The 71317-nt window shown below is 50.8% G+C and overlaps 2 protein-coding genes across 2 annotated transcripts; both read left to right on the top strand.

The window, feature by feature from the left end:
* Positions 1 to 32410: 32410 nt before the first annotated feature.
* Positions 32411 to 34126, top strand: LOC118473525 (pre-mRNA-splicing factor 18-like). The gene is made up of 3 exons (XM_035963267.1): positions 32411 to 32500; positions 32914 to 33534; positions 33716 to 34126. Exons 1-3 carry the CDS (start codon positions 32411 to 32413, stop codon positions 34124 to 34126), a joined length of 1122 nt encoding a protein of 373 aa, XP_035819160.1.
* A 4990-nt stretch (positions 34127 to 39116) lies between these two features.
* On the top strand, positions 39117 to 40582 carry LOC118473598 (pre-mRNA-splicing factor 18-like). Its single transcript, XM_035963506.1, has 2 exons — positions 39117 to 39917; positions 40099 to 40582. Exons 1-2 carry the CDS (start codon positions 39186 to 39188, stop codon positions 40507 to 40509), a joined length of 1143 nt encoding a protein of 380 aa, XP_035819399.1. The 5' UTR covers positions 39117 to 39185; the 3' UTR covers positions 40510 to 40582.
* Positions 40583 to 71317: the final 30735 nt, after the last annotated feature.

The raw sequence follows: 71317 nt of genomic DNA, 5'->3' as shown, positions 1-71317 counted from the left end.
ACACCACCATCGTTGTCCCTGCTTGACAGATCGACTGATAGTGGATGTGACCAGATCGTCCAAATCTCCTCTTGGATCGTCTGACCCTAACGATATCAATACATTTCTCCCCCTATATATCAAAGCCTCAACACACCATGCGATCAGTCGAACATCGTTTTCTATCGAGCATTGCAAGAAGGCCAGCATAATAATGCTCGGCCAAATGAGCCCCACATCCCAAGGGCCACTGCCATAGGACAATGTGGAAAAATTAGGGAAGAAATGGCCGAACTGTTCGGAGAAAGGATCAGAGTAAGTGTGGTCAGATTGTGGCAATCATACAAAAGACATATGATCATCGGTTTGACACTATCCCATACCCGCAGGGGACTAGGATACCAGAGTTTTCCAAATTCTCTAGTGAACGGACACATATGCCAGTTCCTAGCACAACTAGGCGAATTGGCCGGTAGGGAAGCCTTTCATGTTTGTTTATTTTCTTTATCCCTTACTAGTACTGCTTTTGCATGATACACGACTCTACCTCCTAATTCCAACAGTTCATGGAATGATTTAGAGAATAAGTTCCACGAGCATTTCTTTTTTGGGGAGTATGAATTGGAATTAGTTGATTTATCTTAAATCCGACAGGGAGGTGGTGAAGCGATTAATGATTATATTTGAGATTCCTAGACACTAGAAACCGATGCTTCCAAATTTATGTCGTAGACAAATAGATAGCAGGGCTGGCTTTTAATGGGTTGTGGTCTTACATCATATGACCTGACTTACATGCACATGCAATCATGCGTACACGACACCAAAGTTTCGTCGTACGTGTGCGTATGTGGGAGACAGATATCCCCCGGGCCCACTAGAAGGCGAAAGATCCTTGCGCGGGGCCTCGGGCCAGTTTCCCCGCTTGGCCATCTCATCGTGGGCCGGGCGAAAACTATTAGCGGAATGGGCCGGTCCAAAAAGGCGATGGACTCGAGCCCAGATAGTATGTCGAATGTCGGGGTGGATCAGGGATGAGTCGGCGAGATTTTCGGGAGATTGGTTAAGTTGGTTCGCTATTAGTTAGGAGATATGTGATCATCATGTACGTATGGAGTGCCCCACGGTCGTGTATATAAGGCCCAGGGGAACCCCACCATTTTCATCTATCTCATTGGTCTTTCTCCATTCAGGAGACGCCACTTGTAACAAACCACATACAGATCCACCCCAGGAAGTAGGGTATTACGCATCTCAAAGCGGTCCGAACCTGCAGAAAATCACTCTCTCCCTCTCTCGTGCTCCAAGAACGAACCATTGAGCTACAATCAACAACACCGTACTACCCAAAAGCACCGCAAGAGTATCCCTGGGTGTGCGGTCGGACACTAAACACCGACAGCGTACGTGTGAGGGATCAATTCGCTGCCTCAGTGCCTCCACACTAGATATACATATTGATGTAACCCCTGCTGCATCATCAGATCGATATGTGCTGCATCAATATGCTTCGAGCACCATATGAATTCGCGAAGTTTTTTTACTTTCGCAAAGTTTTTTTGGTATGCTGCAACGTCCTGACGTGCCCAATATCATCATTGTATGTACGACGAGCTAGCAGTAGGTGCGAGCAACAGGCTGCAGCCAAGTCGACAGCTATCTCGCCGAACGGCGGCAGCGGCCTCGATGTCGTAGATAATGGCCAGATAACGAGCAGCGCGGCGGCAGTGGCGCTGACGGCGCTATCTCTGGCCACGCCACCCCTGCCGCTGCATCACGAGCAATGTTTTAAATAGCTGGCTATAGGGACAGATATATCCGGATATATCGGCTGGAGAAGGTTGGGAATAAGTTCATCATTGTTTAGCGCTAATATCTGCTATTAGCCCGCTGAAATAGCTAAATTACACTTGATTTAGCTCGCTAAAATTCCTGGGCCACAGCAAGTCGCGTGTAGGCCCACTGAATAAAATTTGAGGTCCAAAAACAACCCCAACGTCAACCCTAGACCAAATCAGTGCCGACTAATAAAGTACGACACCTCTCCTATTCTATTCTCGTGACGGCAAACAAATATCGAGTGCGTCGTTCTTTGTTCAGCCACCGGACAACTGCACGAGCACCAGCTGACTGACCTTCCCAGGCCGCCGCTTGCGTGGGCGCCAGGCTTTGCGTAGGCGGGACTCCATCTTTTTTGCAATTTAGCTCTTTTTGGGTTTTATTTTCACAAATACACCCTTTCCAGTTTCATTTTAAAAAATGGACCTCTAACTCGGCGTCATCACAATTAGCGCCGAGCTAGAACGAGTTGTCGCCACTTAAATTGGCGTTGCGTGTTGCTGACGTGGCGGTAGGTCCACGCCGAGGGGTCGACGCCAAAGATCTTGGCGCCGACCCCTCATATACGTTTGGCGCCGACCCCTCATATACCGGGTACCCATCTTTTCCTCTCCCTCCATTTCATTCACCGCTGTCGCCTGCCCCAGCCTCTCCCGCACGCCGCACGTCGCCCACGCGCCACCCGCCAGCGCCTCCCACCTGCCTGCCCCCGGCGCACCGCCCGTCCACTGGCCGCACGCCGCCACCCGTTGGTGCATCCTCGCACGCCGCCACCTGCCCACGCCCACCCACCGCTGCCCCCGTTCGACGCCCGCAGCCGCCGCTCGCCACCTGGTCCCTGTCCGGCCACACTCTCCACTGCCCGGTAACCCGCTCTCCATGTACTTATTGATTTGTAGTTATTATTGGTAAATCGTTAATAGTGGGTAAATCGTTAGTAGTTTGTTATTATTGGTAAATTGTTACTCCACCGCGTGGTGGTAGTTTGTAGTTAGGTATTAGTTAGTTATTATCTTGTATTAGTTTATAATTATTTATTAGGTACTAGGTAGTTTATAGTTAGGTATTAGTTAGTGTCGGCGTTCCGAGACCGGGGGGTCCCTGAGCCGACGAGTGAATGTCGCCGCGTGCCCCAGCCCAGATGGGTCGAGCGCGAGGGCGAGCGCGAAGGGGGGAGAGCGAGGCGGCCGAAGACCGGCGTGAGAGAGGTAGGAATCCCGCGGCCTTCGTGTTCGTCCCGCGCCCAGGTCGGGTGCGCTTGCAGTAGGGGGTTATAAGCGTCCACGCGGGAGAGGGAGCGAGCGGCTTCAAGCGAGCACCTGTCTCGTCCTCGTCCCCGCGCAGCCAACCCTCTCTAAGAGGGCCCTGGTCCTTCCTTTTATAGGCGTAAGGAGAGGATCCAGGTGTACAATGGGGGGTGTAGCAGAGTGCTACGTGTCTAGCGGGGGAGAGCTAGCGCCCTAAGTACATGCCGTTGTGGCAGCCGGAGAGATTTGGCGCCCAGCTGGTGTGATGTCGTGGCCGTCGGAGGAGCGATGGAGCCTGGCGGAGGGACAGCTGTCGGAGCGGTTGAGTCCTTGCTGACGTCCTCTTGCTTCCGTAAGGGGACTGAGAGCTGCCGTCGTCACAGAGTATGCGGGGCGCCATCATTGTCTATCTGGCGGAGCGAGCCAGATGGGACGCCGGTCTTGTTCCCTGCGGCCCGAGTCAGCTCGGGGTAGGGTGATGATGGCACCTCCTGTTGACGTGGCTGGTCTGCGCCCTAGGTTGGGCGACGTGGAAGCTCCTCCGAAGCCGAGGTCGAGTCTGTCTTCCGTGGCCGAGATCGAGTCCGAGCCCCTGGGTCGGGCGAGGCGGAGGCCGCCGGCTGAGGCCAGGGCGGAGTCCGAGCCCTGGGGTCGGGCGGAGCGGAGTTCGCCGTCTTCCGGGACTTAGCCCGAGTCCGAGCCCTGGGTCGGGCGGAGCGGAGTTCGCCGTCTTCCGGGACTTAGCCCGAGTCCGAGCCCTGGGTCGGGCGGAGCGGAGTTCGTCGTCTTCCGGGACTTAGCCCGAGTCCGAGCCCTGGGTCGGGCGGAGCAGAGTTCGCCGTCTTCCGGGACATAGCCCGAGTCCGAGCCCTGGGTCGGGCGGAGCGGAGTTTCCTATGGTGCCTTCGACCGGCCTGACTGCCCGTCAGTCTCACTCTGTCAAGCGGCACCGCAGTCGGAGTGGCGCAGGCGGCGCTGTCCTTCTGTCAGGCCGGTCAGTGGAGCGGCGAAGTGACAGCGGTCACTTCGGCTCTGCCAGCTGGGGGGCGCGCGTCAGGATAAAGGTGTCAGGCCACCTTTGCATTAAATGCTCCTGCGATTTGGTCGGTCGGTGCGGCGATTTGGTCAGGGTTGCTTCTTGGCGAAGACAGGGCCTCGGGCGAGCCGGAAATATGTTCGCCGCTGGAGGGGGGCCTCGGGCGAGACGGAAATCCTCCGGGGTCGGCTGCCCTTGTCCGAGGCTAGGCTCGGGCGAGGCGTGATCGAATCCCTCGAATGGACTGATCCCTGACTTAATCGCGCCCATCAGGCCTTTGCAGCTTTGTGCTGATGGGGGTTACCAGCTGAGAATTAGGAGCCTTGAGGGTACCCCTAATTATGGTCCCCGACAGTAGCCCCCGAGCCTCGAAGGGAGTGTTAGCACTCGCTTGGAGGCTTTCGTCGCACTTTTTTGCAAGGGGACCAGCCTTTCTCGGTTGCGTTTTGTTCCGGTGGGTGCGCGCGAGCGCACCCGCCGGGTGTAGCCCCCGAGGCCTCGGAGGAGTGGTTTCACTCCTTCGAGGTCTTAATGCCTCGCGCAATGCTTCGGCTGGTCTGGTCGTTCCCTCATGCGAGCTGGTCGTAGCCCGGGTGTACGGTCGGGTCCCAAGTTCTCGGGTTGGTATGTTGACGCTGTCAATGGTTCGGCCGGAGCCGGGTTTGCGAGAGCAGCCCCCAAGCCTCTGCACAGGGCGAGAGGGCGATCAGGGACAGACTCGGCTTTTTTACATACGCCCCTGCGTCGCCTTTCCGCAAGGAGGAGGGGGGAAAGCGCCATGTTGCCCTCGATGGGCGCCGAACATGGTGTCTCCGGTGAGCTGCAAGCGGGTAATCCGAGTGGACGTCCGTGCCCCGTTCGTTAGGGGTCGGCTAGGGGCCCAGAGGCACGCCCAAAAGTACCTGCGGGTGATCTGCCGGACCCGGTCCCCTGGCGACGGGGTCCGAGGGCTCGATGCCTCCCTCCGATGGGATTCCGTTACAAGATCGTTCCCGCTGGTCTCGGAAATGTCCTAGGGTACCTCGGGAGCGCAGCCCGAGCCTTGGTTATGTATCGAACGTACCCATGGTCATCCCTCGCTCTGTGTCTGAGGCGGCTGTGAACCCTTCGGGGGCCAGCCTTCGAACCCCTGATCAGTAGTGGGCGCGGAGCCCGAGTAGCCTGAGGCGGTCGTGGAACCCTTCCGAGGGGCCGGCCTTCGAACCTCTGACCAGTAGTGGGTGTAGGGCCCACGCGATCTGAGGCGGCTGTTGAACCCTTCCAGGGGGCCAGCCTTCGAACCTCTGATCAGTAGGGGGGGCTCGGAGCCTGGTTCCTTCACGGGGAAGGATCCTTTTTGGGGTATCCCCCTTTCCCGGTCCCTGTTGCAAGAGAGAGAAAGAGGAAAAAAGGAAAAGGATACGAAATCGAACGACGCGGCGTACCTTTTTTGACGCGGTCATTATGGCGAAGGCGAAGCGTCGCCCGCTTCTCCTGCTAGAGGCGCCGCCTGTCCCGCCGCGGAGTTAATGCGACGGGGCGAGTGGTTGGCGGGGCGGCCGTTGCGCGTGCGCGAGCCGTTCGAGGAACAGAGCGCGGGCGCGTTGTCTTCACACCGTGAGAGAGGGTTCTCCTGCTGCCCCCGGATGGGACGTGAGCTCGGCTGACGACGGGGCCGCTGCTCCTGCCCGCCTGCCACCGCCATTACTGCCGGCCCATTTTTGGCTGCATTGACCGTCGCGCCAGGCTGGCGCTGCTGGGTCGCGCGCTGGGTCGCCTCGAGTCGCGGTATTGGTTCCACAGTCGAGGAGGCGCGGTAGTGGCGCAAGTGGCGGTGCAGTTGCATGCACGAAGCAGTCGGCGCGCCGGTTGCATGACGCGTGGGCCTGGGCCCCCATGCCGGGCGTGTTGGGAGTCAGAGAAATGCGCCCACTTGGCGCGGTTGCATGCCGCCTGCATGGCTGCCCGCCCTTTCGCCCGCTGGTCTGGGCAAAAGTGGAGGGTCGCTTGTAGCCACTGGGCGGTTGTGCGCACCGCGCATGGCAGTTTGGCTTCTTCTGATCTGAGCCGGTTTGCATGACGTGTGGGACCCAGCCCCCGCGCCGCAGGGGAGGACCTTGGAGTGTGTTGGAGAAGACTCAGCCCGCGACGGTTGGGGGCGCAAGTAGGGAGAGTCACCTTTAAAAGGAGGGTGACCCCTTTGGAAGGCGACCATGTCTTCGTGCTCCCTTATGCATCGTGTCTTTCCACCTTCCAAGCCCCCGGATGGGGGATACCCGCCGTCTTTCCGCCTCATCGTTGGAGGAACGCAACTCCGTGGGAGTTGGTACCTTTCAGCCATCGTTCGGCTTCAAGGATTTTCATCAGCCAGCCCGGCTGTACCCCCCGCCGGCGGTCACCCAAGACGGTGACCACCAGCCCCTGGGTGGGGAGAAGCAAGCCGGGCTGCGATCTTGGTCCCACCCTCAGCTTCAAGGATGTTCATCATCCTCGCTGGGGTGGAGGCCGGGCTGAGCCGGAGCTCTACCTCCCGCACGGGTTCGTGGGTCACCGTCTCCTGCGGCGTTCGAGGGAGAGGGCGCTCACTAGCCCTGCAGGCGGGTCGGACTTTGACAACGCGGGGCTAGTCGACGGCGGGCGTCGCCAGCCTCAGCGTGTCGAGCTCGTCGGCTTGGCACCCGGTGCCCCCTCCTGCCGGAAGGCGGCTGCCGCGCCGTGTGCACGGGAGGACCGCCCAAGATATCGCGCGCTGCTAGGGCGGCGTTCGTGTTCTGGGGCGGTCCTGCCTTTGCACCGGTATGGCGCCTCCACGCGGAGGTCGATGCCCCACTCGTCCGGGAGGATCTGAGTGGGGATCTGCTGGAGGGCTGACGGCCCCTGTCGTTGGTGCCGAGGTGGAGGCGGCTCGAGAAGTCCCCGTTGCCGACGGGATCACCGCCACCATCCGCGCTTCGGGCCTCCGGCTCTTTGTACTTGTCCTCGCCCCTCGAGCGTCGGCGTGGGCGAGGGCAAGATTGCAGCAGCACCCGCCCTGAGGCCTACGCTGCTGCAGTTCGGCCACCCGGAGCGGGGGTCATTGTTGTTGCTGTCAGAGCGGGCGGCGGCGAGCCGCCCGTCAGTCTTCTGTTGCTCCGCAGGCCCCCCCATCGAGTGGGGTTGTTCGTACCTGCGGAGGTGGAACCGGAGTTCCGTTTGTAATGGCACTTTGAATGCCAGTGTGTTTGTTCATTGTGGCTGTCGAGGCCTGAACATGTATGTAATTTTGGCACGGAGCCGTGTTTTTTCCTCATTTTCGAGCACTAAGACTCGCCTCTTGGTTGTCTGAACCGCTTCACCAAGCATGAGTCGCCCCGTGTAAAGGTGACAAGTGAGGTATCCGTATCCCGGAGGCGTAGGAGTCCCTCGGCTCAGTCGGCCTTGTTGTGCGAGGCTTCTCTAGCTTAGTTAAAGGAACCCCTCGGCCGCTCTCCGATGAGCCGAGGCCAAGGGTAGCGGTGTCAACATGAACAGAGGCAGAGTTGGCTCAAAAAGAAAACCTGGTTGGCCGGAGCCTAGCCGGGTCGTCCATTAGCGGGACCGACGCCGGAGTTGACCAGCCGAGGCCTCGGGTCGGGCTGACGTCCTTGGAGGACGGCTGGCCGAGGCCCCGGGGTGACCGGCCGAGCCGCCTGCTCGGGCCGGATTCTCGGAGAAGACCCTGGTAGCGATTGCCCGGGCGTGGCGATGACGTCGTCCTTCAGAGTGGAGATCCTCGGACCGCGTCGCCGTCCGAGGCTAGGTCGGACCTCGCCGAAGGTGTCGTCGATGCCAAGGGTGCTGCTGCTCCCTTCCAGCGTCAAGACCCGAGCCTTCAGGATCAGATTGTCTTGTAGCGTGTGTTTCCTGCGGCCACCGAGGCCAAAACACACCCTCGCTGTGTTGTAAAGTTGCGTCTCTTTTCCTTTTGTTTCGAGTATCTGGACTTTTTTGTCGGTAACAGAGATGTTTGTGCGAGCGAGAGTTGCTTCTCGCGAAAGGTGATGAGTGAGGTATCCGTATCCCGGAGGCGTAGGAGTCCCTCGGCTCGGTCGGCCTTGCCGCTTACGCGCACTCTTACCAGTCCATGGGGCTCTATCACCGACGCAGTCGAGAAGGCTCGAAGGGTCGCTTCGGCAGAAGAGCTTTCGAACGTGAAGACTTGTTCGGTCCGCGGAATCACTTATCCGAACGTGAGTTACTTATCGCAGAAGGTGATGAGTGAGGTATCCGTATCCTGGAGGCGTAGGAGTCCCTCGGCTCAGTCAGCCTTGGCTGCTTACGTGTACTCCATCATTTTTAGGATCCACTTTCGAAGTAGTCAAAAAGCACGAAAGACATTCTGGCAGAAAAGATCTTTTTTCGAGGAAAATTTCGACGCAGAGGGGGTTCCCCCCCTTTTAGCCCCCGAGGGAGGGTCGGGCTTTGCCGAGGCGAGGCCGACCCTTCCTTGATGACTAAACTTTGCATGGGTGCGAGGTATATGATCAACTTGAAAACATCTTAAGGGTAGAAGCGACGTAGCTGTTGGATGTTCCAAGCGTTGCCGTAGACCTCGCCTTGACTGTTGGCCAGCTTGTACGTTCCGGGCTTCAGAACTTTGGCGATGACGAACGGCCCCTCCCAGGGGGGCGTGAGCTTGTGCCGCCCTCGGGCGTCTTGTCGCAGCCGAAGCACTAGGTCGCCCACCTGGAGGTCTCGGGACCGGACCCCTCGGGCGTGGTAGCGTCGCGGGGACTGCTGGTACCGCGCCGAGTGTAGTAAGGCCTTGTCCCGAGCCTCCTCCAGCTGGTCCAGCGAGTCTTCTCGGCTAGCTTGGTTGCTTTGGTCGGTGTAGGCCCTCGTCCTCGGGGAACCGTATTCTAAGTCTGTGGGCAAGATGGCTTCGGCCCCATAGACTAGAAAGAACGGCGTGAAGCCCGTGGCTCGGCTCGGCGTTGTCCTCAGACTCCAGACCACCGAGGGGAGTTCCTTCATCCACCGCTTGCCGAACTTGTTGAGGTCGTTGTAGATCCGAGGCTTGAGCCCTTGTAGAATCATGTCGTTGGCACGCTCTACCTGCCCATTCGTCATGGGATGAGCCACGGTGGCCTAGTCCACCCGGATGTGGTGATCCTCGCAGAAGTCCAGGAACTTTCTGCCGGTGAACTGGGTGCCGTTGTCGATGATGATGGAGTTCGCGACCCCGAAGCGATGGATGATGTTGGTGAAGAACGCCACCGCCTGCTCGGACCTGATGCTATTCAGGGGTCGGACCTCGATCCACTTGGAGAATTTGTCGATGGCGACCAGCAGGTGCGTGTAGCCCCCGGGTGCCTTCTGCAAGGGGCCGACGAGATCCAGACCCCACACAGCAAAAGGCCAGGTGATGGGTATTGTCTGCAGAGCTTGAGCGGGCAGGTGGGTCTGCCTCGCGTAGAATTGACACCCTTCGCAGGTGCGGACAATTCTGGTAGCGCTGGCCACCGCCGTAGGCCAGTAGAAGCCTTGTCGGAAAGCATTCCTGACAAGGGCTCGGGGCGCTGCGTGATGGCCGCAAGCCCCCGAGTGTATCTCTCGCAGGAGTTCCTGACCTTTGGCGATGGAGATGCATCGCTGGAGGATGCCAGAGGGGATGCGGTGGTAGAGCTCCTTCTCATCACCCAGCAAGACGAACGAATTGGCGCGCCGCGCCACCCGCCGAGCCTCGGCTCGGTCGAGGGGTAGCTCTCCTCGGTGGAGATATTGCAGGTACGGGGTCTGCCAGTTTTGATCAGGCGTGACCCCGCTCTGCTCCCCCTCGACGTGCAGCGTCTCGCCCTCGGGCGCCGAGGGTACCTCGGGCTGAACCGAGGGCGCCTCGGGCCGAGCCGAGGGTGCCTCGGGCTGTGCCGAGGGTGCCTCAGGCTCGGGCGTGTCGTCGATCTTGACGGAGGGTTGATGCAGATCTCGGGAGAAGACGTCCGGGGGAACCGTTGTTCGCCCCGAGGCTATTTTAGCCAGCTCGTCCGCAGTCTCATTGTAGCGCCGAGCGATGTGGTTGAGCTCGAGCCCGTAGAACTTGTCTTCCAGGCGCCGAACCTCATCGCAGTAGGCCTCCATCTTCGGGTCGCGGCAGTGGGAGTTCTTCATGACTTGGTCGATGACGAGCTGCGAGTCACCGCGAGCGTCGAGGTGTCGGACCCCTAGCTCGATGGCGATCCGCAATCCGTTGACCAGAGCTTCGTACTCAGCCACATTGTTGGATGCCGGGAAATGGAGGCGCAGCACGTAGCGTATGTGCTTCCCGAGGGGCGAGATGAAGAGTAGGCCTGCGCCGGCTCCCGTCTTCATCAATGACCCGTCGAAAAACATGGTCCAGAGCTCCGGTTGGATCGGAGCCGTCGGTAGCTGGGTGTCGACCCATTCGGCCACGAAGTCCGCCAAGACCTGGGACTTGATGGCCTTCCGAGGGGCGAACGAGATTGTCTCGCCCATGATTTCCACCGCCCACTTTGCAATCCTACCCGAGGCCTCTCGGCACTGGATGATCTCCCCCAGGGGGAAGGATGACACCACAGTTACCGGATGAGACTTGAAGTAGTGTCGCAACTTCCGCCGTGTCAGGATCACCGCATACAACAGCTTCTGAACTTGTGGGTAGCGGATCTTGGTTTCGGACAATACCTCGCTGAGGAAGTAAACTGGCCTCTGAACGGGCAATGCATGCCCCTCTTCTTGCCTCTCGACCACAATCGGCGACATTCCTCGGTATGCCGGGCATGTCCGAGGGACTCCACGCGAAGACGTCGGCGTTCGCGCGGAGAAAGTCGACGAGCACTGCTTCCTATTTGGGATCGAGCCCAGAGCCGATCCAGATCTGCTTGGAGGCGTCGCCGCTGGGGTCGAGGGGGACGGACTTAACCGTCTCCGCTGGCTCAAAGTTGCCGGCATGACGCTTCACGTCTGGCACCTCCTTCGAGAGGCTCTCCAGGTCGGCGATGAGGGCCTCGGACTCGGCGAGGGCCTCGACGTACTCCACGCACTCCACGTCGCATTCGAACGCGTGTTTGTACGTGGGGCCGACGGTGATGACCCCGTTGGGGCCCGGCATCTTGAGCTTCAGGTAGGTGTAGTTGGGGACGGCCATGAACTTCGCGTAGCATGGTCTTCCCAGTACCGCGTGGTAGGTTCCTCGGAACCCGACCACCTCAAACGTCAGGGTCTCCCTTCGGAAGTTGGAGGGTGTTCCGAAGCAGACGGGAAGGTCGAGTTGTCCGAGGGGCTGGACGCGCTTCCCGGGAACGATCCCATGGAAGGGCACAGCGCCTGCTCGGACAGAGGACAGATCGACACGCAGGAGCCCAAGGGTCTCGGCGTAGATGATGTTGAGGCTGCTGCCTCTGTCCATGAGGACCTTGGTGAGCCTGACGTCGCCGATGACGGGGTCGACGACGAGCGGGTATTTCCCCGGGCTCGGCACATGGTCGGGGTGATCGGCTCGGTCGAAGGTGATGGGCTTGTCGGACCAGTCTAGATAGACTGGCGCCGCCACCCTCACCGAGCAGACCTCCCAGCGCTCTTGCTTGCGGTGCCGAGCCGGGGCATTCGCCGCCTGCCCACCGTAGATCATGAAGCAGTCGCGGACCTCGGGGAACTCTCCTGCTTGGTGATCTTCCTTCTTATTGTCGTCGCGGGCCCTGCCACCCTCCGCGGGTGGCTCGGCCCTGTGGAAGTGGCGCCGAAGCATGACGCACTCCTCAAGGGTGTGCTTGACGGGCCCCTGGTGATAGGGGCACGGCTCCTTGAGCATCTTGTCAAAGAGGTTGGCACCTCCGGGGGGTTTCCGAGGGTTCTTGTACTCGGCGGCGGCGACAAGGTCCACGTCGGCGGCGTCGCGTTTTGCTTGCGACTTCTTCTTGCCCTTCTTCTTGGCGCCGCGCTGAGTTGACGCCTCGGGAGCATCTTCCGATGGGCGGCCCTGGGGCTGCTTGTCCTTTCGGAAGATAGCCTCGACCGCCTCCTGGCCGGAGGCGAACTTGGTGGCGATGTCCATCAGCTCGCTCGCCCTGGTGGGGGTTTTGCGACCCAGCTTGCTCACCAGGTCGCGGCAGGTGGTGCCGGCGAGGAACGTGCCGATGACATCCGAGTCGGTGATGTTGGGCAGCTCGGTGCGCTGCTTCGAGAATCGTCGGATGTAGTCCCGGAGAGACTCTCCCGGCTGCTGCCGGCAGCTTCGGAGGTCCCAGGAATTCCCGGGGCGCACGTACGTGCCCTGGAAATTGCCGGCGAAAGCTTGGACTAGGTCGTCCCAGTTGGAGATCTGCCCCGGAGGCAGGTGCTCCAACCAGGCGCGAGCGGTGTCGGAGAGGAACAGGGGGAGGTTGCGGATGATGAGGTTGTCATCGTCCGTTCCACCCAGTTGACAGGCCAGACGGTAGTCCGCGAGCCACAGTTCCGGTCTCGTCTCCCCCGAGTACTTTGTGATAGTAGTCGGGGGTCGGAACCGGGTCGGGAACGGCGCCCGTCGGATGGCCCGGCTGAAGGCCTGCGGACCGGGTGGTTCGGGTGAGGGACTCCTATCCTCCCCGCTGTCGTAGCGTCCCCCACGCCTGGGGTGGTAGCCTCGACGCACCCTCTCGTTGAGGTGGGCCCGACGGTCGCGGTGATGGTGCTCGTTGCCGAGGCGACCCGGGGCCGCAGGCGCGGTGTTGCGCGTGCGCCTGGTGTAGACCGAGGCTTCCCGCATGAATCGGGAAGTCGTGGCATGAGGTTCCGAGGGGTACCCCTGCCTTCGGGAGGCAGAGCTCTCGGCCCGTCGGACCGCGACGCCTTCTAGGAGATTCTTGAGCTCTCCCTGGATTCGCCGCCCCTCGGTGGTCGATGGCTCCGGCATCGCGCGGAGGAGCATTGCTGCTGCAGCCAGGTTCTGGCCGACCCCACTAGATGCGGGTGGTGGCCTGACCCTGACGTCGTCGGCGACACGGTGCTGGAAGCCCTGGGACAGATGAAGTATTTCTCCGGCCGGGGGTTGGCCCGCCCATGCCTGCCCGACGTCCCAGCGGATCGGCTCAAGCGCTCCTGCTCCCTCGTCGAGCCTGGCCTACACCCCGTGGATTTGCTCGAGCTATGGGTCATGGCCCCCCGCCTGAACGGGGACCACAGCTAGCTCCCATGGGATGTCAACGCGAGGCACCAGCCTAGGGAGATCACCGTCCTCCGGCATGCCGAGATGGTTGCCTTCGGAGGGACCCCCTAGATCGACGTGGAAACATTCGCGGCTTGGGCCGCAGTCCTCGTCGCCGAGGCTGCGGCTACCGTCGGAACAGTCGGAAAGGCAATAGTCGCATGCGGTCATGAAGTCCCGCATGGCACTGGGGTTGCCAAGTCCAGAGAAATCCCAACAGATGCTGGGCTCGTCGTCTTCCTCGGACCCAGAGGGCCCGTAGGTCGAGACGTCCGTCAGCCGGTCCCAAGGTGACCGCATACGAAACCCCAGAGGGTTTGGACTTGCCTCTACGAGAGCGCCCGCCAAAGCGAAGTCGCTAGGCGGGTTGAGGCTGAATCCAAATGACATGGGATGGGAATCGGTCGGTACCTCTTGGTCGACGGGCGGCGATAAAGTCATGTCGGGGACTGACTGCGCCGTCGTCTCAGGTACGAGGGTGACGTCCAGCAAGCTTTTCGCGAGCGTGCTGGCGTCGTCCGCTTGCTCGAGATTGGCGTGTCGCGGGGAGACGGCGCTCGTCTTCGTCTCAAGCGCGAAGTCGATACCCGGTGCGCCCCCCGTTGGGGTGCCGGCGCTGTCGACTCGCTCGACAGCCGACGACGCGCTGCCTCCTGCTTGGCCTTGGTTGCCCTGCCTTCCCCTCCGTCGGCGGGGAAGAGGGCGAAGGTTGTTCTTCCACCACGCGGGGAAGACGTCGTCGATTCCGCCGCCGGCGGGCGGGCTGTCGGCCGCCATTGTCGTTGTCACGCGGCGGTGGAAGGAGTATCATGTCGTAGCTGCCGTCGAGGGACATGAACTCAAGACTCCCGAAACGGAGCATCGTCCCGGGTTGGAGAGGTTGCTGGAGACTGCCCATCTAGAGCTTGACGGGAAGCTGTTCGTCAACACGCAGCAGGCCCCTACCTGGCGCGCCAACTGTCGGCGTTTCGAGACCGGGGGGTCCCTGAGCCGACGAGTGAATGTCGCCGCGTGCCCCAGCCCAGATGGGTCGAGCGCGAGGGCGAGCGCGAAGGGGGGAGAGCGAGGCGGCCGGAGACCGGCGTGAGAGAGGTAGGAATCCCGCGGCCTTCGTGTTCGTCCCGCGCCCAGGTCGGGTGCGCTTGCAGTAGGGGGTTACAAGCGTCCACGCGGGAGAGGGAGCGAGCGGCTTCAAGCGAGCGCCTGTCTCGTCCTCATCCCCGCGCGGCCAACCCTCTCTAAGAGGGCCCTGGTCCTTCCTTTTATAGGCGTAAGGAGAGGATCTAGGTGTACAATGGGGGGTGTAGCAGAGTGCTACGTGTCTGGCGGGGGAGAGCTAGCGCCCTAAGTACATGCCGTTGTGGCAGCCGGAGAGATTTGGCGCCCAGCTGGTGTGATGTCATGGCCGTCGGAGGAGCGATGGAGCCTGGCGGAGGGACAGCTGTCGGAGCGGTTGAGTCCTTGCTGACGTCCTCTTGCTTCCGTAAGGGGGCTGAGAGCTGCCGTCGTCACAGAGTATGCGGGGCCATCATTGCCTATCTGGCGGAGCGAGCCAGATGGGACACCGGTCTTGTTCCCTGCGGCCCGAGTCAGCTCGGGGTAGGGTGATGATGGCACCTCCTGTTGACGTGGCTGGTCTGCGCCCTAGGTTGGGTGACGTGGAAGCTCCTCCGAAGCCGAGGTCGAGTCTGTCTTCCGTGGCCGAGGTCGAGTCCGAGCCCCTGGGTCGGGCAAGGCGGAGGCCGCCGGCTGAGGCCAGGGCGGAGTCCGAGCCCTGGGGTCGGGCGGAGCGGAGTTCGCCGTCTTCCGGGACTTAGCCCAAGTCCGAGCCCTGGGTCGGGCGGAGCGGAGTTTGCCGTCTTCCGGGACTTAGCCCGAGTCCGAGCCCTGGGTTGGGCGGAGCGGAGTTCGCTGTCTTCCGGGACTTAGCCCGAGTCCGAGCCCTGGGTCGGGCGGAGCGGAGTTCGCCGTCTTCCGGGACTTAGCCCGAGTCCGAGCCCTGGGTCGGGCGGAGCGGAGTTTCCTATGGTGCCTTCGACCGGCCTAACTGCCTGTGAGTCTCACTCTGTCAAGCGGCACCGCAGTCGGAGTGGCGCAGGCGGCGCTGTCCTTCTGTCAGGCCGGTCAGTGGAGCGGCGAAGTGACAGCGGTCACTTCGGCTCTGCCGGCTGGGGGCGCGCGTCAGGATAAAGGTGTCAGGCCACCTTTGCATTAAATGCTCTTGCGATTTGGTCGGTCGGTCGACGATTTGGTCAGGGTTGCTTCTTGGTGAAGACAGGGCCTCGGGCGAGCCGAAAATATGTTCGCCACTGGAGGGGGGCCTCGAGCAAGACGGAAATCCTCCGGGGTCGGTTGCCCTTGTCCGAGGCTAGGCTCGGGCGAGGCGTGATCGAATCCCTCGAATGGACTGATCCCTGACTTAATCGTGCCCATCAGGCCTTTGCAGCTTTGTGCTGATGGGGGTTACCAGCTGAGAATTAGGAGCCTTGAGGGTACCCCTAATTATGGTCCCCGACAATTAGTCATAGTGGATGGGGTTATGCACTAACCATCAACATTGGTTATTCAACGTTGAATTCGTATTTCAAATAGATGGACAATTTTTTGGGCATATACCATGAATGCATCATGGAACAAGATCGTTATGGAAATGTTGAGTTCGTTGACATGCAACGTGTGGCTGTGATATTCGACGATAGACCCTCCTTTAGTGAGGTGGTTGCTAAGGCTAAGGAGAAGATTTGTTGTCATGATGCTGACGACATCGTCGTTGATGGGGTGCTAAACATAGGTCCTCTACCCAACGTGCAAAGACTTATCTTCCCAATTGAGTGTCAGTGAGAGTGGGATAATTATGTTAAATCAGCTATGAAGACACAAAAGCAAGTCATGGATGTAGTGGTACGATGTTTGTTAGTTGCCACTCGCCCTGAAGACGAAAACTATGATCGTGGTGTTGAGGTCGTGCCAACCGTGCCTGATGCTCAATCTACCCCCAATATGATCCCATTAAGTGAGCCTACAAATGATTGTGGCACTCATGACCTCCACCTAGATTCTACCGAGGGTATCCCTTTGGCAGGGACCCCTGCAGTAAGTCTCTTTGTAGCCGATCATCATTTTCGAGCATACCTACTTTGTTCTTTTCATTCTCGCCATTTTATTCTTGTTTGGTCCTTGTTGCAGGAGACATTCTTGATGTTCTGGTTGATCCTACAATCAGAACACATATCCATTCTAGAGATGGAATTATTGCATCCAATAGTCCTGAGTTTAGGAATGAAGAGGAGCCTTGTGCCTTTGCTATGGCCGCTGATTCAGATGATGATCGTCCGGTTGGTGAACTTACACATAGTGATATTGAGATGTTGAAGCGTGTTATTCTAGAGCACCGGGATCCAAGAGTGCATGAGTTCAGCGATCTGAGTCTATCTCATGACGCCTTTGCAGAAGGGAGGGATGATGAGTTGCTAGATGCTCCTGAGGCGGGTCCTAGCATGATGATCAAAATGGGTCGGGTTTTCAAGGATCTAAATGCCTTGAAGATGTGGTTGCAACATTATGCCGTCTTACGTAAGAGGCCGTATAGGGTGCTTCATTCATACGAGAAGCGGCGTTACGCTATTGTATGTGACAAGGACCAGTGTCCATGGAGGTTCTGTGCTATGATATAGAAGATCATCGGAAAGTGGAAGATAACAAAAATTATGGGCTCGCACAACTGTGCTGAACATGAGCCAATGACGAAGCATTGTTAGTTGACCTATACCCTCATTGGGAAGCGACTTATGGGAATATTGCAGTCAGAACCTGTCACACCCGGTTTTGGAAGGCAAACCGAATGCGAACTATGTACGTGCCAGGATCAGAACTCACGTACACAGCGATTACATAACTGAACATCATCGCACAATGCTCGAATATTAACATAAAAGAGTATTAACTTATTACATCACAGAGTCATAGACATCCACACAGTCATTGTCTTAACAGGTAAATCAAAGTACTAGCGGAACGCAGTAAAGATAAGGCCTTCACAGGCAGCTGACTGGGGGTTGCCGCCAACCCACGCCTAGAATTCGTCGTAATCTTGGAACTCCTGGAAGTCTCCTTCCACGGCTTCGCCTTCTCCTGAGCAGTGGTTACAATGCGGGCAACCTGGTGTTTTGTGGTAAAGCAAGGATGAGTACACTTCAACGTACTCAGCAAATGTCCCGTTTGGCTGAAGTGGACTAGCTTTATGTGGGGTTAGGCTCAAGCAGTTGCTTTTAGTTGGTCAAGTATTTATCATTAGTAGAAGCCAGATTTTAGCATTAACCAACCCATAAACCATTTCCTCATCGAGGAACATCATCATCATAGTCGAACCAAAACCATAACATAATCCTTGTATCTCGAACCATCTGTATCTCTAATCAAAGAGGATCCCAAGGCTGCTCTTAACCGTGAGCACGGCTGATATATCAGTTTCACTACCCTCTGCAGAGGTTGCACACTTTACCCATGAGTCATGATTCCCTTTCTACCCGGGGAGAGCTAATCCCCATTGACCACTACCTAGGTGGTCCGGCAGGGCATCACTACGTAGCTTTTACAAAGGTTCCCCAGAGATCATAGCTGCCCGTTAGGTTTCTCCAGTTTGATAAACACAGTACCCCTCCCCGCAGGAGAGTGACTAACAAAAAGAGCAAAACGAAAGAACCTCGGCACTCAGCCTCGGCAGAGCAAGCACTGTGCCTGGACCCCATTGACGGCATGACGGCTAAGCAGCTACACCTCTAGTTCCTCTAATTAATTAGCTAAGGGCATCCCATTTCACCCTCATGGCTGCACTGTTATCCCGGGTGGTCTCTCAACGAACAAGTCCTTACGGAGAGGTACTCAGGAAACAACCTGAGCCCCCTAGAGTATCACAAGATCATCAACATCATCAGGATAAGAGTATCATAAATAGTCACATCATGTTCATTGATTAAGTTGAGGCAATAGCAGAGTGCTAACCATAACAGCCCATAAGGTTATCAAGGATAAAGTATAGTGTAAAGCTAGTAAATCCTTAGGTTTCAAGTAAGTAACGCGGGGTAGTAAGTTATAAATGAATAGGACATAATGGGACAGAGGACACTTGCCTTCACCAAACTGCTGATCAGGGACTTCCTCTGCAACCTCCTCGGGAAACACAGACTGCTCGTTGTCTACGTAAAGTAATCATTCACACTATGTACTTGGGAAAATAACAAACAAAAAACAACATACCAAACATATGCAGCAGAGAGAGATCACAAGTTCATAGTAGAAAAGGGATAGGCACTCTGGTGTTCCCTAGGTCTGGGGTAGAGGACTATACAAAGTGATTCATTATGCACTAATCAGGTTTAAGTCAGTGGTGGGATTAAATCATTACATGGTTTTAAGTTCCTAAACCTAGGTGTTTAAGTCCCTAAACTTAAGTACTCCAACTTTTATTAAAGTCTACCAACTTCTAATTATCTCAAATAGGGTTCCAATAACATTAATCCTATCCTAATGATTAATCATTAATTGGTACATGGAAACAGCAGGGAAACATTGTTTAAATAGATAGACAAAAACATCATGAGCATTTTGCAATTTGAAGCACCTAATTTGGAGTTCATATGACAAAGTTATGAATTTTACAAGTTTAGGGGTTAAAAATATACCCTAAATACCTATTTTGAATTAAATAAAAGGTCCGAGGACCTAACTGTGAGAAACCAGGGACGACGGGTTTAAATTCCAGAAAACCGGGGGTCTCTTTAAGAAAACGCGCGGGCGAAGGGGTATCGGGCTCCTACGACCGTTGGATCTCGGGCGGACGGCCAGGATTAGATCCGCGGGCGGGCGCGCGAGCACGCGGCGACCTGAGCGGCTGACAGGCGGGGCCGGGTGGACAGCGCGAGCGCGGCGGCTGACAGGCGGGGCCAGCGGGCAGCGCGGGCGCGGGCAGGCTGACAGGCGGGGCCCAACGGCAGGGAGGCGGGGTGTGGGGGAAGCGGGCCTGGGCCGCTGGATCTCCGGCGGACGGCCAGGATTGGGCTCGGCCTAATTAAAACGGGGCCGCCCGATCTGGGACGGACGGCGGGGATCGGGTGGGCGGCCTTGGCTTCTCCTACGGCTAGCTGGGGCGGCGGCGCTCGTCCCCGCGGCGGAGGACTCGCCGGAGACGAGGGGCGCGGGCGCTCGGCGGGTCTCTGGGGCGACCTGAGCGGCCGGGAAGGTTGGGGAGGGCACGGGGAATCGCCCGGTGGGGGCTGGGTCGGGGCAGGGACACCGGAGGGGGCGGTCTACGGCAAAGCGGCTCGGCGGCGGCATTAATCTACTCCGGCGAGGAATTAAACGTGGCAGAAGGCAATACACGGGTTTGGAAGGGGCGGGAGAGGTTCTTTACCTCAAGGCGGGCTCCGGGGACTCCTCGGTGGCGGCGATGACGCAACGGCGGCCCGGGGCGACGGTGGCGGACCTCCGCGGCTGTACGGAGGACGGCGGGTGAGCGCGGGCAGAGAGAAATAGGGAGGGGGAATTGGGGCGCGTCCCGGGTTGCGGACGTCGGGGCGGAGCTCACCGTGGCAAAGGGCACGGCGGAGCTCCAACGGCGACGGGGAAACGAGCTCGGGACGGCGGGGGTTTATGGCGGCGGCGCTCGGGCGTGCGCGCAGCGAGGGGGAGGTGGAAGAGGGGTCTGCTGGAGCGCAAATGAGGGAGGGGGAGAGGGCGAGTGGGGCTCTGGGCTCAAGTGGCCAGGGGCGGGGCGGTTGCGAGCTCCACGCGCGACGTGGGCGCGGAGAAGGCGGCCGCGCGCAGCTCGGGCGGCGGTTACGCGAGGACGACGGGGCTGACAGGCCGGGCCCACGAGCAGAGAGAGAGGGGAAAGCGGGGGCGGGCGCGCGGAAGGCGGTCGTGCTGACGGGCGGGCCCGCGAGGGCAGAGAGAGCGGGGGGGGGGGGGGGGGGGGGGGGGGAGAGCGCGCGCGCGGGGGATGGGCCTAGCTGGGCCGAAAGGCTGAGGGGGCGGCGGGGTTGGGCTTCTTTCCTTTTCTTTTTATTCTGAAATTTGTTTTCTCTTTTCTTTTTATTTTCTCTATTTGATTCAAATCCAAATAAGCCACAAATTCAAATTAGACTTTCCAAGAATTATGCACCAAGCAAAAGTGAAATCTAGGGTTCAACATGATGCAACAATTCATACTCCCTTAGGGTTTAACCTATTAAACTATAATTACAAATAAAATAAGCACTTTTCTCCTATAGAAATGAGAAAGAAAAGAATGGGGAAGGATGAGAAAAGGGAAGTAACACCTGAATTTGTGAATATGAGCAAAGAAATTTTATACCCCCAAATTCAGGGTGTTACAAACCTATCCCCCTTAAAAGAATCTCGCCCCGAGATTCAAGGTTGGTCAGCAAAGAGTTCAGGGTATTTGGCCTTCAGGTCATCTTCTCGTTCCCAGGTTGCTTCTTCCTCGGAGTGGTGACCCCATCTGACTTTGCACATTCTGATGGTGTTCCTCCGGGTGACTCTGTCTGCAAACTCCAGAATCTGCGTTGGCTTCTCTATGTATGTCAGATCTTCCTGGACTTCCAAACCCTCCACTGGCAACTGTTCTTCTGGTACTCGCAGACACTTCTTCAATTGCGACACGTGGAACACGTTGTGCACTGCTGACAAGCTCTCTGGTAGGTTGAGCTGGTAGGCCACTTCTCCACGCTTGGCTTGGATCTGATATGGTCCAACGTACCGGGGTGCTAACTTGCCTTTAACTCCGAACCTTCTGACTCCCCTGATAGGTGACACCTTCAGATAGACGTAGTCCCCCACTTCAAAACTCAGTTCTCTTCTCCTTCTGTCTGCATAGCTTCGCTGCCTTGATTGTGCTATCTTCAGATTCTCCCGAACCATTTTGATATTCTCTTCGGCTTCAAGCAAGATGTCGGGGCCAAACACCTGTCTCTCTCCAGGCTGGTCCCAATGCAGCGGAGTCCTACAACTCCGTCCATAGAGTGCCTGAAACGGTGACATCTTCAAGCTGGCCTGGTAACTATTGTTGTAGGAGAATTCTGCATAAGGTAACCTTTTGTCCCATCCTGACTTGTCTTGCAACGCACAGGCTCTCAACATATCTTCTAGGATCTGATTAGTTCTTTCAGTCTGACCGTCTGTCTGTGGGTGATAAGCTGAGCTGAAGTTCAAATGTGTGCCCAAAGCTTCTTGTAGCTGCTGCCAAAAATGAGAGGTGAACTGTGTTCCTCGATCTGACACTATCTTCTTCGGCACACCATGAAGGCAGACTATCCGTGACATGTATAACTCGGCTAACGTTGCTCCGGTGTATGTTGTCTTCACAGGTATGAAATGGGCCACCTTTGTTAAGCGGTCCACAACCACCCAGATGGAATCATAACCGGCCCGGGTACGAGGTAGGCCAACTATAAAATCCATCCCGATCTCATCCCACTTCCACTGAGGAATCCGCAAAGGCTGCAACAATCCGGCGGGCCTCTGATGCTCTGCTTTGGTCCTCTGACAGCTATCACAGATGGCGACATATTCTGCGATCTCTCTTTTCATGCCATACCACCAAAACCTCCTTTTTAAATCCTGATACATCTTCTCACTTCCAGGGTGTATGGAGTAGGCTGTCTCATGAGCTTCCCTGAGGATCAGTTCCCGAATAGGTTTGAGGTCGGGAACACACAATCGGTCCTTGAACCATATTACTCCCTCTTCATCCTCTCGAAAGTCTTTGCCTCTTCCTTCTAAGATTAGTTGCCGAATCTTGTTGATGTTTTCATCCTCCTTCTGCCCTTCTTTGATCTCCCGCTCTAGGGTGGGCTCTAATTCCACCGTTACTCCTTGCGTACTGTTCAGGAAACCGAGGCTCAGTCTGTCGAACTCTTTGGCTAACTCATACGGCATCAGGTACGTGGCCAACATATTGACTTGACTCTTCCTGCTCAGAGCATCTGCAACAACATTGGCTTTGCCTGGATGGTAATGTATCTCCAACTCATAGTCTTTGATCAATTCCAACCATCTTCGCTGCCTCATGTTTAACTCTGACTGGGTGAATATGTACTTCAGACTTTTATGATCTGTGTAGATGTCGCACTTCTGCCCATACAGGTAATGTCTCCAGGTCTTTAAGGCATGAACCACTGCTGCCAACTCCAGGTCATGTGTGGGATAATTTTTCTCATGGATCTTCAGCTGTCGAGATGAGTATGCTACCACTCTTCCTTGCATTAGCACACATCCCAATCCGGTGTACGAAGCGTCGCAATACACTGAGAATGACTTGTGAACATCAGGCAGGACTAACACAGGAGCTGTAGTCAATCTATTCTTCAGTTCTTCAAATGCTTCCTGACACTTTTGAGTCCATTTAAACTCAACTTTCTTCGCTAGCAACGCTGTCATTGGCCTAGCAATCTTTGAGAAGCCTTCAATGAAACGCCTGTAATATCCAGCCATTCCAATGAAGCTCTTGATCCCACAAACATCCTTCGGTGCTTTCCAGTTCAGGATATCTGCTACTTTCTTTGGATCCACTGCTAACCCATCTTGATTTATGATGTGACCCAGAAATAAGACTTCATGAATCCAGAATTCGCATTTGCCCAGCTTGGCATACAACTGATGCTCTCGAAGCCTTTGCAATACCATCTTCAAATGCTCTACATGATCTTCCTCACTTTGAGAGTATATGAGAATGTCATCGATGAACACTACCACAAACTTGTCCAGATAATCCATGAACACACTGTTCATCAGGTACATAAAGAAGGCTGGCGCATTTGTCAAACCAAAGGACATAACTGTGAACTCATATAATCCATACTTGGTGATGAATGCTGTCTTCGGTATGTCCGAGGGTCGGATTCTGAGTTGATGGTAACCTGACCTCAGGTCTATCTTCGAGAATACGCTGGCACCTCTGAGCTGGTCGAACAAATCTTCTATCCTTGGCAGGGGGTACTTGTTCTTGACGGTGACTTCATTCAAGGCTCTGTAGTCTATGCACATCCTTTTGGTACCATCTTTCTTCTCTACAAACAACACTGGAGCGGCCCAAGGCGAGGTGCTTGGCCTGATGTAACCCTTCTCTAACATCTCATCTATCTGCTTCTTGAGTTCCACCAATTCTGGTCCAGACACTCGATAGGCTCTTTTGGAAATGGGGGCGGTACCAGGGATAAGCTCTATGGCAAATTCGACTTTTCTCTCGGGTGGCATGCCCGTTAGCTCCTCAGGAAACACATCCGGAAAGTCCGACACAACCTTGATAGCCTCGAGCGGGTTAGGCTCCTTACTATCAACTGAAATCTGGTGACAGACTCCCTCCGCTGATTTAGGCATCCTTAGCTCGGCCACTACCTCTTCTCCTGACGGGGACTTCAATGTTACGGTCCTCTTGTCACAACTAACATTTGCTTCATACTTCATTAATCAATTCATCCCTAGAATAACATCTATCCCAGGGGTGTCTATTACTATTAAGTCACTGGGGAATCCTATCCCCCTTATTTCCACCATTATATTTGAGCATATTTTATCTGTTTGCACTTTGCCACCAACCGAATTAATCCTCATGGGCGACATCATTGCCTCTACTGAGATGTTATGCAATTCTACCCATGTTGCAGTGACAAATGAATGAGTTGCACCAGTATCAAATAGCACTTTTGCGGGATGAGATTCGACTGAGAACATACCTACTGCCACATCTGGTGCATCCTGGATTGCTTCGGCCTCCAAGTGGTTCACCTTTCCACGGTTGTACGCTTGGTTATGATTGCCTGCTGCCGGCTGCAGTACACCTTGCCTTGTTGGAGCATTGGGGTTGGTCTGCTGCTGAGCCATCTTCTTTGGGCACTGCATCGCCCAGTGGCCTTGATCTCCACAGTGGAAACATCCTCTGCCTCCTCCTTGTGCTGGGGCTGCTTGGTTGCTCTGATTTGCTGCTGGGGCAGGAAGGCGAGGTGCCTGGTTGTTCTGCTTCTGATACTGATTACCCCCCTGCTGGCTGTGCTGACGATACTGCTACTGCTGCTGTGGGTACTGCCTCTGAAACTGCTGCTGATGCGGACGCTGATTCTGATTCTGGTATCCTTGTGGGTGGCTAGGCCTGCCTTGCTGAGATGAACTGCCTGAGAAACGGGGACGGCTGATGCTTCCGGTCTGGGGTCCACTCATCTTGCGCTTCCGATCTTCCATATCCTTACGCTTCTTCTCAGTCATAACTGCCCTATCGATCAGGTGCTGGAAGGTGGGGAAGGTGTGATTCATCAGCTGGTAATGCAGGGGATCCACCAAACCCCTCATGAACCTGTACTGCCTTTTAGCATCAGTGTTGACATCATCAGGTGCATAACGGGATAGCTGCAGAAACTTATCCCTGTATTCACTAACAGACAGGGGTCCCTGCTTCAGAGCCAGAAACTCCTCCTTCTTCACGATCATCAGTCCCTCTGGCACATGGTACCTGCGGAAACTCTCGCTGAATTCTTCCCAGGTGATGGCTTCGGGGTCAGCATGTGTGGCGAGGTAGGACTCCCACCAGGACTGGGCTGCTCCCCTTAGCTGACGGGGACCATACAGAACCTTCTCCCTGTCGTCACATTGGGCGGTGCGCAGTTCCCTTTCCATTGCGCGTAGCCAGTCTTCTGCATCCATGGGGTCAGCAGAATGGGCGAAGGTAGAAGGGTGCCCTCTCATGAACTCGCCACGCTTATCCCGTGGCATCTGGGGCATCTGCACTTGCAATTGGGGTTGGGGTTGCTGTTGAGCCTGCTGCATGGCTGCCAGAGTCTGCCCAATGGCCTGCACTGCCTGAGTCTGCATCAAGAACATCTGCTCCACTATCATTGGGGGTGGTGGGGGAGGCTGCCTCTGTTGTTCCTCCTGCTGGTCATGCTGCTCTTGCTGAGCACGCCTGTTGCATCGGCGCCTATTGTCAGACATCTGTGGAAGACATTCACACATCAGCATTGATCTTACAACCCTTCAGCATAAGAAAAGAGAATACAGAATTCTTCATGACACTGAGTGAACAAAGAGCTTCACTGATCCTCATTATGATTCAACACCGCTTCGCAGATAAGAAGGAAAGTAGAAGTAAATGGTTTCCCAACTAAGCAACTGACTTTATTAACATTACTAGCTAGGCCAAACTGCAGGGGAAACCCACAGGTTGGCAACAGTCATTACAAAGATTCGAATCCAGCACAAGTTCATCATAACAAGCATGAAAGCAACTGATAAGCAAACTAAACTAAATGGAAGCAACTGATAAGCAAACTAAACTGACTACCTAAGACTGAGACATCTGACTTAAGAATTATTACAAACTCCGACGCTAACGATCTAAGGATCCAGATCTATCCTGGTCTTACAGACAGGGGAACCATAAGTGTGGTGACCACGTGGCGGCGAGCGGTATGGGTGCTGAGTCCCAACAGGAGCGGGGGAACCACCCTCCTGGTGATGGCGCTCTGCCAGCTCAGCACGCAACTCCGCAATCTCCGTTCGAGCCCTGCTTAGCTCGTCCAGAGAGTGGTCCAGCTCAGTGTTAAGCACTGCGACTAGGTTGACTGTGCTGCTCAACCTAGGGTTAGCCTCACCAACAGGTGAGACAACCACACTCTCGGTGCTGCCAGTAGGGCGGCGGGGGTAGTACCGAAGGTTAAGACCGTCGGCCACCCCACCGAACAAAGAACAGTACTGGGAGAGTGCACGTCGTGCTGCATCCTGCATAGCCGCCTCTGCAGTGTCCCTCTCGGAGATGGAATAGTGCTCAGAAACGGCCTCCGCACCCCGGAGGTCATCCTCCGAACGGCGAACTAGGCAGGTAGCCTCCCAGCGGTCCGGGTACCTCCCGCGACTGTGCTGGTAGACTACACAACGATACTCGATCGACCAGGTGTGCCGGTCAAAAGCCTGGCGCAGCAAGGTGTCGAGTGCGTCGTGGAAGTGACAACCGCGAGCGGCGTCACGGGTGATGGGTCGGGCGACCCATCCTTCCGCCTCCTGCGGCTCAGAAGACTCCATGCTGTGGTCTGAGTCGTCGTCGGGGTCTCCTCCAGGATCTCCTCCAGTAGCTCCTCCAACAGTCGGGGCGTCCCGCGGTGGTGCAGGGGGCGCCTCCAGCTGGGCCACAGAGGAACGGGGCCTCACGGACTCCACCTCTCGCTGGGGTGGGGAGGAAGAGCCCTGCTGCTCTCTGTGCTGCCGCCGGCGTTCCTGCTCCTCACGCAGGCGGTGGTGCAGCCTCTCCAGGTGACTCGACTGACCGGACACGGTGCGGTGCAGAGGACGCTCCGCAAGTCGAGACGGCAGGAAAGGAATCACCGACTTACGTGCAGTGTGTCTAAGACGAGCCATCTACAAAAGACACCGTAAGCATAAGAGTAAGAGCAGAACTAATATGACAAGTGAATAAACCATAGATAGAATAAGATAAAAATTTTTGACAAGGTATAATATAGTATATATATGTAGTAGAACATAGGGTTGGTCGAGGTGACCGACTTTTGAAGTAACATCAGAGGTCAAGGTGAGAGGGAAGGTCAATAGTCCTTAATACGACCAGTGCTACTCTAGGTCAGCGGTCCTACAGTCAGACGGCTTTGATACCACTTATGTCACACCCGGTTTTGGAAGGCAAACCGAATGCGAACTATGTACGTGCCAGGATCAAAACTCACGTACACAGCGATTACATAACTGAACATCATCGCACAATGCTCGAATATTAACATAAAAGAGTATTAACTTATTACATCACAGAGTCATAGACATCCACACAGTCATTGTCTTAACAGGTAAATCAAAGTACTAGCGGAACGCAGTAAAGATAAGGCCTTCACAGGCAGCTGACTGGGGGTTGCCGCCAACCCACGCCTAGAATTCGTCGTAATCTTGGAACTCCTGGAAGTCTCCTTCCACGGCTTCGCCTTCTCCTGAGCAGTGGTTACAATGCGGGCAACCTGGTGTTTTGTGGTAAAGCAAGGATGAGTACACTTCAACGTACTCAGCAAATGTCCCGTTTGGCTGAAGTGGACTAGCTTTATGTGGGGTTAGGCTCAAGCAGTTGCTTTTAGTTGGTCAAGTATTTATCATTAGTAGAAGCCAGATTTTAGCATTAACCAACCCGTAAACCATTTCCTCATCGAGGAACATCATCATCATAGTCGAACCAAAACCATAACATAATCCTTGTATCTCGAACCATCTGTATCTCTAATCAAAGAGGATCCCAAGGCTGCTCTTAACCGTGAGCACGGCTGATATATCAGTTTCACTACCCTCTGCAGAGGTTGCACACTTTACCCATGAGTCATGATTCCCTTTCTACCCGGGGAGAGCTAATCCCCATTGACCACTACCTAGGTGGTCCGGTAGAGCATCACTACGTAGCTTTTACAAAGGTTCCCCAGAGATCATAGCTGCCCGTTAGGTTTCTCCAGTTTGATAAACACAGTACCCCTCCCCGCAGGAGAGTGACTAACAAAGAGCAAAACGAAAGAACCTCGGCACTCAGCCTCGGCAGAGCAAGCACTGTGCCTGGACCCCATTGACGGCACGACGGCTAAGCAGCTACACCTCTAGTTCCTCTAATTAATTAGCTAAGGGCATCCCATTTCACCCTCATGGCTGCACTGTTATCCCGGGTGGTCTCTCAACGAACAAGTCCTTACGGAGAGGTACTCAGGAAACAGCCTGAGCCCCTAGAGTATCACAAGATCATCAACATCATCAGGATAACAATATCATAAATAGTCACATCATGTTCATTGATTAAGTTGAGGCAATAGCAGAGTGCTAACCATAACAGCCCATAAGGTTATCAAGGATAAAGTATAGTGTAAAGCTAGTAAATCCTTAGGTTTCAAGTAAGTAATGCGGGGTAGTAAGTTATAAATGAATAGGACATAATGGGACAGAGGACACTTGCCTTCACCAAACTGCTGATTAGGGACTTCCTCTGCAACCTCCTCGGGAAACACAGACTGCTCGTTGTCTACGTAAAGTAATCATTCACACTATGTACTTGGGAAAATAACAAACAAAAAACAACATACCAAACATATGCAGCAGAGAGAGATCACAAGTTCATAGTAGAAAAGGGATAGGCACTCTGGTGTTCCCTAGGTCTGGGGTAGAGGACTATACAAAGTGATTCATTATCCACTAATCAGGTTTAAGTCAGTGGTGGGATTAAATCATTACATGGTTTTAAGTTCCTAAACCTAGGTGTTTAAGTCCCTAAACTTAAGTACTCCAACTTTTATTAAAGTCTACCAACTTCTAATTATCTCAAATAGGGTTCCAATAACCTTAATCCTATCCTAATGATTAATCATTAATTGGTACATGGAAACAGCAGGGAAACATTGTTTAAATAGATAGACAAAAACATCATGAGCATTTTTCAATTTGAAGCACCTAATTTGGAGTTCATATGACAAAGTTATGAATTTTACAAGTTTAGGGGTTAAAAATATACCCTAAATACCTATTTTGAATTAAATAAAAGGTCTGAGGACCTAACTGTGAGAAACCAGGGACGGCGGGTTTAAATTCCAGAAAACCGGGGGTCTCTTTAAGAAAACACGCGGGCGAAGGGGTATCGGGCTCCTACGGCCGTTGGATCTCGGGCGGACGGCCAGGATTAGATCCGCGGGCGGGCGCACGAGCGCGCGGCGACCTGAGCGGCTGACAGGCGGGGTCGGGTGGGCAGCGCGAGCGCGGCGGCTGACAGGCGGGGCCAGCGGGCAGCGCGGGCGCGGGCAGGCTGACAGGCGGGGCCCAACGGCAGGGAGGCGGGGTGTGGGGGAAGCGGGCCTGGGCCGCTGGATCTCCGGCGGACGGCCAGGATTGGGCTCGGCCTAATTAAAACGGGGCCGCCCGATCTGGGACGGACGGCGGGGATCGGGTGGGCGGCCTTGGCTTCTCCTACGGCTAGCTGGGGCGGCGGCGCTCGTCCCCGCGGCGGAGGACTCGCCGGAGACGAGGGGCGCGGGCGCTCGGCGGGTCTCTGGGGCGACCTGAGCGGCCGGGAAGGTTGGGGAGGGCACGGGGAATCGCCCGGTGGGGGCTGGGTCGGGGCAGGGACACCGGAGGGGCGGTCTACGGCAAAGCGGCTCGGCGGCGGCATTAATCTACTCCGGCGAGGAATTAAACGTGGCAGAAGGCAATACACGGGTTTGGAAGGGGCGGGAGAGGTTCTTTACCTCAAGGCGGGCTCCGGGGACTCCTCGGTGGCGGCGATGACGCAACGGCGGCCCGGGGCGACGGTGGCGGACCTCCGCGGCTGTACGGAGGACGGCGGGTGAGCGCGGGCAGAGAGAAATAGGGAGGGGGAGGGGGAATTGGGGCGCGTCCCGGGTTGCGGACGTCGGGGCGGAGCTCACCGTGGCAAAGGGCACGACGGAGCTCCAACGGCGACGGGGAAACGAGCTCGGGACGGTGGGGGTTTATGGCGGCGGCGCTCGGGCGTGCGCGCAGCGAGGGGGAGGTGGAAGAGGGGTCTGCTGGAGCGCAAATGAGGGAGGGGGAGAGGGCGAGTGGGGCTCTGGGCTCAAGTGGCCAGGGGCGGGGCGGTTGCGAGCTCCACGCGCGACGTGGGAGCGGAGAAGGCGGCCGCGCGCAGCTCGGGCGGCGGTTACGCGAGGACGACGGGGCTGACAGGCCGGGCCCACGAGCAGAGAGAGAGGGGAAAGCGGGGGCGGGCGCGCGGAAGGCGGCCGCGCAGACGGGCGGGCCCGCCAGGGCAGAGAGAGCGGGGGGGGGGGGGGGGGGAGAGCGCGCGCGCGCGGGATGGGCCTAGCTGGGCCGAAAGGCTGAGGGGGCGGCGGGGTTGGGCTTCTTTCCTTTTCTTTTTATTCTGAAATTTGTTTTCTCTTTTCTTTTTATTTTCTCTATTTGATTCAAATCCAAATAAGCCACAAATTCAAATTAGACTTTCCAAGAATTATGCACCAAGCAAAAGTGAAATCTAGGGTTCAACATGATGCAACAATTCATACTCCCTTAGGGTTTAACCTATTAAACTATAATTACAAATAAAATAAGCACTTTTCTCCTATAGAAATGAGAAAGAAAAGAATGGGGAAGGATGAGAAAAGGGAAGTAACACCTGAATTTGTGAATATGAGCAAAGAAATTTTATACCCCCAAATTCAGGGTGTTACAGAACCAAATATGAAGGTGAGGACGATCATGCGAATTGTGGAGAATGTGTACGATGGATACAAGATAACATATGGCAAAGCATGGAGGGCTAAGCAATGTGCTTGGAAGATGATATATGGGGACTGTGAGTCTAGGTACGAGCAGCCGCCTGTTCTTCTCAATGCAATGAAGGCGACAAATCCAGGCATGCATTATGAGTACATCCCTAATCCAAATACATGGATTAATGAGAGGCAAATATCTAGCCTTTTCATAAGTATCTAGCCTTTTCAGTAACATCTAGCCTTTTTCAGAAGTACATAACCTTTTCAGAAGCATCTAGCTTTTTCAGAAGTATCTAGCCTTTTTAGAAGCAACTAGCCTTTTCAAAAATACCTAGCCTTTTCAGAAACATCTAGCATTTTCATAACACATACCACCTTGACATTGGCCTATTTATACGCGACCATTTGGTTCATTGTGCCATACAAAGGGAAGTCACCAGCTAAAATGGTTTCAGGGTCATCTTGAGGAAAGGGTTCTAGAAATGAGAGAGCAAAGGGTGTGGGGAAGGGACCTCCAATTTGTTATGATGGGCCACTTGGCCCCAATTATTTTGAGGAAGCAACATATGAAATTCCAGTACAAAGTAAAAGTGATTTCAATAAGAAGGTTCGACTTAGGTCTTACGATAACAGGAGAGAAGATTGACCAAAGTGCATCCATGGTGAGGATTGCTTGGTGCATATGTTCGTCGAGAGGGGGATTGATGGAGGTCGATGTTTCTTCAGATGTCCTTATGCATATGTAAATATTAATTATAATCCTTTGTTCTATATGATTTTGTTGTTGAGTAAATCTAATTGTAAGCATTTATACAACATTCATTGGTAAATGAACTACTAGAAAATTGTTCTGTATCAATTGCTTTAAGTGTGTTGATTCTATGTATCAATTGATTTAAGTCGTCTTCATTAATTGCTTTTAGTGCCTAATTTGAATCCATAATAAGTAGTTCATTACTATATAACATTGTTTGATACTAAATAATACAAAATAAGAAGTTTATTACTACATAACATCATATAAGCACCTAGACTACTGAGTGCAACGGGGCCATTTGCCCTTGCGAAAAGCATCACGGTTCTCCCCTATTGCGTCCTTTGCACGACGTGCACGCTCAAGCTTCTTCTTCTTCTCCTCCCCGCATTCAACAATATGCCTCATTTCCTGCTTGTCTACCCATTGTTGCTCGGTCGCAAGCTTCTCTCGTCTTTTCTCTACCCTCTCTTTGTCCTTTGTATCCCACTTTTTAAGATTCTCCAACCACTTCTTGTCTTTCTGTGAGATTTCTGTGTCAATCCACTAAAATTCACAGAGCGGTGGAGGAGTCTACAAAACATGGAATGATTAGTACCAAAACAAAACATGCACCACTTCATATGAAAGCTGTGAACTAGCTAAAAAATTATTCTCACCATTAAATTCATCCGACGCTGAACAATCGTTGGCTCAAATGCATAGTTAAAACACATCCAATACCTTTGTCGATAGGTGTCATGATCCTCGGACTTGTCAACTTTGCAACGATCACCACAAAAACACATAGGCACTGGAACACCAGTTGGCAAAGGAAGCGGGTCGAAGGCAGTTCCGGTCAATGGACCCTTCCTAAATTTCGATAAGTTTTATAAGACTCACAAATATTAGTTATTATATTTAATACAATGCTTATCTTTGTTTAGCAGATTTACCACGCCTAGACATCCTACAAATCGATAATATGACAATAAAAAATGATTCCCAAACGGTAACCCTAACCCTATTAATCAGACATAGCAAAAGACCAAAAAATGGAGGGAGATTACCTTGATACACATGAACAATGGATTCAAGTTGCTGATTTAGGTTGATATTGGTCGTTTGGTAGAAGAAAAATGATTACAAAGAACTGACGACCGAAGTGAGATATTTATAAACATGGAGGTCGACGCCGAGATCCATGGCACCGACCTCGGCACTGAGATTCATGGCGCCGAGATCCATGGCGCCGAGGTAGTGCCACGTCAGGTACATGTAGGCGTCGACTGTAACATATACACGCTAATTTAATTGGCGTTGACTCGTTCTAGCTCGACGACAATAGTGATGGCGCCGTGGTAGAGATTCATTTTTTGAAATGAAACAGGAAAATACATATTTGTGAAAATAAAATCCAAAAAACTAAATTGCAAAAAAGACGACACGGGAGACAGCTACCTAGGAGCTGCGTGCACGTGTAGGCCAAGCTATGTGCAAGTGCCCGAGGGTGGTGGGCAACCATGTCCTAATCCACAGAAACAAGCACGTCCGAGTGTCTGACGGGTAGATTATCAAAAGATAGATGGATATATTATGAATAGATAGATTGATAGATTTGGGGTTGGTTATTTTCCAAAACCGCTAAATTAGTTAGCTACAACTGTATCCGGATATATATTTAGCTCCTCGCCAAGGCTGGCACGTCGGCGCCCTCCGCGAATTCCGCCGCAGCTGCTACCGTTTCCGAGGAGCGTCGCATCGATGAGCTCGACCTCCCACAGCACGAGGTGGTGCGGCGCCTCCGCGTGCTGCGCGAGCCCATCACGCTGTTCGGGGAGGACGACGACGCCCGCCTCGCGCGCTTCAAGCTCGTGCTCAAGTCCGGCGTCATCGACGACATCGACATGACCGAGGGACAGACCAACGACTTCCTCCGCGACATGATCGAGATGCGCAAGCGGCAGAAGGCCGGGAGGGACACCTACGCCAAGGGCAAGAGCAAGAGTGTTGATGGTGGCGACGGGGGTGCTGCCGGAGGCAGTGCAGATGATGGGGATGCCAAGGGGAGCGGCGATGATGCTGACGCAGACAAGGACTCCAAGAGGATGAGGACCAAGTTTGAGGAGCTTTGCAATGAAGACAAGATCTTGGTGTTCTTTAAGAAGCTACTTAATGAGTGGAACCAGGAATTGGATGAGATGACTGAGCTAGAGAAGCGGACAGCGAAGGGGAAGTCCATGGTTGCAACATTCAAGCAGTGTGCACGGTATCTCAGCCCGTTGTTTGAGTTCTGCAGAAAGAAGGTATTAATTCTTATGCAATTTCCATCTGTTGGTTGCTTAAATTGTGCTATTAATACTGATGCTTATCTGAATATTGATTATGTGTATACCGTTGACAACTAATTTCATTACAGCCTTTCATCAAGTTTCTTCGTGCATGCTTCACTTATTCTGATGCAGGTATGGCTGGATCCATTTTTAGGTTCTTCCTGATGACATCCGTCGAGCATTGCTTGTTATTGTGGAGTGTTGTATGAAGCGAGATTATCTAGCAGCAATGGACCAATACATCAAGCTGGCAATCGGGAATGCACCATGGCCCATCGGAGTGACTATGGTTGGCATCCACGAGCGTTCTGCCCGAGAGAAGATCTACACAAACAGCGTCGCCCACATCATGAATGACGAGACCACTCGCAAGTACCTTCAGTCAATCAAGAGGCTGATGACGCTTTCCCAGCGGCGTTACCCTGCACTGCCCTCAAAATCAGTGGAGTTCAACAGTCTGGCAAATGGGAGTGACCTGCAGGCGCTTCTATCGGTAGAGAATGGTTCGGCTAAAGCTTCCGAGGAAAGGCTCCGGTTGATGCCAGCATATGCCTTCGCAGACTAGATTGGATTACAAGTAGAGCTTGAGATGCTTGTGTAATATCAACAGTCAATTCTACCTGTTTTTTTTATCTTTTTTCTTTTTCTGTTTGTGCATGCTAATTAAATCGCTTTATCGCGACATCTGATCGGTCAAAGTTTTTATTAATATATCAGTCAAATTCTGGAGAACCATTTTTTACTATTTATCATTAAGCGGCAGCCATGTTTACCGTATTAATCAATTTTGGTGCTTGTGTGATTGTGTCAGTACCGCAACTGACAAGATCTGGAAACCATACTACATTTATCGCATGATTGTAAGTTCAGTCACCACACCGCGATAAACTAAATTCACAGCCTGGCCTGTAATCTATATCTATACTTCTATATTATACTTAAAGCACCAGTTTCAACGGTCGTCCCGAGTCATATTTTTACAAATAATCCCTTACAGTTATTTCAAATTAACCCGCTGTATAGATGGTCAAACGGCGGCCCGGCACGGGCTAGACGCCCGCGGGCCACAACTCTGGTCCCGACACGTCATGCCGGTCTGCTGAATGTGCCGGACCAGCCCGTTATCCTGTCGGCCCATTTGATTAAATCAGCGTAAAATGTTAATAAAAAACCCGATTGCCAGCTTGATGTATTGGTCCATTGCCGCTAGATAATCTCGCTTCATGCAACACTCCACAATAACAAGCAATGCTCGACGGATGTCATCAGGAAGAACCTAAAAATGGATCCAGCCATACATGCATCAGAATCAGTGAAGCATGCACCAAGAAACTTGATGAAACCGCCGCCCCCGTTCGACGCCCACAACCGCCACTCGCCGCCTGGTCCCTAGCCGGCCACACTCTTACCGCCCAGTAACCCGCTCTCCATGTACTTATTGATTTGTAGTTATTATTGGTAAATGGTTAATAGTGGGTAAATCGTTAGTAGTTAGTAGTTTGTTATTATTGGTAAATTGTTAACCCACCGCGTGGTGGTAGTTTGTAGTTAGGTATTAGTTAGTTATTATATTGTATTAGTTTACAATTATTTATTAGGTACTAGGTAGTTTATACTTAGGTATTAGTTAGTCATAGTGGATGGGGTTATGCACTAACCATCACAATTGGTTATTCAACGTTGAATTCGTATTTCAAATAGATGGACAATTTTTTGGGCATATACCATGGATGCATCGTGGAACAAGATCGTTATGGAAATGCTGAGTTCGTTGACATGCAACGTGTGGCTGTGATATTCGACGATAGACCCTCCTTTAGTGAGGTGGTTGCTAAGGCTAAGGAGAAGATTTGTTGTCATGATGCTGACGACATCGTCGTTGATGGGGTGCTAAACATAGGTCCTCTACCCAACGTGCAAAGACTTATCTTCCCAATTGAGTGTCAGTGAGAGTGGGATAATTATGTTAAATCAGCTATGAAGACACAAAAGCAAGTCATGGATGTAGTGGTACGATGTTTGTTAGTTGCCACTCGCCCTGAAGACGAAAACTATGATCGTGGTGTTGAGGTCGTGCCAACCGTGCCTGATGCTCAATCTGCCCCCCAGTATGATCCCATTAAGTGAGCCTACAAATGATTGTGGAACTCATTACCTCCACCTAGATTCTACCGAGGGTATCCCTTTGGCAGGGACCCTTGCAGTAAGTCCCTTTGTAGGTCTCTTTGTAGCCGATCATCATTTTTGAGCATACCTACTTTGTTCTTTTCATTGCCGCCATTTTATTCTTTTTTTGGTCCTTGTTGCAGGAGACATTCCTGATGTTCTGGTTGATCCTACGATCAGAACACATATCCATTGTGGAGATGGAATTATTGCATCCAATAGTCCTGAGTTTAGGAATGAAGAGGAGCCTTATGCCTTTGCTATGTCCGTTGATTCAGATGATAACCGTTCGGTTGGTGAACTTACACATAGTGATATTGAGATGTTGAAGCGTGTTATTCCAGAGCACCGGGATCCAAGAGTGCATGAGTTCATCGATCTGAGTCTATCTCATGACGCCTTTGTAGAAGGGAGGGATGATGAGTTGCTAGATGCTCCTAAGGCGGGTCCTAGCATGATGATCGAAATGGGTCAGGTTTTCAAGGACCTAAATGCCTTGAAGATGTGGTTGCAACATTATGTCGTCTTACGTAAGAGGTCGTATAGAGTGCTTCATTCATACGAGAAGCGGCGTACGCTATTGTATGTGACAAGGACCAGTGTCCATGGAGGGTCAGTGCTATGATACAGAAGATCACCGAAAAGTGGAAGATAACAAAATTTGTGGGCTCGCACAACTGTGCTGAACATGAGCTAATGACGAAGCATCGTCAGTTGACCTCTACCCTCATTGGGAAGCGACATATGGGAATATTGCAGTCAGAACCAAATATGAAGGTGAGGACGGTCATGCGAATTGTGGAGAATGTGTGCGATGGATACAAGATAACATATGGCAAAGCGTGGAGGGCTAAGCAATGTGCTTGGAAGATTATATATGGGGACTGAGAGTTTAGGTACAAGCAGCCGCCTGTTCTTCTCAATGCAATCAAGGTGGCAAATCCCGGCATGCATTATGAGTACATCCCTAAACCAAATACATGGATTAATGAGAGGCAAATATCTAGCATTTTCATAAGTATCTAGACTTTTCAGAAACATCTAGCCTTTTCAGAAGTACATAGCCTTTTCAGAAGCATCTAACTTTTTCAGAAGTATCTAACCTTTTTAAAAGCAGCTAGCCTTTTCAGAAATACCTAGCCTTTTCAGAAACATCTAGCATTTTCATAACACATACCACCTTGACATTAGCCTATTTATACGCGACCATTTGGTTCATTGTGTTATACAAAGGGAAGTCACCAGCTAAAATGGTTTCAGGGTCATCTTGAGGAAAGGGTTCTAGAAATGAGAGAGCAAAGGGTGTGGGGAAGGGACCTCCAATTTGTTATGATGGGCCACTTGGCCCCAATTATTTTGAGGAAGCATCAGATGAATTTCTAGTACAAAGTAAAAGTGATTTCAATAAGAAGGTTCGACTTAAGTCTTACGATAACAGGAGAGAAGATTGGCCGAAGTGCATGCATTGGTAGGATTGCTTGGTGCATATGTTCGTCGAGAGGGGGATTGATGGAGGCCGATGTTTCTTCAGATGTCCTTATGCATATGTAAATATTAATTATAATCCTTGGTTCTATAAGATTTTGTTGTAGAGTAAAACTAACAGTAAACATTTATACAACATTCATTGGTAAATGAACTACTAGAAAACTGTTTTGTATCAATTGCTTTAAGTGTGTTGATTCTCTGTATCAATTGCTTTAAGTCGTCTTCATCAATTGCTTTTAGTGCCTAATTTGAATCCATAATAAGTAGTTCATTACTATATAACATTGTTCGATACTAAATAATACATAATAAGAAGTTTATTACTACATAACATCATATAATCACCTAGACTACTGAGTGCAACGGGGCCATTTGCCCTTGCGAAAAGCATCTGGATTCTCCCCTATTGCGTCCTTTTGCACGACGTGCACGCTCAAGCTTCTTCTCCTTCTCCTCCCTGTATTCAGCAATATGCCTCATTTCCTGTTTGTCTACCCATTGTTGCTCGGCCGCAAGCTTCTCTCATCTTTTCTCTATCCTCTCTTTGTCCTCTGTATCCCACTTTTTAAGATTCTCCAACCACTTCTTGTCTTTCTGTGAGATTTCTGTGTTAATCCACTGCTCAAAATCACAGAGCGGTCGAGGAGTCTACAAAACATGCAATAATTAGTACCAAAACAAAACATGCACCACTCCGTATGAAAGCTGTGAACTAACTAAAAAATTATTCTCACCATTAAATTCATCCGACACTGAACAATCGTTGGCTCAAATGCATAGTTAGCACACATCCAATACCTCTGTCGATAGGTGTCATGATCAGTGGACTTGTCAACCTTGCAAGGATCACCACAAAAACACATAGGCACTGGAACACTAGTTGGCAAAGGAAGTGGGTCGAAGGTAGTTCCGGTCAATGGACCCTTCCTAAATTTTGATAAGTTTTATAAGACTCACAAATATTAGTTATTACATCTTATACAACGGTTACCTTTGTTTAGCAGATTTACCACGCCTACACATTCTACAAATCGATAATATGACAATAAAAATGATTCTAAAAATGATTCCCAAACGGTAACACTAACCCTATTAATCAGACATAGCAAAAGACCAAAAAAATGGAGGGAGATTACCTTGATACACATAAACAATGGATTCAAGTCGCTGATTTAGGTTGATATTGGTCGTTTGGTAGAAGAGAAATGATTACAAAGAACTGACGAGCGAAGTGAGATATTTATAAACACGGAGGTCGGCGCCGAGATCCATGGCACCGACCTCGGCACCGAGATTCATGGCGCCGAGATCCATGGTGCCGAGGTAGTGCCACGTCAGGTACACGTAGGCGTCGACTGTAACATGTACACGCTAATTTAATTGGCGCCGACTCGTTCTATCTCGGCGGCAATAATGATGGCGCCGAGATAGAGATTCCTTTTTTTTAATGAAATTGGAAAAATGCATATTTATGAAAATAAAATAAAAAAACTAAATTGCAAAAAAGACGACGCGGGAGACAGCCACCTGGGAGCTGCATGCACGTGTAGGCCAAGCTATGTGCAAGTGCCCCAGGGTGGTGGGCAACTATGTCTTAATCTAATCCACAGAAACAAGCACGTCCCCAAGACCCCAACCTTCTACGGCTATTATCCCAACAAGTAGTAGAGTGTCCGACGAGTAGATTATCAAAAGATAGATGGATATATTATGAATAGACAGATGGATAGATTTGGGGTTAGTTATTTTTCAAAACCGCTAAATTAGTTAGCTACAACTATATCCGGATATATATCTTTTTTAGCCATTGAACGGACTTGTACGGTGAACGGACTTGCACGCTTGCTTGCATATAAAGTCTGCCCACACGGCCACAACACGATCAAAGTCGAGTCGAGTCCTCTTCTATTTGCGGGAACGGTCAAATACCGCCTCTCGGAGAATCGAAGCCGAACTGGGCGTCGGGCGTAATGGATCTGCTGAAGCGAGAACTGGAGAAGAAGCGGAAGGCGGCGACGGCCGACTTCGGGGGCAAGAGCTTCGTGCGGCGGTCGGAGCTGGAGCAGAAGCAGCTCCAGAAGCGGCGCGACGAGCACCGCCAGCTCCTCGCCAAGGCCGGCACGTCGGCGCCCTCCGCGAATTCCGCCGCAGCTGCTACCGGTTCCGAGGAGCGTCGCATCGACGAGCTCGACCTCCCACGGCACGAGGTGGTGCGGCGCGAGCCTGTCACGCTGTTCGGGGAGGACGACGACGCCCGCCTCTCGCGCTTCAAGCTCGTGCTCAAGTCCGGCGTCATCGACGACATCGACATGACCGAGGGACAGACCAACGACTTCCTCCGCGACATGATCGAGATGCGCAAGCGGCAGAAGGCCGGGAGGGACACCTACGCCAAGGGCAAGAGCAAGCGTGTTGATGACGGGGGTGCTGCCGGAGGCAGTGCGGATGATGGGGATGCCAAGGGGAGCGGCGATGATGCTAACGCAGACAAGGACTCCAAGAGGATGAGGACCAAGTTTGAGGAGCTTTGCAATGAAGACAAGATCTTGGTGTTCTTTAAGAAGTTGCTTAATGAGTGGAACCAGGAATTGGATGAGATGACTGAGCTAGAGAAGCGGACAGCAAAGGGGAAGTCTATGGTTGCAACATTCAAGCAGTGTGCACGGTATCTCAGCCCGCTGTTTGAGTTCTGCAGAAAGAAGGTATTGATTCTTATGCAATTTCCATCTGTTGGTTGCTTAAATTGTGCTATTAATACTGATGCTCATCTGAATATTGATTATGTTTATACCGTTGACAACTATTTTCATTACAGCCTTTCATCAAGTTTCTTGGTGCATGCTTCACTGATTCTGATGCATGTATGGCTGGATCCATTTTTAGGTTCTTCCTGATGACATCCGCCGAGCATTGCTTGTTATTGTGGAGTGTTGTATGAAGCGAGATTATCTAGCGGCAATGGACCAATACATCAAGCTGACAATCGGGAATGCACCATGGCCCATCGGAGTGACTATGGTTGGCATCCACGAGCGTTCTGCCCGAGAGAAGATCTACACAAACAGCGTCGCCCATATCATGAATGACGAGACCACTCGCAAGTACCTTCAGTCAATCAAGAGGCTGATGACGCTTTCCCAGCGGCGTTACCCTGCACTGCCCTCAAAATCAGTGGAGTTCAACAGCCTGGCAAATGGGAGTGACCTGCAGGCGCTTCTATCAGAAGAGAATGGTTCGGCTAAAGCTTCCGAGGAAAGGCTCCGGTTGATGCCAGCATATGCCTTCGCAAACTAGATTGGATTACAAGTAGAGCTTGAGATGCTCGTGTAATATCACAGATCAATTCTGTCTATTTTTTTTTCTTTTTTCTTTTTTCTTTTTCTGTTTGTGCATGCTAATTAAATCGTTTTACCGCGACATCTGGTCGGTCAAAGTTTTTATTAATATATCAGCCAAATTCTGGAGAACCATTTTTTATTATTTATCATCAAGCAGCCGTCATGTTTACCGTATTAATGCTTGTTGCAAACCATGTTGCATTTATCGCATGATTGTAAGTTCAGGCACCACACCAGGATAAACTAAAGTCGTAGCCTGACATGTAATCTATATCTACACTATACTTAAAGCATCAGTTTCAACGGTCGTCCTGTGTTATATTTTTGCAAATAACCCCTTACAGCTATTTCAAATTAACCCGCTGCACGCCTATAGATGGTCAAACGGCGGCCTGGCACGGGCCAGACGCCCGCGGGCCACAACTCTGGTCGAGGCACGTCATGCCGGCTTGCTGAATGTGCCGGACCAGCCCGTTATCCCGTCGGCCCATTTGATTAAATCAGCGTAAAATGTTAATAAAAACCCGATTGCTAGCTTGATGTATTGGTCCATTGCCGCTAGATAATCTCGCTTCATGCAACACTCCACAATAACAAGCAATGCTCGACGGATGTCATCAGGAAGAACCTAAAAATGGATCCAGCCATACATGCATCAGAATCAGTGAAGCATGCACCAAGAAACTTGGAGTGTGTTTGGTTTGAGAAATGAAGTGATCCATCTTCTTCTCACACCTCATTTTTTTTATTTGCTTTGTGGAATAGAATGAGTTGATCCATCACCACCTCATTCCTCATAAGCTAATAATTAGTATATACATGAGCAGTGGGTTGATTCCACCATAATTGATAGAATGAACTTATGATGCATCACCTCATGAAGCATAGAGTGATTCCACCAACCAAACACACCATTGATGAAACTGTCGCCCCCGTTCGACGCCCGTAGCCGCCACTCGCCGCCTGGTCCTTGGCCGACCACACTCTCCACCGCCAGGTAACCCGCTCTCCATGTACTTATTGATTTGTAGTTATTATTGGTAAATGGTTAATAGTGGGTAAATCGTTAGTAGTTTGTTATTATTGGTAAATTGTTAATCCACCGTGTGGTGGTAGTTTGTAGTTAGGTATTAGTTAGTTATTATCTTGTATTAGTTTACAATTATTTATTAGGTACTAGGTAGTTTATAGTTAGGTATTAGTTAGTCATAGTGGATGGGGTTATGCACTAACCATCACAATTGGTTATTAAACGTTGAATTCATATTTCAAATAGATGGACAATTTTTTGGGCATATACCATGGATGCATCGTGGAACAAGATCGTTATGGAAATGCTAAGTTCATTGACATGCAACGTGTGGCTGTGATATTCGATGATAGACCCTCCTTTAGTGAGGTAGTTGCTAAGGCTAAGGAGAAGATTTGTTGTCATGATGCTGACGACATTGTCGTTGATGGGGTGCTAAACGTAGGTCCTCTGCCCAACGTGCAAAGACTTATCATCCCAATTGAGTGTCAGTGAGAGTGGGATAATTATGTTAAATCAGCTATGAAGACACAAAAGCAAGTCATGGAGGTAGTGGTACGACGTTTGTTAGTTGCCTCTCGCCCTGAAGATGAAAACTATGATCGTGGTGTTGAGGTCGTGCCAACCGTGCCTGATGCTCAATATGCCCCCAATATGATCCCATTAAGTGAGCCTACAAATGATTGTGGAACTCATTACCTCCACTGAAGCGTCCCGATCCTTTGGGACTCAAATGTGATACAATTACTAGTCCGAGGAGGCTAGTAACCACATTCATTACTTCAAATAGTTACAGAGTCTGAATAATGTTATTACAATATCGGGGATACAAGCTCGAAAGTGAGCCGAAAAACATAAAGCGCAGTGGAAGATAAAATAGCCCAGGCCACAGGCAGAACTGGGTGAAGACACAGCCCCATCAATCAAGCATAGCAGAAAAGAAGTCTTCAGCTGCTGAAAAACATAAATAAATCTGGGTGAATACACTAGGTATTCCGCAAGCCCACCCGGCTCCCATAAAGAGAAAGTGACCTATATTGTACATGCTTTATATGGTGGAGTTGAAGTCACTCATACTTTCTCAGAGAAAGGCAGTACTCAATGTTTAGGGTTTTCCCAAGACAATAGAAGTAACACTTGCTTGACCACCACTGAGCTTCCCGCTCCCATGGTACTACTTTCTTTCCAGAACATACACACACATTTCCCTGTTCCCTGTTGTAGTAGAAACACTAATTGTCATACCATACCAGACTCGTCCATACCAGTGGACACGGACTATTCGAATAGGTTTAGACTCTGCGCAGAGGGGTACACTTTACCCACTAGTCCGGCTCTGCGATCTCATGGCCAATGAGACCCGAATCCGAAACTCTTTCCTTCCTTGTACGTCCAAACCTTAACGGTTATACCGGAAGGAGTCAGGCCACCGCCATGTCCAAACCGGACAAAACATTCCCCCTCCTTATCCTCCCGGTGCTACCCCAGCCTTCATAACCCTGGGGTTGGACCGTACGAGTTTAGATTGAGTGGCTGCCCACACAGCCTCGAGTGGTTATACTTTTGAGAGTACAGGTAATGAAAGATGACAAACTGGTCCTTATATGAGAGGACGATCCTTCTGCTCACGCCTAAACCAGCTGAGCCAACACCTTAGGCCCTCCCCTAAACCAGGGAGTCCCTGATAATCCTACTTCACCAGGTGATGAGGGTGAGCACCCTTCATCGCACTCTTTTGGAAAACATTTCACTTATACCCCTTTTCACTTGTCCCATATCTTTTAATCGAAGTAATAGTTAATGCGGGCTCTCTCATGCTCACCATGCAATTCGATTCCCATCCCATAATCCAGGCTTAGGCAGTGGTAGAGAGAAATAGGTAAATAATCCATCAAGGGAAAGATGGACTTGCCTTCGTCGAAGCTTTCCTGGCATAAGAGGTTAATCTCGGAGGGGTCGGGTTCTTGCCCTTCTTCCGGAGCTAAGAGTTCCGGAGGATCGGATCCCTCTTCCGCTAATTAAACACAGATAATAACAATACATCAAACATAGTGACCTTTGTGGGGTGTGCAAATTTTTATACTTCATTATTTTTGTGCCCTAATAATTTATTTAGACAATTTTTGGTGCATAAAATATTAGCATCTAAATATATATGTGAAAATGAGAAAAGAAATAGGAAGAGAAAAAGAAAAAGAATTCTCCAGCTAATTGGGCCAGGGGAGGGGATTTCGGCCCACTCGGCGCGCGGGCGCGGGCGCGGGCGCGCTTGCGGCCCAGTCGGCCCAGCAGCGAGGAAGCGGCGGCGGGGACGGCGCCGTAGCGCGGGCCTACTAGTCAGGGAGAGAGGGGGGCTGACGGCGTTACTCGGCAACGGAGGGGGGAGAGGCTCGACCGGGGCCGGTCGGCGGCGAACTCCGCGGCGGTTCTCCGCCGTCGGTCCGGTTCTCTGGCGGGGAAGTGGTGGCGAAGCACGGGCGGGTGAAGTGGGTCACGAGGGTGGGGCGAATTTGGCCTGCGGGGGCCTATGGCGGCCGGTCCACGGCGCAGTGGCGGGTGCCCGCGGCGGCGAAGCCGCCGGTGGGGTTTCCGGCCACGATAAGGGAGGCAAAGTGGTGCCCTGTGATCGTGAGCGTGTGGCGGAGCTTTGGCCATAGCTTAATTGAACAGAGAAAAGCTAGAGGGGGGGAAGGGAGCTCACCGGAGCAAGGCAGGGAGCACGGCGGCGCTTGCTTGAACGGCTCGGGGAGGAGGGAAGTGGGGATGGCTAGAGTTGTGTGGCGAAGACGGGGCTCGAGCGGGTCCTTTTATAGGCGCTCGGGGGAGGGAGGGGGATGGGGGAGACGGCGAGCACCGGCGAGCTAGCCATGGGTGTGGGAATGGCGCTAACGCCGATTGGGACGGCTCGGGCAGGCTGAGGGGGGTGAGAGGTCGGCTCAAGCACAGTTGCGGGGTTGTCGCGGAGGCTGGCGAGCATTAATGGCGAGGCGACGAGGCGAGGGGGCGCTCGGCGGCGACCACGCCGGTGAGGGATGGGCGAGGGAGAAGGAGTTGATGAGTGGGCCCTGGCTGCCAGTGAGAGGGGTCTGCGTGAGAGAGAGAGCAGTGAGGCGCTGACGGGCGGGGCCTGGAGGTTAGTGGGCGGGAGCGGCGCGCGGATTGGGCCGCCTGGGCCGGAAGAGAGGGGGGGATGCGGGCGCGCACGAGCTGGGCTGGAATTCGGCCCAGCCGACGGAGGGGAGAGAGATTTCCTTTTTCTTTTCTTATTCTAATTCTTTTCTTTTTCTTTTCTACTTTTGTGTCTTTTTGTTTCTTTTTCCCCTAACAAAAATTCTCTAAATGAACTTGGGTGACAAACATGGTCTATGTGAGGTGCTTCAAATCATTTTAAGTGCATGCAAATGATTGGGTGACCTAGGGGTAGAGTTAAGGGAGAAGAATAAAATGAAAGGGGGGGATTAGGGTTTCAAACCTGGGTTGGGATTTTGGGATGTTACAAACCTACCCCACTTAAAAGGAATGTCGCCCTCGAGATTTAGACTGGATTTGGGAAAAGATAAGGGTATTCCCTCCTCAAGAAGTCCTCACTCTCCGAGGTAGCTTCCTCTTCTCCTTCTCTGCTCCACTGAACTTTACAAAGCTTTACTTCTGAGGTGCGGGTCCTTCTGACTGCTGAGTCAAGAATCTTCACTGGTTTTTCACGATACTGAAGGTCTTTCTGAATCTGCACTGTCTCTTCTTCGAGGTGTCTTTCTAGTGCTTGCAGGCATTTGTGGAGCTGGGATACGTGGAACACATTGTGGATGTCGAACATGGATTCTGGTAGTTCCAGGCGGTATGCTGCGGGTCCTACCTTGCCGATGATGGGATAGGGACCTACAAAACGTGGGGCTAGCTTCCCTCTGACTTGGAACCTCCTGACACCACGCATTGGAGAAACCTTGAGGTAGACGAAGTCTCCTTCCTCAAATCGGAGTTCCCTCCGCCTGTTGTCTGCGTAACTCTTCTGCCGACTTTGAGCTTCAAGCAACCTTCTGCGGATCAGTGCAACTTTCTCTTCTGCCTCTTTGACAAAGGCGGGTCCTTCTAGTGCTTTTTCCCCCACGTTGGACCACATGAGAGGGGTCTGGCATTTTCATCCATACAGTGCTTCGAATGGCGACATCTTGATGCTAGCCTGATAGCTATTGTTGTACGAGAATTCTACGTAGGGTAGACTGGATTCCCAACTTCTATCAAAAGCTAACACACATGCTCTTAACAGATCTTCAAGGACTTTGTTGACTCTCTCTGTCTGCCCATCTGTCTGAGGGTGATAAGCGGTACTGAAATCTAGCTTAGTGCCCATGGCTTTCTGAAGGCTTGTCCAGAATTTGGATGTGAATTGGGTTCCTCTGTCTGATACTATCTTCCTTGGGATGCCATGGAGTCTGACTATCTCCTTGAGGTAAATCCGGGCAAGGGTGGCTCCTCCAAAGGTAGTTTTCACTGGAATGAAATGGGCTACCTTGGTGAGGCGTTCTATTATTACCCAGATGTAATCATTCCCTTTTTGCGTCCAGGGCAGTCTGGTTACGAAGTCCATGCCTATTTCTTCCCACTTCCATTCAGGTATCGGGAGGGGTTGTAATAGGCCTGCAGGTTTTTGGTGTTCGGCCTTCGTCCGTTGGCAGATGTCACATCGGGCCACATACTGAGCTATTTCTTTCTTCATCCCTTTCCACCAGTATCTGGTTTTGAGGTCCAGGTACATCTTGGTAGTTCCTGGGTGGATGGAGTAGGCCGAGTCGTGAGCTTCCTTGAGTAGGACTTCTCGGGCCTCCCCTTTTGGTACACACAGACGGTGTTTGAACCAAAGGACTCCATGGTCATCTGTCCTGAGGTTCGGGAGTTGTTCCTTGCGAGCTTTCTCCACAAGCCTTGCTGTCTCTGAGTCTAGACGTTGAGCTTTGCCGATAAGGTCTTCTAGCATTGGTTTGACTTCGAGACTGTCGTTGATTCCCAGACATGCATTTAGTTGTGCTGATTCTTTCTTCCAATCTTCTAGAAAGTTGGTTCCCTTTATTCCGAATGGTTTTCGGCTGAGGGCGTCGGCTACCACGTTGGCCTTCCCGGGGTGATAGTGAATTTCTAGGTCATAATCCTTGATCAGTTCTAACCATCTTCGCTGATGGAGGTTGAGATCAGGTTGAGTGAATATATACCTCAGACTCTTGTGATCGGTGAAAATGTGGCATTTGTTTCCGATTAGGTAATGCCTCCATATCTTCAAGGCATGCACTATGGCTGCTAATTCCAAATCATGGGTGGGGTAATTCTGTTCGTGCGGCTTGAGTAGGCGTGATGTGTAAGCAATGACTCTCTCGTTTTGCATTAGCACACATCCTAAGCCTTGCCTCGAGGCATCACAGAAGACGACAAAATCTTGATGAATATCTGGCAGTGATAGAACGGGTGCCGTTGTAAGTTTCTCCTTTATGATTTGGAAACTTCCTTCACATTTTGGGGTCCACACAAATTTATGGTCTTTCTTGAGAAGTTCTGTCATTGGTCTTGCTATGCTGGAGAATCCTTTGATGAAGCGGCGGTAATACCCTGCCATTCCTAGGAAGCTTCGAACTTCACTGATGTTGGTTGGTTGCCTCCATTTTGATACTGGTTCTACTTTGGAAGGGTCCACTTCTATCCCTTCTGCGGTTAAGATATGCCCAAGGAAGGCTATCTTTTCCAACCAGAATTCACATTTACTGAGTTTAGCATAAAGTTGGTGTGCTCTGAGTTTTCCAAGGACGATCCGAAGATGGCGCTTATGGTCTTCGCGGTTCTTGGAGTAAATAAGGATGTCGTCAATGAAGACTACGACAAACTTATCTACCTCTTCCATAAACACTTTATTCATGAGGTTCATGAAAAAGGCGGGTGCGTTTGTCAGTCCGAACGACATTACTGTGAATTCATATTGCCCGTACCGGGTGACAAATGCAGTCTTTTGGATGTCCGCTTCCTTGATCCTCAATTGGTGGTAACCAGACCTTAGGTCTATCTTGGAGAAGTACTTGGCTCCTTGAAGCTGATCGAAGAGGTCGTCAATCCGAGGAAGTGGGTACTTGTTCTTGATGGTAACTTCATTTAACGATCGGTAATCAATACACATTCTCATGCTTCCATCCTTCTTAGAGACGAACAGGACTAGTGCTCCCCAAGGTGATGAGCTGGGACGAATGTACCCTTTTTGCTGAAGATCTGCGATTTGAAGCTTCAGTTCTGCTAACTCGATTGGAGCCATGCGGTATGGTCTCTTTGCGATGGGTGCTATTCCAGGGACCAGATCTATGTAGAACTCCACTTCTCTTTCTAGTGGCATTCCTGGTAATTCTTCTGGAAATACGTCCATGAATTCTTCTACTACTGATATACTTTCCGTTGCTAGATTGAACATCATTGGGTCACTGGCGGGTGGCTGTGCCTGGCAAGAGACTGACTTTCCCTGCTGGTCAGTGAGGAGGACTGTCTTGTCCGCGCAACTGATAATGCCCTTGTGTTTAGTTAGCCAATCCATCCCTAGGATCACATCAATTCCTTTGGATGGCAAGACGGTTAAGTCTGCCAGGAATACTACCCCACTTAAAAGGATTCTGACTTGGGAGCATTTTAGCTGGCATAGAAGGTCGGACCCTGGGGTTCGGGTGACCAAGGGAATCTCTAGAGGAGTAGAGGGAATGCCATATTTTTCCACAAAGCTAGTGGCTATGAAGGAGTGGGATGCTCCAGAATCGAAAAGTACAGTAGCGGGAGTAAATTCAACAGGGAACTCACCGAGTACTACTCCCGGAGCCTGCTGAGCTTCCTGGGCATCGACGTGATTCACTTGTGCCCTCCCTTGGTACGGAGTCTTGTTCTGCTGGCTGACGGCGGAGGGTGCCTTGGGGGCGGATGCCGAGGTATTCTTGGGGACATTCACCGAGTTGGAGTAGGCGGGTCCCGGTGGCTTCAGCTGCGGACAGTTGTTCTTGAAGTGACTGGGATCACCGCAGTGCCAACAAGCATTTGCCGGGGGTTGGTTGCTTGCCACTGAGGGGGAATGGAAAAAGCTCTGACTCTGCTGGCTGAATCACGACGGAGTGGGTCCAGCTGGTCTACTGAAGTTGGGCCCCTTGGGTGGAAACCCAAATGATCGAGTCTTCTGGTGCCGGTCCTGCTGCTGTGCCCGGAGAACCTGGAACTTCCTTTTGAGATGTCCTTTTTCTTCCTCCTTAGCCCTTTCAACTTGCATGGCCTTGTTGGAAAGGTGAGAGAAGTTGAGGAAGTCTTGGCTAGCCAGAATTGTCTTGAGTTCTGGCCTGAGTCCCTTCAGGAAACGGGCCATCTTCTTGCTCTCGGTACTGACATCATCTGACGCGTAGCGGGCTAACTCCGTGAACTTGTGCACATATTCGCTGACAGATCTTCCGTCTTGAGTCAATTCTCGGAACTCGTCCTCCTTAAGTTGTACAAGTCCTTGGGGCACATGGTGTTCCCGGAAAGCTGCTTCAAATTCCGCCCAGGTAGCATCTCTGATGGTGACGTTGAAGGTGTCCCACCAGGCTAAGGCCATCCCAGAAAGTTGGTGGGTAGCTAGTTGAACACGCTGATTTTCTGGGCAACCAATGGCTTCCAGTTTCCTTTTGATCGTGCGCATCCAATCGTCTGCATCGAGGGGGTTGCTTGATTCGGCGAACGTGGGAGGTTTGAGTCTCAGGAAGTCCCCCATTCTGTCTTGTGGTCTTCCACCATTCGGCCGTTGATTTTCCATATTTCGAGTGAGGACCTCGATGAGTCGGGTTTGATTGGCTAGAACTTGGGCTAGGTCTAAGGGTAATGGTGGAGGTTTAGGGAGGTGGGTTTCACTTTCTTCTCTAACGACTTCCCCTTCAGCTCTTCGGGGAAACCCGCTCCAATCCCAGAGGCGGTAGGCGTGGTTTTATCCGAAGCCATCTGCCAGGGAAGAGAGTCACTATTATGCACATGCAAATTGTTTTCAACCAAGTTATTTTATTCATTACACCATCACATTACAAGCATAGGACTACTACAGGTGGGACTACACGAGAGCGTTCTTCGAGGTACTAGCGAGTTCCTTGTCTAAGGTGTCCCCAAATGCCTTGAGAAGATCATCGAGGCTGGCTAGGGATACATCTTCTTCGTCGGACCAGTCATCTATTCTGGGGGGAGGTAGGGCTAGAGGGGCCTTCTTCTTCTTCTTCTCTGTCTGGCATCCCTGGTTAGTGGTCTTCTTCTGGATCTTCCTTTTGGGGGCGAGTTTCTTTAGCTTCTTGTCAAAGTCCATCTTCAAGGTCCGATAGGCCTCACGGGTGTTGGCTTCCTCGCCTTCTGCTATGTTGAGACTCTCCTAGAGGGATGCCTTCTCTTGCTTAAGCTCTTTGACTTGCTGCTCTAGGCTTTCCACTCGGGAGTTTAGGTGGGTACAGTGGGAGGAGAGCTCATCGTAGTGGTTGTCGAGGGTGTGGAGGTATCCGGCCATGTAGACGATAGTGGGATCATCTTCTATGGGATCTCCTCCTGACAGAGCCTGGAGTCTTTTCTTCTAGGTGGGGGTGTTTTTGTTGCTGGGTGGGAAATATCGGAGGGGGTCTCAAAGATCTCTCGGCTATAGTTTTGGCACAGTTGTTTGAGGGCTTTTCGAGCAACGCTCTGGCAAGTGTCTGGGAAGCGGTGCCCGATGAAAGTAATTTGGAAGGGAGGGTGGTTTGGGTAGTTCCGGCTTTCTCCCAAGTAGACCGCCATAGAGCACTTTTCCATTCCATTTTCACGGTACTCCTTCCAGACATATTCGGGCTTCTTACGGATCCCCAAGCGCAGCGCGTAGCTTCGAAGAAGGTGAGGAAAGCCTTCCTCCTCTGAGCAATAGGAAGTCCTAATCACCCAGGGGTTTTCCATCTGGTAGACAAAAAGAAAGGTCTATTAATATCGGGGAAAAGGGGAAAGAGTGTTTCTTGGGGGGTAAGAGGTGTTTTCTTGTTAAGGCAACTTTTAAGGTCAGGGATGTGGTCTACGGCCAGTCCTATAGGCTTTGATACCACCTGAAGCGTCTCGATCCTTTGGGACTCAAATGTGATACAATTACTAGTCCCAGGAGGCTAGTAACCACATTCATTACTTCAAATAGTTACAGAGTCTGAATATTGTTATTACAATACCGGGGATACAAGCTCGAAAGTGAGCCAAAAAACATAAAGCGTAGTGGAAGATAAAATAGCCCAGGCCACAGGCAGAACTGGGTGAAGACACAGCCCCATCAATCAAGCATAGCAGAAAAGAAGTCTTCAGCTGCTGAAAAACATAAATAAATCTGGGTGAATACACTAGGTATTCCGCAAGCCCACCCGACTCCCGTAAAGAGAAAGTGACCTATATTGTACATGCTTTATATGGTGGAGTTGAAGTCACTCATACTTTCTCAGAGAAAGGCAGTACTCAATGTTTAGGGTTTTCCCAAGACAATAGAAGTAACACTTGCTTGACCACCACTGAGCTTCCCGCTCCCGTGGTACTACTTTCTTTCCAGAACATACACACACATTTCCCTGTTCCCTGTTGTAGTAGAAACACTAATTGTCATACCATACCAGACTCGTCCATACCAGTGGACACGGACTATTCGAATAGGTTTAGACTCTGCGCAGAGGGGTACACTTTACCCACTAGTCTGGCTCTACGATCTCATGGCCAATGAGACCCGAATCCGAAACTCTTTCCTTCCTTGTACGTCCAAACCTTAATGGTTATACCGGAAGGAGTCAGGCCACCGCCATGTCCAAACCGGACAAAACATTCCCCCTCCTTATCCTCCCAGTGCTACCCCAGCCTTCATAACCCTGGGGTTGGACCGTACGAGTTTAGATTGAGTGGCTGCCCACACAGCCTCGAGTGGTTGTACTTTTGAGAGTACAGGTAATGAAAGATGACAAACCAGTCCTTATATGAGAGGACGATCCTTCTGCTCACGCCTAAACCAGCTGAGCCAACACCTTAGGCCCTCCCCTAAACCAGGGAGTCCCTGATCATCCTACTTCACCAGGTGATGAGGGTGAGCACCCTTCATCGCACTCTTTTGGAAAACATTTCACTTATACCCCTTTTCACTTGTCCCATATCTTTTAATCGAAGTAATAGTTAATGCGGGCTCTCTCATGCTCACCATGCAATTCGATTCTCATCCCATAATCCAGGCTTAGGCAGTGGTAGAGAGAAATATGTAAATAATGCATCAAGGGAAAGATGGACTTGCCTTCGTTGAAGCTTTCCTGGCACAAGAGGTTAATCTCGGAGGGGTCGGGTTCTTGCCCTTCTTCCGGAGCTAAGAGTTCCGGAGGATCGGATCCCTCTTCCGCTAATTAAACACAGATAATAACAATACATCAAACATAGTGACCTTTGTGGGGTGTGCAAATTTTTATACTTCATTATTTTTGTGCCCTAATAATTTATTTAGACAATTTTTGGTGCATAAAATATTAGCATCTAAATATATATGTGAAAATGAGAAAAGAAATAGGAAGAGAAAAAGAGAAAGAATTCTCCAGCTAATTGGGCCAGGGGAGGGGATTTCGGCCCACTCGGCGCGCGGGCGCGCTTGCGGCCCAGTCGGCCCAGCAGCGAGGAAGCGACGGTGGGGACGGCGCCGTGGCGCGGGCCTACCAGTCAGGGAGAGAGGGGGGGCTGACGGCGTTACTCGGCAACGGAGGGGGGAGAGGCTCGACCGGGGCCGGTCGGCGGCGAACTCCGCGGTGGTTCTCCGCCGTCGGTCCGGTTCTCTGGTGGGGAAGTGGTGGCGAAGCACAGGCGGGTGAAGTGGGTCACGAGGGTGGGGCGAATTTGGCCTGCGGGGGCCTATGGCGGCCAGTCCACGGCGCAGTGGCGGGTGCCCGCAGCGGCGAAGCCGCCGGTGGGGTTTCCGGCCACGATGGGGAAGGCAAAGTGGTGCCCTGTGATCGTGAGCGTGTGGCGGAGCTTTGGCCATAGCTTAATTGAACAGAGAAAAGCTAGAGAGGGGGAAGGGAGCTCACCGGAGCAAGGCAGGGAGCACGGCGGCGCTTGCTTGAACGGCTCGGGGAGGAGGGAAGTGGGGATGGCTGGAGTTGTGTGGCGAAGACGGGGCTCGAGCGGGTCCTTTTATAGGCGCTCGGGGGAGGGAGGGGGATGGGGGAGACGGCGAGCACCGGCGAGCTCGCCATGGGTGCGGGAATGGCGCTAACGCCGATTGGGACGGCTCGGGCAGGCTGAGGGGGGTGAGAGGTTGGCTCAAGCACAGTGGCGGGGTTGTCGCGGAGGCTGGCGAGCATTAATGGCGAGGCGACGAGGCGAGGGGGCGCTCGGCGGCGATGGCGCCGGTGAGGGATGGGCGAGGGAGAAGGAGCTGACGGGTGGGCCCTGGCTGCCAGTGAGAGGGGTCTGCGCGAGAGAGAGAGCGATGAGGCGCTGACGGGCGGGGCCCGGAGGTCAGTGGGCGGGAGCGGTACGCGGATTGGGCCGCCTGGGCCGGAAGAGAGGGGGGATGCGGGCGCGCGCGAGCTGGGCTGGAATTCGGCCAGCCGAGGGAGGGGAGAGATATTTCCTTTTTCTTTTCTTATTCTAATTCTTTTCTTTTTCTTTTCTACTTTTGTGTCTTTTTGTTTCTTTTTCCCCTAACAAAAATTCTCTAAATGAACTTGGGTGACAAACATGGTCTATGTGAGGTGCTTCAAATCATTTTAAGTGCATGCAAATGATTGGGTGACCTAGGGGTAGAGTTAAGGGAGAAGAATAAAATGAAAGGGGGGGATTAGGGTTTCAAACCTGGGTTGGGATTTTGGGATGTTACATCCACCCAGATTCTACCGAGGGTATCACTTTGGCAGGGACCCTTGCAGTAAGTCTCTTTGTAGCCGATCATCATTTTCGAGCATACCTACTTTGTTCTTTTCATTGCCGCCATTTTATTCTTTTGTTGGTCCTTGTTGCAGGAGACATTCCTAATGTTCTGGTTGATCCTACGATCAGAACACATATCCATTATGGAGATGGAATTATTGCATCCAATAGTCCCGAGTTTAGGAATGAAGAGGAGCCTTATGCCTTTGCTATGGCCGCTGATTCAGATTATAACCGTTCGGTTGGTGAACTTACACATAGTGATATTGAGATGTTGAAGCGTGTTATTCCAGAGCACCGAGATCCAAGAGTGCATGAGTTCAGCGATCTGAGTCTATCTCATGACGCCTTTACAGAAGGGAGGGATGATGGGTTGCTAGATGCTCCTAAGGCGGGTCCTAGCATGATGATCGAAATGGGTCGGGTTTTCAAGGACCTAAATGCCTTGAAGATGTGGTTGCAACATTATGCCGTCTTAAGTAAGAGGTCGTATAGGGTGCTTCATTCATACGAGAAGCGGTGTGCGCTATTGTATGTGTCAAGGACCAATGTCCATGGAGGGTCAGTGCTATGATACAGAAGATCACCGGAAAGTGGAAGATAACAAAAATTGTGGGCTCGCACAACTGTGTTGGACATGAGCTAATGACGAAGCATCGTCAGTTGACCTCTACCCTCATTGGGAAGCGACATATGGGAATATTGCAGTAAGAACTAAATATGAAGGTGAGGACGATCATGCGAATTGTGGAGAATGTATACGATGGATACAAGATAACATATGGCAAAGCGTGGAGGGCTAAGCAATGTGCTTGGAACATTATATATGGGGACTGGGAGTCTAGGTACGAGCAGCCGCCTGTTCTTCTCAATGCAATGAAGGCGGCAAATCCAGGCATGCATTATGAGTACATCCCTAAACCAAATACATGGATTAATGAGAGGCAAATATCTAGCATTTTCATAAGTATCTAACCTTTTTAGAAACATCTAGCATTTTCAGAAGTACATAGCCTTTTCAAAAGCATCTAGCTTTTTCAGAAGTATCTAGCCTTTTTAGAAGCAGCTAGCCTTTTCAGAAATACCTAGCCTTTTCAGAAACATCTAGCATTTTCATAACACATACCACCTTGACATTGGCCTATTTATACGTGACCATTTGGTTCATTGTGTTATACAAAGGGAAGTCACCAGCTAAAATGGTTTCAGGGTCATCTTGAGGAAAGGGTTCTAGAAATGAGAGAGCAAAGGGTGTGAGGAAGGGACCTCCAATTTGTTATGATGGGCCACTTGGCCCCAATTATTTTGAGGAAGTAGCATACGAATTTCCAGTACAAAGTAAAAGTGATTTCAATAAGAAGGTTTGACTTAGGTCTTACGATAACAGGATAGAAGATTGGCCAAAGTGCATGCATGATGAGGATTGCTTGGTTCATATGTTCGTCGAGAGGGGGATTGATGGAGGCCGATGTTTCTTCAGATGTCCTTATGCATATGTAAATATTAATTATAATCCTTTGTTCTATATGATTTTGTTCTTGAGTAAAACTAACTGTAAACATTTATACAACATTCATTGGTAAATGAACTACTAGAAAATTGTTCTGTATCAATTGCTTTAAGTGTGTTGATTCTCTGTATCAATTGCTTTAAGTCGTCTTCATTAATTGCTTTTAGTGCCTAATTTGAATCCATAATAAGTAGTTCATTACTATATAACATTGTTCGATACTAAATAATACATAATAAGAAGTTTGTTACTACATAACATCATATAAGCACCTAGACTACTGAGTGCAACGGGGCCATTTGCCCTTGCGAAAAGCATCAGGGTTCTCCCCTATTGCGTCCTTTACACGACGTGCACGCTTGTCACACCCGGTTTTGGAAGGTAAACAGAATGTGAACCATGTACGTGCCAGGATCAGAACTCACGTACATAGCGATTACATAAATGACACATTATAGCACAATGCCTCGAATAACAATAAAGAGTAAGTAGTAATATTAAAGACTAGAGTCATTTACATAATATAAATCAAAGTACACAGAATCGAAACGTAGCCAACGTAAATTAACCCACCACAGGCAGCTGACTGGGGGAGGTCGCTAGCATAATCCTCGAACTCGTCGAAGTCCTGGAACTCCTGGAGATCCGCCTCGACACCTTCTTCTTTACCTGAGCATAGATTGCACCAAAGGCAACCTCGTGTTTTGTGAAAGGAAGGGTGAGTACACATCAACGTACTCAACAAATGTCCCGTTTGGCTGAAGTGGACTAGCTTTATGTGGATTTAAGCTCAAAGCAGTTGCTTTTAGTTGGTCATGTATTTATTATTAGTGGAAGCCAAGTTTTATCATATAACCAAATCCGTGAACCATTTCCTCATCGAGGAAAAACATTATCATCATCGAGCCAAAACCATAAATAAAACCATTGTATCTCGAACCATCTGTATCTCTAATCAAAGAGGATCCAAGGCCGCTCATAACCGTGAGCACGACTGATATATCAGTTTCTAACCCTCTACAGAGGTCGCACACTTTACCCACAAGTCGTGATTCCCATTCTGCCCAGAGATCATGACTCTCCATTGATCACTACCAAGGTGACCTAGCAGGGTCTCACTACATAGCCTTTACAAAGATTTCCCAGAGGTCATAGCTGCCTGTTAGGTTTCTCCAGTTTGATAAACACAGTACATCTCCCAAAGGAAGGGTGACTAACAAAACCAAATCGAGAACCTCTGCAACCAGCCTCGGCAGAGCAAGTAATGTGTACCCCATTGATAGCCCTACGGCGAAGCCAACTTGTCGGTGGGAGAAATCCACCGGTCGGGTGGCGGAATGCACCCGCCCTAATCCTAAGATGAGGAGGGGCCTAAGCGGTTTGCCTGTCTGTTGGAAGGTGGAAGAACTGACAGGGAAATAGGCTTACACCTTTTCCTATATGAATTTTGGTGGTTGAAATTGCCCACCAAAAATTAATTGGACTAACTAGTTTGCTCTAGATTATATGTTCTACAGGTGCCAAAGGTTCATCTACAACTATTCTAAATCGACTGTCCGGAATACCGTAGATTATTCTGGACAGGAGAAGCTTTTTGGAAAAACAGACTAAGCGCGGACCGTCCGGGCCCTTGCGGCGGACCGTCCGCGACACCAGGATGACCCTCGGACAGAACCAATGCAAAAACCCAAGTCTACACTACGGACCGTCCGGAGGGCAAGCAAGCACCGTCCGAGACCACGCGCGGACCGTCCGGCCTCAGGCGCGGACCGTCCGGTAGGTGAGGATCTGAAAAACCCGAAGGTGATGGGTTCAGTAAAATGAATTATAGCGTCCTCGCGGACCGTCCGGGGTGCACGACCGGACCGTCCGCGACTGCCTTTATCTGACATCTGACGACACATTTAATGCATTATAGCCGTTGATATAGCCATTACTGCTGACCGTTGCGATTTCAGCCATTGATGTACAGGTGCGGACCGTCCGGACCAGGGGCGCGGACCGTCCGCGGTCGGTAGAATTGAAGCAACGGCTAGGAAGTGGTTGGAGGCTATAAATACAACCCCAACCACCTCCATTTAAATGACCCAAGCATTCCAACCTTCAACATTCAATACGAGAGCTAGCAATCCATTCCAAGACACAATCAAAGCCTCCAATCTCTCCAAGTTCTACAATTAAGACAAGTGATCATTAGTGATTAGTGACTTGAGAGAGAGAGTGATCCGTGTGTTATTTGTCGCTCTTGTCGCTTGGCTTTTGCAATCGTGCTTTCTTCTATTCCCATTCTTATTCTCTAAGTGACTTGTAATCAAAGCAAGAGACACCAAGTGTGTGGTGGTCCTTGTGGGGTCTAAGTGACCCGTTTGATTAAGGAGAAAGCTCACTCGGTCTAAGTGACCGTTTGAGAGAGGGAAAGGGTTGAAAGAGACCCGATCTTTGTGACCACCTCAACGGGGAGTAGGTTTGCAAGAACCGAACCTCGGTAAAACAAATCACCGTGTCATCCACCTTATTTGCTTGTGATTTGTTTTTGCCCTCTCTTTCGGACTCGATTATATTTCTAACGTTACCCCCGGCTTGTAGTTGTGCTTAAAGTTTATAAATTTCAGATTTGCCTATTCACCCCCCCTCTAGGCGACTTTCAATTGGTATCGGAGCCCGGTACATCATTAGAGCCTAACCGCTCAAAGTAATGTTGGGAGATCACGCCAAGAAGGAGATGGTGACCGGTGAGAAGCCCGCCACAAGCCATGGGAAGGCTCCATCCGGGTAGTCCGGCAACAAGGTGAAGGGATCCCCTTCACACGACAAGTCATGTCGGAGCGGTGAGAAGAAAAAGAAGATGAAGAAAGTGGTCTACTACGAGACCGACTCTTCATCACCATCCACCTCCGGCTCCGACACGCCGTTCGTCACTTCTAAGCGCCATGAGCGCAAGAAGTTTAGTAAGATTCCCCTACGCTATCCTCGCATTTCCAAACGTACTCCTTTACTTTCTGTCCCATTAGGCAAACCACCCATGTTTGATGGTGAAGATTATAATATGTGGAGTGACAAAATGAGGCACCATCTAACCTCACTCCACACTAGTATCTGGGATGTTGTTGAGATTGGAGTACGGGTACCAACGCTGGGGGATGAGGACTATGACTCGGACAAAGTTGCCCAAATCCGGCACTTCAACTCCCAAGCCCACCACTATACTCCTTGCCTCTCTAAGTCGAGAGGAGTATAACAAGGTGCAAGGGTTGAAGAGTGCCAAGGAGATTTGGGATTTGCTCAAAACCGCGCACGAAGGAGACGAGGTGACCAAGATCACCAAGAGGGAAACAATCGAGGGGGAGCTCGGTCGTTTCATGCTTCACCAAGGGGAAGAGCCACAAGCAATGTACAACCGGCTCAAGACTTTGGTGAACCAAGTGCGCAACCTCGGGAGCACCAAGTGGGATGACCATGAAATGGTCAAGGTTATTCTTAGATCACTCATATTTCTTAATCCCACTCAAGTTCAATTAATTCGTGGTGATCCTAGATACAAACTAATGTCTCCCGAGGAAGTGATAGGTAAATTTGTGAGCTTTGAACTAATGATCAAAGGCTCCAAGAAAATCATCGAGCAAGGCGCCTCCTCCACACCCGAGATGCAACCAGTTGCATTCAAGGCAACGGAGGAGAAGAAAGAAGAGTCTACATCAAGTAGACTCCCCATTGACGCCTCCAAGCTCGACAACGAGGAGATGGCTTTAATCATCAAAAGCTTTCGCCAAATCCTCAAACAAAGGAAGGGGAGAGATTACAAGCCCCGTTCCAAGAAGGTGTGCTACAAATGTGTAAGCCCGGTCATTTTATCGCTAAATGTCCTTTGTCTAGTGATAGTGACAGGGATAACGACAAGAGGGGGAAGAAGAAGGAAAAGAAGAGATATTACAAGATGAAGGGCGGCGATGCCCATGTTTGCCGGAAGTGGGACTCCGACGAGAGCTCCACCGACTCCTCCTCCGACGAGGACGCCGCCAACATCGCCGTCAACAAAGGACTCCTCTTCCCCAACGTCAGCCACAAGTGCCTCATGGCAAAGAACGGCAAAAGGAAGAAGGTAAAATCAAAATCCTCCACTAAGTATGCAACTTCTAGTGATGAGGATAGTTCTAGTAATGATGAGGATAATTTGCTCACCCTTTTTGCCAACTTAAACATGCAACAAAAGGAAAAATTAAATGAATTGATTAGTGCTATTCATGAGAAGGATGAACTCTTGGATAGCCAAGAGGACTTCCTTATTAAGGAAAACAAAAAGCATGTTAAGACTAAAAATGCTTATGCTCTGGAAGTAGAAAAATGTGAAAAATTGTCTAGTGAGCTAAGCACTTGCCATGATGTTATTTCCAACCTTAGAAATGAAAATGCCAAACTAATTGCTAAGGTTGAGAAGTCAAATATTTGTGATGATTCAATTATCAATCTTAGAAATGATAATGCTAGTTCAATTGCTAAGATTGAAAAATTGAATGCCTCTCTTGTTAGCCTTAGAAATGAGATGAAAAATTAATTGCTAAGGCTAAGGAATTAGATGTTTGAAATGTTTCGATTTCCAATCTTAGAGATGAGAATGACATTTTACATGCTAAGATTGTTAAACTAAATACTTGCAAACCCTTTACATCTACCGTTGAGCATGTTACTATTTGCACTAGATGTAGAGATGTTAACATTGATGCTATTCATGATCACATTGCTATGATTAAACAACAAAATGATCATATAGCAAAATTAGATGCTAAAATTGCCGAGCATGAACTAGAAAATGAGAAATTTAAATTTGCTCGTAGCATGCTTTATAGTGGGAGACGCCCTGGCATTAAGGATGGCATTGGCTTCCAACAGGGAGACAATGTCAAGCTTAATGTCCCTCCTAAAAGATTGTCTAACTTTGTTAAGGGCAAAGCTCCCATGCCTCAGGATAACAAGGGTTACATTTTATACCCTGCCGGTTATTCCAAGCACAAAATTAGGAGAATTCACTCTAGGAAGTCTCACTCTGGCTCTAATCATGCTTTTATGTATAAGAGTGAGGCATCTAGTTCTAGGCAATCAACCCGTGCTAAATTGCCTAAGAAGAAAACTCCTATTGCATCAAATGAACCCAATATTTCATTAAAGACTTTTGATGTATCTTATGTGCTAACTAACAAATAAGGCAAAGTAGTTGCCAAATATGTTGGGGGCAAACACAAGGGCTCCAAGACTTGTGTTTGGGTACCCAAGGTGCTTGTTTCTAATGTGAAATGACCCAAGACCGTTTGGGTACCTAAGAACAAGGCCTAAACTTGTTTTGTAGGTTTATGCATCCGGGGCTCAAGTTGGATCATTGATAGCGGGTGCACAAACCACATGACAGGGGAGAAGAAGATGTTCTCCTCATACGAGAAAAACCAAGATCCTCAACGAGCTATCACATTCGGGGATGGAAATCAAGGTTTGGTCAAAGGATTGGGTAAAATTGCAATATCACCTGACCATTCTATTTCCAATGTTTTTCTTGTAGATTCTTTAGATTACAATTTGCTTTCCATTTCTCAATTGTGCAAAATGGGCTACAACTGTCTTTTTACAGATTTAGGTGTTACTGTCTTTAGAAGAAGTGATGATTCAGTAGCATTTAAGGGAGTGTTAGAGGGTTAGCTATACTTAGTAGACTTTGATAGAGCTGAACTCAACACTTGCTTAATTGCTAAGACTAACATGGGTTGGCTCTGGCACCGCCGACCAGCCCATGTTGGGATGAAGAATCTTCATAAGCTTCTAAAAGGAGAGCACATTTTGGGACTAACCAATGTTCATTTTGAGAAAGATAGGGTTTGTAGCGCATGTCAAGCAGGGAAGCAAGTTGGTGTTCATCATCCACACAAGAACATCATGACGACTGACAGGCCACTGGAGCTACTCCACATGGATTTATTCGTCCCGATAGCTTACATAAGCATCGGCGGGAGTAAGTACTGTCTAGTAATAGTGGATGATTATTCTCGCTTCACTTGGGTGTTCTTTTTGCAGGAAAAATCACAAACCCAAGAGACATTAAAGGGATTCTTGAGACGGGCTCAAAATGAGTTCGGCTTAAGGATCAAAAAGATTAGAAACGACAACGTGACGGAGTTCAAGAACTCACAAATCGAAAGATTTCTTGAGGAGGAGGGCATCAAGCATGAGTTCTCTTCTCCCTACACGCCACAACAAAATGGTGTAGTGGATAGGAAGAATAGAACTCTATTGGACATGGCAAGAACCATGCTTGATGAGTACAAGACTTCGGATCGGTTTTGGGATGAGGCGGTCAACACCGCTTGCTACGCCATCAACCGGTTATATCTTCACCGAATCCTCAAGAAGACATCATATGAACTCCTCACCGGTAAAAAGCCCAATGTTTCATATTTTAGAGTCTTTGGTAGTAAATGTTTTATTCTTGTTAAAAGAGGTAGAAAATCTAAATTTGCTCCTAAGGCTGTAGAAGACTTTTTACTTGGTTATGACTCAAACACAAGGGCATATAGAGTCTTTAACAAGTCCACTAGACTAGTTGAAGTTTCTTGTGACATTGTGTTTGATGAGACTAACGGCTCTCAAGTAGAGCAAGTTGATCTTGATGAGCTAGATGATGAAGTGGCTCCGTGCGTCGCACTAAGGAACATGTCCATTGGGGATGTGTGTCCTAAGGAATCTGAAGAGCCTGCACAAGGACAAGATCAACCATCTTCCTCCATGCAAGCATCTCCACCAACTCAAGATGAGGATGAGGCTCAAGATGATGAAGGAGAAGATCAAGAAGATGAGCCACCTCAAGATGCTAATGATCAAGACAAGGAAGATGATGACGGTCCAAGACCGCCACACCCAAGAGTCCACCAAGCAATACAACGAGATCACCCCGTGAACACCATCCTCGGCGACATTCATAAGGGGGTAACTACTCGATCTCGTGTTGCTCATTTTTGTGAACATTACTCTTTTGTTTCCTCTATTGAGCCACACAGGGTAGAGGAAGCACTTCAAGATTTGGATTGGGTGTTGGCGATGCAAGAGGAGCTCAACAACTTCACGAGGAATGAGGTATGGCATTTAGTTCCACGTCCTAACCAAAATGTTGTAGGAACCAAGTGGGTCTTCCGCAACAAGCAAGATGAGCATGGTGTGGTGACAAGGAACAAAGCCCGACTTGTGGCCAAGGGTTATTCACAAGTCGAAGGTTTGGATTTCGGTGAAACCTATGCACCCGTAGCTAGGCTTGAGTCAATTCGTATATTACTTTCCTATGCTACTTACCATGGCTTTAAGCTTTATCAAATGGACGTGAAAAGTGCCTTCCTCAATGGACCAATCAAGGAGGAGGTCTATGTTGAGCAACCTCCCGGCTTTGAAGATAGTGAGTACCCTAACCATGTCTATAAACTCTCTAAGGCGCTTTATGGGCTCAAGCAAGCCCCAAGAGCATGGTATGAATGCCTAAGAGATTTTCTTATCGCTAATGGCTTCAAGGTCGGAAAAGCCGATCCTACTCTCTTTACAAAAACACTTGCAAATGATTTGTTTGTATGCCAAATTTATGTTGATGATATCATATTTGGGTCTACCAACAAATCTACATGTGAAGAGTTTAGTAGGATCATGACTCAAAAATTCGAGATGTCTGTGATGGGGGAGTTGAAGTATTTTCTAGGCTTTCAAGTCAAGCAACTTCAGGAGGGCACCTTCATTAGCCAAACAAAGTACATTCAAGATATTCTTACCAAGTTTGGGATGAAGGATGCCAAGCCCAACAAGACACCCATGGGAACAAATGGGCATCTCGACCTCGACACGGGAGGTAAATCCGTAGATCAAAAGGTATACCGGTCGATGATAGGTTCTTTACTCTATCTATGTGCTTCACGACCGGATATTATGCTTTCCTTATGCATGTGTGCAAGATTCCAAGCCGATCCTAAGGAAGTTCACCTTGGGGCCATAAAACGAATCTTGAGATATTTAGTTTATACTCCTAAGTTTGGCCTTTGGTACCCCAGGGGATCTACTTTTGATTTAATTGGTTATTCAGATGCTGATTGGGCAGGGTGTAAGATTGATAGAAAGAGTACATCAGGGACTTGCCAGTTCTTGGGAAGATCTCTGGTGTCTTGGGCTTCTAAGAAACAAAATTCTGTAGCTCTTTCTACCGCAGAAGCCGAGTACATTGCCGCAGCCATTGTTGCGTGCAATTGCTTTGGATTAGGCAAACCCTCAGGGACTATGGTTACAAATTAACCAAAGTTCCTCTCCTATGTGATAATGAGAGTGCAATCCGCATGGCGGATAATCCCGTTGAGCATAGCCGCACTAAACACATAGCCATTCGGTATCACTTTTTGAGGGATCACCAACAACGGGGGGATATCGAGATTGCTTATATTAACACCAAAGAACAATTAGCCGATATCTTTACCAAGCCACTAGATGAGAAAACATTTACCAAACTTAGGCATGAGCTAAATATTCTCGATTCTAGGAATTTTGATTGATACTTTGCACACATAGCTCATTTATATACCTTTGATCATCTCTCTTTCATGTGCTATGACTAATGTGGTTTCAAGTGCATTTCATGCTAAGTCATAGATTGAAAGGGAATCGGAGTCTTCGGCGAAGACAAGGCTTCCACTCCACTCCATCGAATTATTCATCCTTCGCCGTCGCTTCGCAACGCTCTCCAACTTGGTATAATCTTCACTCGTATATTATTTGCCAAAGGGAGAGAAAGTAAAGGGCTTATATTTCACTCACAAGTATCCATTTTTGGCAATTCATGCCAAAGGGGGATAAAGTATTAGCCCAAAGCAAAAGGACCGCACCACCACCAATTTCAAAAATTTAGTCTAAAGTAATGTTTTCAAATTGGTATCTTATTGTTGATATAATTTCAAATTGGTATACCCTCTTCAAAATTCAAAATTAATATCTAAAACCCTCTTGAACACTAAGAGGAGGATTTCATTAAGGGGGAGTTTTGGTTAGTCAAAGGAAAAACATTTGAAACAGGGGGAGAAAATTTCAAATCTTGAAAATGCTTCTCAAAATCTTATTCATTTACCTTTGACTATTTGCAAAAGACTTTGAAAAAGAATTTCCAAAACATTTGCAAAAAAACAAAACAAGTGGTGCAAGTGTGGTCCAAAATGTTTAATAAGAAGAAAGCCATCCATGCATATCTAGTAGAAATAATTATTGGTTTCATTCCAAGCAACCTTTGCACTCACCTTATGCAAACTAGTTCAATTCTGCACTTTTATATTTGCTTTGGTTTGTGTTGGCATCAATCACCAAAAAGGGGGAGATTGAAAGGGAAATAGGCTTACGCCTTTTCGTATATGAATTTTGGTGGTTGAAATTGCCCAACACAAACTAATTGGACTAACTAGTTTGCTCTAGATTATATGTTCTACAGGTGCCAAAGGTTCTTCTACAACTATTTTAAATCGACTGTCCAGAATACCGTAGATTATTCCAGACAGGAGAAGTTTTTTGGGAAAACAGACTAAGCGCGGACCGTCCGGGCCCTTGCGGCGGACCGTCCGCGACACCAGGATGACCCTCGGACAGAACCAATGCAAAAACCCAAGTCTACACTACGGACCGTCCGGAGGGCAAGCAAGCACCGTCCGAGACCACGCGCGGACCGTCTGGTAGGTGAGGATCCGAAAAACCCAAAGGTGACGGGTTCGGTAAAATGAATTATAGCGTCCTCGCGGACCGTCTGGGGTGCACGACCAGACCGTCCGCGACTGCCTTTATCTGACATCTGACGACGCATTTAATGCATTATTGCCGTTACTGCTGACCGTTGCGATTTCAGCCGTTGATGTACAGGGGCGGACCGTCCGGACCAGGGGTGCGGACCATCCGCGGTCGGCAGAATTGAAGCAACGGCTAGGAAGTGGTTGGGGGCTATAAATACAACCCCAACCACCTCCATTTAAATGACCCAAGCATTCCAACCTTCAACATTCAATACAAGAGCTAGCAATCCATTCCAAGACACAATCAAAGCCTCCAATCTCTCTAAGTTCCACAATTAAGACAAGTGATCATTAGTGATTAGTGACTTGAGAGAGAGAGAGAGTGATCCGTGTGTTATTTGTCGCTCTTGTCGCTTGGCTTTTGCAATCGTGCTTTCTTCTATTCCCATTCTTATTCTCTAAGTGACTTGTAATCAAAGCAAGAGACACCAAGTGTGTGGTGGTCCTTGTGGGATCTAAGTGACCCGTTTGATTAAGGAGAAAGCTCACTCGGTCTAAGTGACCGTTTGAGAGAGGGAAAGGGTTGAAAGAGACCCGGTCTTTGTGACCACCTCAACGGGGAGTAGGTTTGCAAGAACCGAACCTCGGTAAAACAAATCACCGTGTCATCCGCCTTATTTGCTTGTGATTTGTTTTTGCCCTCTCTTTCGGACTCGATTATATTTCTAACGTTAACCCTAGCTTGTAGTTGTGCTTAAAGTTTATAAATTTCAGATTTGCCTATTCACCCCCCCTCTAGGCGACTTTCAAGAACACACGAGGACACAAGAGTTTAGAGTGGTTTAGGCCACCGGAGCGTAATACCCTACCTCCACTGTGTGTAAGTTGTATTGAGAGTGTGATTGAGTCTGTGAGCTTGAGAGTCTGTATGAACTTGTCCCCTGTAACGTTGTGTGCCTTCCCTTTTATAGTTTAAGGGAGGCACATACAAGGATGCTGAGCCACGACATGCGGGCCCAGGGGCATAATGGAATAATTACATTATGTGAACAACTAATGCTAATAGAGTAACGCTTGAGTAATCAGCGAGAGTCTTGATGTCCGCAATCCATGCTGCATTGATGGGCAGTTACCGTACGAGTAATACAGGAGTAATGGTGAGTAACTATGCGGCCCACGTATCGTGGACTGAGCACGCCGCCTGTCAATGGAATGGATAGGAGCACGTCTTATCCGTCAGGAAGGCACGCGTAGCCCAGAGGCGTCACACCGGGTTCCGCCCGTTGGCTTATGCCGCGCGCAGTATGCCATGTAGCAGCATCAGGGCTCTGCCTGAGTGGGGAGCAGGAGTGTATGTGGATAGGTCCGGAGCGCACCAGAGCAGGTCTGGACACGTGTCAGCTCTGGACCCCCACCTAGGCCTTAAGTAAGGTCTTGGGACCCCACTGTGGGCGGTCCAGACCCCATACAGGGGGGGTCCGGATCCCATTCTAGGGGTCCGGTCCGTACACGTGGGGGTCCTGGACTAACTTGGAGGTCCAGACTGTATATCTAGGGGTCCGGCACTTTCTCATGGGGGTCCGGACTCACTGTTGATGCCTTGGAGTATATCACTTTCTCTAGCCACGTGGCGGCCCCGGAGCCCCCCACGTGGTGGGGTCAGGCGCTGTTGCTGGTCCAGAGTAGTCGCCCGAGGCTGGGGCGAGTCATGGTCTGGTCCCACGTACAACTCATTTACCACGCGACTAAAGATAGCCGCATGGGTACTGCGTCTTCATACAATAGTAAGGGGTACCCTAGTTTCAGGGTACCGACAGTGGCCCCCGGGCCCACCTCAGTGGAGGATGCGAGCCTGCAGGTGGGGCCAAAGCTTGTACTTCGCCTCAACATGGCTCGATTGATGATTGGCGTGCCATTTCAGTGCATCTGCTGACGCACTCACTGTCAATCCGCCTTCGGTCACGCCAACTGCAATATCTGTCCCCGCGGCTGACTGACCCGCGGCCGCCACGCCTGGTGGTTTCGTCAGGCCACGCGCGAGGCGCCTCGGTTCTGCTGCATTGGTTAAAATATTACCTTCTGTCTTCCGCAGCGGCTCCAAGGAGGCGCACTACAGGCGTGCGTGACGGTTCGCTCCTTCCGCACCCGAAGTCCGGCACACAAACCGTATGACTTGTGGACCTGGCCCCCCGTGTCATAGACTGGGTTTGTCTTCTGCAGCGGCCCCAAGGAGGCGCACTACAGGCGCGTGCGGCGGTTTGCTCTACAGGCGCGCGCGGCGATTCGCCTTTTCCGCACCTGAAGTTCAGCGCACAATCTGTATGACTTGTGGACCCGGGCCCTCGTGTCATAGACTAGGTTGCCTTGGTGCGCGTTGGGCGAGATTTTTTGCGGTGATTGAGGGGCGCACGGAAGGGTTTCCCTAACAAGGACTCTGGTTTCCTTGAAAAAGGATATCACCCCGCGTGCAGCAGTTACCTTTTCGCATTCTCTCCCAATCGCTTGCGCTTCTTTGCCTTCGTGCTCCTCTGCTCTCCGCTCGCGCCGCCGCACACGCCATGGCTTCGCTTGGCCACCCTGAGCGTTTCCAGTCTGAGGGAGCACTCAACCTGGTGCGCGGCCTACTCGGATGGAGTGTGCCGGGGCTCGCCGGGAGAATCCGCGTCGGCGCCGCTCCCCTCGGAGGTCTCGCCGCCGGGGAGTTCATGTTGTTCGTCTCCTACATCTCCTGCGGGTTGGCGCTGCAGATCTCGCCCTTCTTCTTGCTGCTGCTGGATGTCGGTGGGAGAAATCCACCGGCCGGGTGGCGGAATGCACGCGCTCAAATCCTAAGATGAGGAGGGGCCTAAGCGATTTGCCTGTCTGTTGGAAGGTGGAAGAACACACGAGGACACGAGGGTTTAGAGTGGTTCAGGCCACCGGAGCGTAATACCCTACCTCCACTGTGTGTAAGCTGTATTGAGAGTGTGATTGAGTCTGTGAGCTTGAGAGTCCGTGTGAACTTGTCCCCTGTAATGTTGTGTGCCTTCCCTTTTATAGTTTAAAGGAGACACATACAAGGATGCTGAGCCCCGACATGCGGGCCCAGGAGCATAATGGAATAATTACATTATGTGAACAACTAATGCTGATAGAGTAAAGCATGAGTAATCAGCGGGAGTCTTGATGTCCGCAATCCATGCTGCATTGATGGGCAGTTACCGTACGAGTAATGCGAGAGTAATGGTGAGTAACTGTGCGGCCCACGTATCATGGACTGAGCACGCCGCCTGTCAGTGGAATGGATAGGCGCACGTCTTATCCGTCAGGAAGGCGCACGTAGCCCAGAGGCGTCACGCTGGGTTCTGCCCGTTGGCTTATGCCGCGCGTAGTATGCCACGTGGCAGCATCGGGGCTCCGCCTGAGCGGGGAGTAGGAGTGTATGCGGCTAGGTCAGGAGCGCACCAGAGCAGGTCTGGACACGTGTCAGCTCCGAACCCCCGCCTGGGCCTTAAGTAAGGTTTTGGGACCCCACTGTGGGCGGTCCGGACCCCATACGGGGGGGGGGGTCCGGATCCCATTCTAGGGGTCCGATCCGTACACGTTGGGGTCCTGGACCAACTTAGAGGTCCGGACTGTATATCTAGGGGTCCGACACTTTCCCATGGGGGTCCGGACTCACCGTTGATGCCTTGGAGTATATCACTTTCTCTAGCCATGTGGCGGCCCAGGAGCCGCCCACGTGGTGGGGTAAGGCGTTGTTGCTGGTCCAGAGTAGTCGCCCGAGGATGGGGCGAGTCATGGTCTGGTCCCACGTATAGCTCCTTTACCACGCGACTAAAGATAGCCGCGTGGGTACTGCGTCTTCATACAGTAGTGAAAGGGAAATGTACCTTTGGGACATTTCTATAAGATTTTGGTGATTAAGTGCTCCACACAAATGCTTTGAGTAATATTTGTGCCAAAGACTTAAGAAGTGCAAATCAAGAGTAAAGGTATGTTTCTAAGACTTAGTACATTGTTTTGGAGACTAATGTATTGTGTCTAAGTGCTAGAAACAGGAAAAGACCAATTTGGAAAAGACTTGGCTGAGCAGCCAAGACTCTGCGTAGTCTGGGAGCACCGGACTGTCCGGTGGTGCACCGGACAGTGTCTGGTGCGCCAGGCTGGCTTCTGTCAACTGGCTGCTCTCGGGACTTCGACAGCGGTGTACGGCTATAAATCACCGGACTGTCCGGTGGTGCACCGGACTGTCCGGTGAGCCAACGGTCGGCCGGGCCAACGGTCGGTCGCGCAATCTGCGCGAGACACGTGGCTGAGCCAACGGTCAGAAAGGGGCACCAGACAGTGTCCGGTGCGCCAACGGCTCCGAGTCTTCACCGGTCGGCTGCGCCAGAATAGGAAAGAGATCCGCACCGGACAGTGTCCGGTGGTGCACCGGACTGTCCGGTGCGCCAGGCGACAGAAGGCAAGAATTGCCTTCCTGGAATGCTCTCAACGGCTCCTAGCTGCCTTGGGGCTATAAAAGGGACCCCTAGGCGCATGGAGGAGAACACCAAGCAATCTATAAGCATTCCTAAGCACCAAGACTCCAATTCCGCGCATTTGATTCTTTGTGATAGCAACTAGAGCTCCATTTGAGTAGAGAACTCTTCGGGTTGTGTAGTGAGCTTGAGTTGTGACTTGTGTGCATGTTGTGCTCTGATTTTGTGTCTTGAGTGCATTGCTCATCCCATCCTTACTTCTGTGCTTTTTTGTGAACATCAAATTGTAAGGGCGAGAGGCTCCAAGTTGTGGAGATTCCTCGCAAGCGGGATATAGTAAACAAAGCAAAACACCATGGTATTCAAGTGGGTCTTTGGACCACTTGAGAGGGGTTGAGTGCAACCCTCGGCCGTTGGGACGCCACAATGTGGAGTAGGCAAGTTTGGACTTGGCCAAACCACGAGATAAACCACTGTGCCTATCTGTGTTGATCTTCTTGTGGTTATTGTGTTTTGCAAGAACTCCTTTCTAGCCACTTGGCTTTACTGTGCTAACTCCTAATCAAGCTTTGTGGATTAAGTTTCAAGTTTTTACAGGATCACCTATTCACCCCCCCTCTAGGTGCTCTCAATTGGTATCAGAGCCGTTCTCTTCACGAAGGGACTAATCGCCCGAAGAGATGGATCCTAAGGGAAAGGGGATGGTGGTCAACGATAAGGAGAAGGAGACCATCTTCAACGAGCCGAGGGACGACAAAGTTACTGACTCCAGCTCAAGTCAAAAGAGGAAGGAAGGGAAGAAGAAGAGGCGCATCAAGAAGATCGTCTACTACGATGACAGCGACGAGTCCTCTTCTTCCCAAAAGGACAACGACGACAACGACCACGAGAAAAAGAAGACGGTTTACTCTAATTTTTCTTTCGATTATTCTCGTATTCCTCAAAGTACCAATGCTCATTTACTCTCCATTCCACTTGGTAAACCTCCTCACTTTGATGGAGAGGACTACAGATTTTGGAGTCGCAAAATGCGTAGTCACATGTTCTCTCTCCATCCAAGTATATGGGATATAGTAGAAAATGGAATGCAATTTGATAGCATGGATAGTCCCTTATTCATTAACGAGCAAATTCACAAAAATGCACAAGCTACTACTGTGTTGTTAGCCTCATTGTGCAGGGATGAATACCATAAGGTGAGCGACTTGGACAACGCCAAGCAGATTTGGGACACCCTCAAGATCTCACATGAGGGGAACGACATCACCATGCTCACCAAGATGGAGTTGGTAGAGGGCAAACTTGGGAGATTCACAATGATCAGGGGAGAGGAGCCAACCCAAACTTACAACCGGCTCAAGACCCTCGTCAACAAAATAAGGAGCTATGGAAGCACACGATGGACGGACCACGACGTCGTTCGCCTAATGCTAAGGTCTTTCACTGTCCTTGATCCACATCTTGTAAACAATATTCGTGAGAATCCTAGGTACACCAAGATGACGCCCGAGGAAATACTTGGGAAGTTTGTAAGCGGGCGGATGATGATCAAGGAAGCAAGATACGTTGATGATGCGTTGAATGGCCCAATCCACGAGCCTCAAACCATTGCTCTCAAAGCAACGAGGAGCAAGGAAGTGCTACCTAGCAAGGTGGCGCAAGTGGAGGCGGTCGGGCTTAATGAGGAAGAAATGGCCCTCACCATCAAGCGTTTCAAGACGGCGCTAAAGGGTCGCAAGGAGCATCCCAACAAGAACAAGACAAAGGGGAAGCGCTCTTGCTTCAAATGTGGTAAGATTGGTCATTTTATCGCTAATTGTCCCGATAATGATAGTGACCAGGAACAAGAAGGCTTACAAGAAGGCTAAGGGCGAGGCACATCTTGGAAAGGAGTGGGACTCGGATTGTTCGTCGTCCGACTCCGACAACGAAGGACTCGCCGCCTCGGCCTTCAACAAATCGTCCCTCTTCCCCAACGAGCATCACACCTGCCTCATGGCAAAGGAGAAGAAGGTAAACACTCGAAAGTCTACTTATGCTTCTTCTAGTGATGATGAATCTAGCGATGATGAAATAGA

The sequence above is a fragment of the Zea mays genome, chromosome 10, assembly GCF_902167145.1.
Source record: "Zea mays cultivar B73 chromosome 10, Zm-B73-REFERENCE-NAM-5.0, whole genome shotgun sequence".
Classification (NCBI taxonomy): Eukaryota; Viridiplantae; Streptophyta; class Magnoliopsida; order Poales; family Poaceae; genus Zea; species Zea mays.
The sequence above is the reverse complement of the archived record's forward strand: the minus strand, read 5'-3'. Positions and strand labels throughout refer to the sequence as shown.

Excerpts from the sequence above, each read along its gene's own strand:
- LOC118473525 (XM_035963267.1), top strand. The coding sequence starts at position 32,411 with ATGGAGGTCGACGCCGAGATCCATGGCACCGACCTCGGCACTGAGATT. Across the intron at positions 32,501-32,913 it reads CCGAGGTAGTGCCACGTCAG|CTCCTCGCCAAGGCTGGCAC; the intron begins GTACATGTAGGC and ends ATATATATTTAG. Across the intron at positions 33,535-33,715 it reads TTGAGTTCTGCAGAAAGAAG|GTTCTTCCTGATGACATCCG; the intron begins GTATTAATTCTT and ends ATCCATTTTTAG.
- LOC118473598 (XM_035963506.1), top strand. The coding sequence starts at position 39,186 with ATGGATCTGCTGAAGCGAGAACTGGAGAAGAAGCGGAAGGCGGCGACG. Across the intron at positions 39,918-40,098 it reads TTGAGTTCTGCAGAAAGAAG|GTTCTTCCTGATGACATCCG; the intron begins GTATTGATTCTT and ends ATCCATTTTTAG.